The sequence below is a fragment of the Nicotiana tomentosiformis genome, chromosome 3 (assembly GCF_000390325.3).
Source record: "Nicotiana tomentosiformis chromosome 3, ASM39032v3, whole genome shotgun sequence".
NCBI lineage: Eukaryota > Viridiplantae > Streptophyta > Magnoliopsida > Solanales > Solanaceae > Nicotiana > Nicotiana tomentosiformis.
This window is the reverse complement of record NC_090814.1, coordinates 101200732-101272820: the sequence shown is the minus strand read 5'-3', so window position 1 is coordinate 101272820 and position 72089 is coordinate 101200732. Positions and strand designations below refer to the sequence as shown.

The window sequence follows — 72089 nt, the reverse complement described above, 5'->3', positions numbered from 1 at the left end:
AACCAAGAGGTTGTGAGTTCGAGTCACCCCAAGAGCAAGGTGGAGAGTTCTTGGAGGGTGGGAGCCGAGGGTCTATCGGAAACAGCCTCTCTACCCTAGGGTAGGGGTAAGGCCTGCGTACACACTACCCTCCCCATACCCCACTAGTAAGGGTGGCATGTGGACCAGTTAGGACCGGGTCCGGCCTAGGACCGCAAGCCCAAATGGGCAGTGGGCCTAAACAGTTCTAACTGGATAGGACCGGGACCGTGGGGAGGTGGGCTGGGTAGTGGGCCGGTCCCATAGGCGAGGCCCGCGAGACCGGGACCGGTTGGGACCAGGACCGGCTGAAAAGTGGGCCGGTTCAAGCGGTCCTAAACGGCCTATCCGGGCCCAAGGATTAATTTTTAAAAAAAAAATAATCTGCCACATTATAGTCTTTATGGCATTTAAAATATGACCGTTTTACCTGCCAAAATAGCCGTTGGCTATTTATAAATAGGCATTTAACCTCCCAACTTTGTTTTAACCCCAATATTTTTATAATTATATTTTTTTATATATATATATATATATATATATATATATATATATATATATATATATATATATATATACTAAGTGTATATCATATATCTTAAGATGTATATATAGTGTATATATATAAGCTATATTCGATATATATAGATATATACTATACATCTATATATACATCTTAAGATATGTATATATATCGAATATATAGTATAGTATAGTATATATATAAGCTTATATATATATATATATATATATATATACACACACACACACACCATCTGTGTCACAAAACTTAGACCGAGTAGTTATTTTCTGCAATTCGATTACAAGGTATTTTTTTGCCTAATGTGTGTTTTGTATCAGTTGTATTTATGTATATATTTTCCTTGCTTTTGTAGATCTCATCTGATGCATCACAACTTCTTCTAAATCCTAAGAGAAGGAAGATGTCCAGTTCTCCTAATATTTTGTGTGACACCAGTAATATCCCCAACTTCAAGTTATGTTCATTTTCGCTGGGTAGTACAGAAGGGACTGGTTCAGAAGGTAATTCTGATGTTGTTGTTGGTGGTGGTGAATAGAGATAAGAACATTGTGAACAACAGGGAGTTGGTCAAGTATCTGCCACCATGGCTGTGGATTTTTCCCCTGATGCTGAACTGCATCAGTTAGTTGTGTCGGAACAGCAGGAAGAGCAAGCAAAAAGAAAACCAGATAAAATAGGAAAAAGGATTCGTATGGAGAGTATTTGGTTGAAATCTCCTTACGTCATTCCTTAACAAAAGCGAAGGGGGGAAGATTGAAAAGTAGGAAAAACTACACGAAGGTGTCCCTTCCATTATGTTAATCAAGACAGTGCATTGATGCAAAGATTTACAGACTGGTTGAAGACGGATGCCAGTGAATATAATTCCAAGCCATTCAGATTAGCTGGAATTGTATTCCAAAGTCATTCTTTACCGAGCTTGTGGATCCTACCTCTGATCTTTCGGATGAAGTAAGTTATTAAGTTTATTTTTTGAATTGGTTTTCAACTGTATTTCCCAAAACTTCAGCTTAGTTTTGTTTTAAAGTTTTTGTACTATAATTTGGTAAACTTTAGTTTTATGCATGGTAAAACTGTTGAATTTGTTTAGCTTATTTTCTAAAATTTCAGACTAAACTTGCTGAAGTTTTTGATATGCAGTCTCTAGTTTTTTTTCTAAATTTTAAATCAAACATGCTGAAGTTTTTTAGGTTATTTCCTAACACTTCATACTGAATATGCTTAAGTTTTTATCATGCAGTTTGTAGTTTTGTAATGCGTTTTTTCTAAACTTCATACTTATGCATGCTGCAGTTTTTTATTTCATATATTTTCTTTAGTTGCTGTTCATTTGCAACATATTGAAGTGGGCATATATTTCTTGCGCAAAAAATATTGCTATCACCTTCCAAGTTATCCAAAATCAAGATGTGCAGTAACAAATTTATTTTTTGATCTTGACTAAGTTGGCTAGTGTTCATCCTTCAGATGAACAAAAAGAGCAAATTTGAATAAGGAAGGAAAAGAGAATGAAGGAGGAAAAAAATAGAAGGAAAAAAGAGCAAATCAAAGAGAAAGAGGACTGCCAAAAAATAGGAATGTGAGGATTATGAAGAAGAAGAAGGAGAAGAAGAAGAAGAAGAAGAAGAAGAAGAAGTAGAGATTGAGGATCTTACCGAGTTTACTTGGCTTATTGAAGAATCAAATGGTGAAAAGGTGGCCAACTACGTAAGAGGCATTGACCTTTCATGTGGTATCACATGGGCATCTGCCGAAAAAGTATTCTTTCCATTTCGACTTAAGCCAAGGTCGGTCACAGATCTACACATTACTTTTTTGGAATTCTGCACATTAAAGATAAAACTATATATGTGTATGATTCCATGAACAATACACCATATGAGCGTGCGGTTGAACATGTCCAAAATTATGCCCGGTTGATCCCACACTGTCTCAAATACTTGGACTTTGGCACACACAATAAAATTTATGGGAAAAATCCTGTGAAAAAATTTGCAATTAAGTGGATGAACACAACCCTACAGGATAACAAGTACGTGTTTGGCATATGTTTACCATGCATCTTATGTTTATTTTTTTTTCTTGTGTTAACTATTCTTCAATTCTTTTTCATATTCTTTTTGTAGTGTTGATTGTGGTATATTTGCTCTTAAGTTCCTTGATATACGGTTGAAGCAAGAAGATATCTTCAAATTCAATCAAAGTCATGTGTTGATATTCAGGAGAGAATTGGCTGCAAATCTTTGGGCTCATGGAAAGTAGAAATAAGATAGCGGTTATGAAACTCCAGAAGAGAAACTAGGATATGACTATGGAGAATATGAAGACACCCTATGTGAATTATTTCGATAGAGAATAACTTATAAATGAAAAATAATTTTTTTTCTTTTTTTTTCAAGGATGTAAGTGAAAACAAAATTGGATTTGTGAATATACATTAATTTTTGTGAATTATGTGATGTCTGTATTTTAAATTTTTATTCTATTCACGTTAATTAGTTGTAACAACCTGGCCGATCGTTTTGCAAGTAATAGCCCCGATCCCCTATTTACTATTTCTCCCATACCTTTTTCTACTTGGGTGACTTGCCGGGAGGTTTTGTTTTTTGTTTCGGAGTGTTTTGGAACACTTAGTCCCTAAATGAAGGTTTAAGCCTTAGGAATTGGACCGTAGTTGGAACTGTATGAAGACGACTCCGGAATAGAATTCTGTCAGTTCCGTTAGGTAATTTTGGATTTAGGGGAGTGTCCGGATTGTGTTTTGGAGATCCGTAGCTCATTTAGGCTTGAAATGGCGAAAGTCAAATTTTTAGAGTTTTGGGCCGGTAGTGAAATTTTTGATATCGGGGTCGGTTTTCTGATTTTGGAAGTTGGAGTAGGTCCGTAATGTTGAATATGACTTTTGTGAAAAATTTGGGGTCAATCGGACGTGGTTTGGTTGGTTTCGGCATCAGTTGTCGAATTTGGAAGTTTCAAGTTCTTTCAGTTTGAATCGGAGGATGATTTATGATTTTAGCGTTGTTTGATGTGGTTTGAGGATTCGATTAAGTTCGTATGGTGTTTTAGGACTTGTTAGTATGTTTGGTTGAGGTCCCAGGGGCCTCGGGTGAGTTTCGGATGGTTATCGGATCGTTTTTGGACTTGGAAGATTTTTCTGGTGTTGGTTCTGCTGTAATTGCACCTGCGCAAGGCTGCCCGTAGGTGGACTTTGATATTATTTTAGGCATGGACTGGTTGTCGCCCCATTATGCTATTCTTGATTGTCACGCTAAGACCATGACGCTGGCTATGCCAGGATTTTCATGATTAAAGTGGAGAGGTACCTTAGAGTATACTCCCAGCAGAGTTATTTCATTTCTTAAAGCTCAACGAATGGTTGAGAAGGGGTGTGACGCGTATCTAGCTTAAGTGAGAGGTGTCAGTATTGATACCCCTACAGTTGAGTCAGTTCCAGTAGTGAGGGACTTTCCATACGTGTTCCCAGCTGATCTTCCGGGCATGCCACCCGATAGCATTTGATTTATTGCCGGGCACTCAACCCATCTCTATTCCTCCATATCGTATGGATCCTCCCGAGTTAAAGGAGTTGAAGGAGCAGTTATAGGAATTATTTGATAAGGGCTTCATTCGGCCCAGTGTGTCACCTTGGGGTGCTCCTGTCTTATTTGTGAAGAAGAAGGATAGTTTTATGCGGATGTGTCTTGATTACCGCCAGTTGAACAAAGTCACAGTGAAGAACATGTATTCATTGCCTCGTATTGATGACTTATTTGATCAATTACAGGATGCCAGAGTATTTTCCAAGATTGACTTACGTTTAGGATATCATCAGTTGAAGATTTGGGAGCCAGATATCCCGAAGACTGCTTTCAGGACCAGATTTGGTCACTATGAGTTTCTTGTTATGTCTTTTGGGCTGACCAATGCCCCAGCAGCTTTTACGCACTTGATGCACAGTGTGTTCCGGCCTTATCTTAACTCATTCATCATTGTATTTATTGACGACATTCTAGTGTACTCTCGGACTCGAGAAGATCATGAGCAGCACCTGAGGACTGCACTTCAGACCTTAAGAGAAAAGAAGTTATATGCAAAATTTTCAAAGTGTGAGTTTTGGCTAAACTTAGTGGCATTCTTGGGTCATATAGTATCAAGTGAGGGGATCCAGGTGGATCCGAAGAAGATTGAAGCAGTGTAAAGTTGGCCCAGACCGTCCTCAGCTACAGATATCCAGAGTTTTCTTGGTTTGGAGGGGTATTACCATCGATTTGTAGAGGGTTTCTCATCTATTGTAGCACATATGACCAGGCTGACCCAGAAGGGTGCTCCGTTAAGGTGGACAGGGGAATGTGAGGAGAGCTTTCAGAAGCTTAAGACAGCTTTGACTACGGCCCCAGTATTGGTATTGCCTACAGGTTCGGGGTCTTATACTGTATATTATGATGCATCGCGGATTGGTCTCGGCGCGGTGTTGATGCAGGATGGTAGGATGATTGCCTACACGTCCAGACAACTGAAGGTGCATGAAAAGAACTATCATGTCCACGATCTTGAGTTAGCAGCTATTGTTTATGCCTTGAATATTTGGCAGCATTATGTGTACGGTATTCCTTGTGAGATTTACACCGATCACCAGAGTTTGCAGCATCTGTTCAAGTAGAAGGATCTTAATTTGTGTCAGAGGAGAAGGTTAGAGCTACTTAATGATTATGATATCACCATTTTATACCACCCTGGGAAGGACAATGTGGTGGCCGATGCTTTGAGTCGCCGGGCAGAGAGTTTGGGGAGCTTAGCATATCTACCAGCAGCAGAGAGGCCCATGACATTGGTTCGAGCCCGGCGAGGCCAGATTATTGGGTACGGACTTGGTTCAGGATGCCTTGGAAAAGATTAAGGTAATTCAGGATAGACTTCGCATAGCCCAGTCCAGACAGAAGAGTTATGCGGATCGGAAGGTTCGCGATATGGCATTCATGGTTGGAGAGCGAGTCTTGCTCTGGGTTTCGCTTATAAGGGCGTTATGAGGTTTTGAAAGAAGGGCAAGCTGAGCCCAAGGTTCATTGGTCCATTTGAGGTGTTGCAGGGAGTTGGGGAGGTTTCCTCTGAGCTTGACTTGCCTCCCAGTCTAGCAGGAGTTCATCTGGTATTCTATGTTTCTATACTCCGGAAGTATCACGGCGATCCGTCTCATGTGTTGGATTTCAGCTCAGTCTAGTTGGACAAGGATCTATCTTATGTTGAGGAGCCAGTGGCTATCTTAGACAGGCAGGTGAGAAAGCTAAGGTCAAAGAACATTGCTTTTGTGAAGGTTCAGTGGAGGGGACAACCGGTCGAGGAGGCGACTTAGGGACCGATCAGGATATGTGCAGTCGTTATCCACATCTTTCCACCACTTCAGGTATGTATCTATTCTCGTTCGAGGACGAACGATTATTTTAAGAGGAGGAGGATGTAACGACCCGACTGGTCATTTTGAGAGTAATAGCCCCGATCCCCTATTTACTGTTTCCCCCGTACCTTTTTCTGCTTAGGTGACTTGCTGGGAGGTTTTGTTTTTGGTTTCAGAGTGTTTTGGGACACTTAGTCCCTAAATGAAGGTTTAAGCCTTAGAAATTGGACCATAGTCGGAACTGTATGAAGACGACTCTGAAATGGAATTATGTCGGTTTCGTTAGCTCCATTAGGTAATTTTGGGTTTAGGGGTGTGTCCGGATTGTGCTTTGGAGGTCCGTAGCTCATTTAGACTTGAAATGGCGAAAGTTGAATTTTTGGAGTTTTGGGCCGGTAGTGGTATTTTTGATATCGGGGTTGGTTTTCGATTTCGGAAGTTGGAGTAGGTCCGTAATGTTGAATATGACTTGTGTGCAAAATTTGGGGTCAATCGGACGTGGTTTGGTTAATTTTGGCATTGGTTGTCGAATTTAGAAGTTTCAAGTTCTTTAAGTTTGAATCGGAGGATGATTTGTGATTTTTGCGTTGTTTGATGTGGTTTGAGGATTTGACTAAGTTCGTATGGTGTTTTAGGAGTTGTTGGTATGTTTGGTTGAGGTCCCGGGGGCCTCGGGTAAGTTTCAGATGGTTATCAGATTATTTTTGGACTTGGAAGATTTTTCTGGTCCTGGTTCTGCTGTAATCGCACCTGCGCAAGGCTGCCCGCAGGTGCGAGCAAATTGGCGCAGAAGCGGATTTTGGGCAGCCTGAGCTGGGACCGCAGGTGCGCAAATAATTTCCGCATGCGCGCACGCGCAGGTGCGGCCCTTTATCGCAGGTGCGGAGGCAGAAGGGGGTAAGTGATTTGTGCAGATGCACACATTTTCCGCACAAGCGCACCCACAGGTGCGAGCCCAGGCTCCACAGGTGCGAAAATACCTGGACAGTGGTTAAAACCGAAGGGCTTCGCAATTTTTGTCATTTTGGACTTTGCAAACTTGGTTTAGGGCGATTTTTGAGAGCATTTTCGAGAGATTTCTTGAGGTAAGTCCCTTGTGCTTATTCTAATCAATAATTTTGCTTCCCCATTTATTTTTTCACCTAGTTAGTGTGTATTTAAGGTGGAATTTGGGAATTGAGACTAGGGATTTGGAAAGTTTGAATTGTGGATTTGAAGTACCATTTGGTGTCAGATTTTAGTAAATTTGATATGGTTAGACTCGTGAGTGAATGGGCTTTCGAATTTTGTGACTTTTACCCGATTCCGAGATGTGGGCCCGGGTCGACCTTTTAGGGTAAATTTCGGAATTTTTGTTAAAGTCTTGATTTAATTAATTAGATGAGTTTATTATAGTTGTATTTATGATATTGCTTTTGGCTAGATTTGGGCTATTCAGAGTCAGATATTCGAGGGAAAAGCATTCTTACCGATTGATTGAGCTTGGTTCGAGGTAAGTGGCTTGTCTAACTTTGTGTGGGGGAACTCCCCGTAGGATTTGTACTATTTTTTATATATGAGCGACGTGCACGTGAGGTGACGAGTAGGTACACGAGCTAATTGTGTGAAAACCCGATTTTCTACTAAGTAATAACCTGATTTCTTTCTTATTTGAGTTTCATCAACATGTGTAGTATCCTGCTAGATTAGAATAGCATGTATACTTGCCTTAATTGTTTACTTGAACTACGGGCAGTATGTTTAGTGAATTTACCTGTTTTTCCTTAACTGGTACTTAGGTTGAACTGTAGAATTTCGTGTCGTGACTATTGAATTCTATTGTTTAGCTGCATATTTACTTTGGGACTATGGAACGGTATTCCGGGAGATCCCCATGTACTGTATATTTACTTTGGGACTACGAAACGGTATTCCGAGAGATCCCCCAGTACTGCATATTTACTTTGGGACTACGGAATGGTATTCCGGGAGATCCCTCTGCACTTTTACGTTTGGAACTATGAGATGGTATGTCGGGAGATTACCTGTTGTTATCTCTGTGTACTGAGCTGTCGTCTTCTATGAATTCATTCTTTGTTAAATTTCAGCACTTATTTTACTACAATATTTCATTCTGCCTTAGTTTATTATTTATATACCAGTAGGGCCCTGACCTGATCTCGTCACTACTTGACCAAGGTTAGGCTTGACACTTATTGGGTACCGTTGTGGTGTACTCATGCTACTCTTCTGCACATGTTTTGTGTGCAGATCCATGTATTTCTTATCAGCCCCGCTACTAGCTGAGAGTGTTTGTTGCTGTACAGAGACTTTAAGGTATATCTGTTGTGTCCGCAGACCTCGGAGTCCTCCTCTATTCCCTCCTATGTCATTTACCTTCCTTACTTCTCTTATTAGATTCTGGTATATAGAGATACTAGTTTCTTTCTGTAGCTTGTGACTTATGATGTTCCGGGTTATGGAATTTCTGTGTATTTAAGAATAGTCGGTTATTGTACATGTCAGGCGGCATGGTATCGAGTTATGTTGTTACTGCTACAGTTAGTTGTTAAATTTATGTTTTTATTTTATTATTCCGCAAATGTTAGGCTTACCTAGTCGTAGAGTCTAGGTACCGTCACGACGTCATACAGAGGGAAAATTTGGGTCGTGACATTAGTTTTTTAGTTGTCTTGGATTGTATCAAATACTTTTGTCTCTTTTATCATGAACTTAAGTATATTTTTGTGAAAATTCAGCACGCTAAACTTCAGCATGAACTCAATAACTTCTTGTTTAGGTTAAAGTTTTGGATAAAAAGTATCGACTTTAGGACAAAAATTTCATTAGCATATTTAGCATATTTAGCATATTAGCATGAAGTTTTAACTTCTGCATGTTTAGTGTGAAGTGTTAGGAAATGAACAAAAAAGCTTCAGCGTGTTCAGTATGAAGTTTTAGCACATGAACTAAATAACTTCAGCATCTTTAGACTGAAATTTTAGCACATGAACTAAATAACTTCAGCATATTAGCACATGAACTAAATATTAGCATATTAGCATGAAGTTTTAACTTCTGCATGTTTAGTGTGAAATGTTAGAAAATGAATAAAATAACTTCCGCATGTTCAGTGTGAAGTTTTAGCACATGAACTAAATAACTTCAACATCTTTAGACTAAAATTTTAGCACATGAACCAAATAACTTCAGCATATTAGCACATGAACTAAATATTAGTGTATTAGCATATTAGCATGAAGTTTTAACTTCTGCATGTTTAGTGTGAAGTGTTAGAAAATGAACAAAAAACCTTTAGCACGTTCAGTCTGAAATTTTAGCACATGAACTAAATAACTTCAGCATCTTTAGACTGAAGTTTTTATGGGAAACTCATTGCTAACCCTCAAAACTTCAGCATGTTTTAGTATTTTTTTAACTTGATACTTATCTTTTTTGCATTTACTAGCTACTTTTTATCTTTTATCACCTACTTCGTCTTACATTTAAATTTGTCTGACCATATAGTAAATGAGCTGAAAAATTACTTTTGAATTTACAAATAATAAATGAAAACTTTTCAGGCTGAAGTTATTTTTTTACTATAGAAAAACTGTGGACTTACTACGCTGAAGTTATATTTCTTTTTTCATTTACCACCTACTTATCTTGTTACATTCAATTTCTTTGAACATAAAATAGTAAATAGACCTAAAAAGTTACCTTTGCATTTATAGATATTAAATTGATTAGGTGCACTCTTTGGCTATATTAACAATCTCTTCACTTGAAAATTTCATAGTCATCCATTGACTTCTATCATATTTTTTTAAATTTATATTCATCCTTAGCCCTTTAGATTTTTAAAAGAAATAATGTCCGGTGCTAGCGGAAGTAGGAAGGTTACAATGGATGAACTTATGCAGAAGTGGGAGAGTTTAAAGTCTGATTGGAATAGTAACGTACCAATGGCTAATCTTATGCAGACGTGAGATCAAATAAAGGCTGATTGGGAAAGAATCAGACCATAGTTTTTTGCCGATGAATCATTCCAGAACAGGCTGAACCTCGAATGCAGTTGTAAAGGTTATTCAAGCTCATTTGACAAGGTTGTCTGGCAGTTTGATTGTTTTAAGTTTCCCGTCTGGGACGACTATGCCAAGCTGCAAAACAGCTTGAAGAGTCTTCCTTATCTTATGGACAGAGTAATAGTTGAACAAAGTCAGTTTGCGTGATGAATTCAACAAGTTGAAGTGTGATCTTATTAGACTTTGTGGTTTTTTGCCCGAGTATCCTATAGTTATCTGTGATACGGATGATGATGAGATATATCGAGAAATTGAAGATTACTATTCTGGTGATGGTGATGATGCTTAGTTTTTCTAATCCTTTTTCTATGTTTTTCTTCTGTGTTTTTTGTTAATGTTTTTATGGCGCTTCTTTTTGTTTTGTCAATGTTTTGATGATGGTCGTGTTTTGTTAATGTTTATGTTGTTATATAAATGAAAATCTTGTTAGGTTTTTTTGTATAATTTTTTAAAATTTTGAAGGCTGCATTATGATTTTAATATAATAACATAGTATGTCAATATAAAACTTCATGCCTTATAAGCTGAAGTTAGCAAATATAAGTTAGAAACTTGAACCTTTTTTATCTGAAGTTTATAGCTTTTGATAGTCACACTTTATAGGCTGTAGTTTTTTTGCATACATTTTTCCGTTAATAGGCAATCTTTTAAGAGGCAGACTTATATATGCAGAAATGTTTTTGTTCATTTCATATAACTTCACACAAAATATGTTTAAGTTTTGTCCAGCAGTCTGCAATTTTTGTAATGATTTTTTCCAAATTTTAGAGAGAATATGCTGAAGTTATTTAGTTCATTTTCTAAAACTTCAGTCTAAATATGCTGAAGTTTTGTTATACATATTTTTTTTTTATGTGTGTTAAAGTTATGTATTTCACTTACAGTTTTTTCTCACTGAAGTCATTGCGTACTTTTTAAAATGTAACCAATCATGTAAGCCGCGCAACAAAAATGAGTGATTTGTACTTCAAGCACTATATAAAAGAATATTTTTCAATCCAAAAGTTTATTTTTTTTATTTTTACGAAAACAATCACATTTCACATATATCATTCAATAATGAAAGTGTAAATTCAGACCAAGGATTATTGAACGTTGGAGTATTTTTCAGCTTGTTTCTTGGAATATGGATGAGGTGCTGGAGAAGACAAGCAAGTTATCCGGTTATGCCCAATTTATTTACAGCGACTGCATTTGGTAGACTTCAATTTCAGTCGCAGGGATATACCTCTTCTTTTGTCTTCTTCTTTGTAAAATCTCCACATCGGGAGGTTTTGTGATTTCAGATTCTACATTTTGTGGAATATCCTATGAATTTTGATCTGCCACAGTATTCACATGTCCTCCATATGTTTTGAACCATATTTCCCTTGAATACCATTTTGAGCAGTAATCAGATTTCTGGATATATTTCTTATTAATAGCAGCAATTGCATATGGATAGGGCAATTCATCAAGTTGAAATTCCAAGCAATCACAAGTTCTCTTTTTTAAGTCCACAGTGAATTCTATTCCTTCACTATTTATTCTAAACAATATTGAATCAAGGTTGAATACCTAAGAAGAAATAAAAAAGTTAAAAAAAAAACTATATTAGTGTATTATTGCTTCAAAAAGAAAAAGTATGAAGTTTTTTATATGTAACCAGCAAATCACTGCAGCAGATATAAAAAGTTGAAGTGATTATGCATTAGTTAATAACTTCAGAGAAAACACGTTGAAGTAAATTCTGAAGTTAATAAATATACTCACAAACATTTTGCAAGCTAAGGCCATCTTCTTGTTCATCTCTTCTTCTGCCCATATTGATATTTTGTAAAAAGTTTCATGTGCTTTTTTTCTCCGTTCGTAAAATCACTCTCCCAACTTTTCTTGGATGAAATATAACATTCTTAAAATAGGCATCTCTCTCTATTTTAGTAATACGGAATTCATTGATTCTACCATGTTTATTATCAGCATATCATAACGTTGTTGTGGGAACCATGATCGAGCCCATCTCTCTGGCGGCTCGTCCATTATGTAATTGTATGTTTTCTTGTCAACACTTTTAATTTGGGATATTAACTGATTAAAATCTTCACGTTTGTATGACCTTGCAGTGCTTTGAAAAAGATTTATTACCGTGGCTTTTGCATGTCTTTGCTTTAAATTTTTCTCAAAGTGATAGAGACAGATACCATGGTGAGCTTCAGGATAAACTTTTCTAATCCCATTTGTGATAGATTGGTTTCTATCTGATAAGAAAATCAGTTCACGACGGACTTGAATTGCTTTTCTCATTTCCCCAAAGAACCAAATGTATGCATCATTGTTTTCTGAATCTGCTACACCAAAAGATAGAGGAAAGATTTGATTATTTGCATCCTTTGATACAACAATAAATAAAACGCCATGATATTTTGACTTTAAAAATATTGCATCTACTGCAATCACGGGTTTACAGTAGCACCAACCAGCTATTGATGTCGCAGGAGCAAAGAACATGTAAGCAAATTTGTACAGTGAAACACAAAAAAATAAATCATAAGGTGTGAAGTTTTTCAAATAGGAACATTTGAAACTTCAGGCTGATGGTTAGTATTGTTTTTCTTACCGATTCTGCTCATCTCTTTTTATGCTAGTGTACGTCCCTGAGTTTTTATGCACCATCATGTGTAGGTATGAAGGAAGAATCTGGTAGTTCTCTTCCGGTGTTCCCCTTATGCAAGCAATAGTTTTTTGAATAGCGCGCCATGCCTTGTGATATCCAATGTCAATTCCAAATTTCTTTTTCATTTTACTTTCTACAAAGGCTGGTGTAACCTCAATCTTTTTATCTCGAACATGTTCTAAAATTTGTTCACTTATAAAATTTGATGTAGCATGCTTCTGATCTGATTTTCTTGCATCAACCGAGCATTCATGGTTGTTATGATATTTTATCACCCTAAAAAGTGAGGAATTTTTATTTTGGTAGCACATACATTCCAACCACATTTCTCCACGATGCATTTCAGCTCGTATCTCTTTGAACATGATTTAACAGCAGTGAATTCAACTTTCTGGTTTATCTCCAAGCTACAGAAAAATTTAGTCATGTTCTTCTTGTTCTCAAAAATTGATCCTACTCTTACTTCCTTAGGTACTGCATCGTGCCTAAGTATTTTACACGGTGGAGATTCTTTCAGCTTTCTCCTCATATTTTTTTTTGATTTCTTAGAAGCAGTAGAAGTTTTAGCAATTTTTCCAATTGTATCTGATGTTATCGGAATAAATTCCTTATTTTCTTCATCTTCGTTATTGTTTGTCATTGCAGAAGGTAACAAAAAACTTTGTTGGATCGTGTGTTGGTTGTATATTTGCATTATTAGCTGTCCTTCTTCTTGGTCGTCAACAAACTGGTATGAATTTATTGTAGCGGCGAGTAATTATTGCAGCATTCCATATTCTGAAGCAGTCATAATGTTAGAAGGTTATTGCTCGTTGTCTACTTCCATTATTGGCTGTTCTAGTTCATGTTGATAATCAGCAAATTGTTCTGAATCTATTGTATATGCAAGAGATGGTTTGAATGTTGCAGATTCTGAAGCAGCTATACTATCAGAAATGAGTTGTATTTTTTCGACGGCAAAATGACAATTCTTGTAGGCTGAATCAGTTGTTAGTAAATGTATACAAGTTCTGAGTTCTTCATCTGAAGTTACAAGCATCCCTTTGCTTGTATTTAGTTTGATATCAAACCATATGTTTAGTGAATATTTGGTTGAATCAATATTTGTAACTTCACTAATTTTCTTTTGGAAAGTATTGAATGATACTTGTTTATTAAGCAGAACAAGTTTTGTATCATGATCCAAGTATTTGAAATCAAAAGTTCACCTCCCATTGAAAGTAATAACAAGGCAAATCGAACTCATCCTGCAGAAGCATGTTTAGTATCAAGTATTAGGAAACTGAACAAAAGAATTTAAGTGTAAAGTTCATAAAATATTCATTAGAAAATTACATACTGCAGGAGAAAAATTTAAGCACGTTTAAGCTGAAATTTTAGCAACTGTACTAGAATACTTCAGCTTGTTTATACTGAAGTTTTCAAACAAAAGCTCAAGAAAAAGTTGTGGTATGAACTTTTAGCAAATGAACTAAATTTAACTTCAACATGCATGAGAAAATTACATAGTGCAGGAGAAAAATTTCAGCACGTTTTTCCTGAAGTTTTTACAAATGAACTAAACAACTTCAGCATTTTGTGCTGAAGTTTCGGAAAAAGCTCATGACAAAACTATTGAATGCAGGAAAAAACTTCAGCATATTTTAGTGCTGAAATCTTAGCAAATGAACTAAAAAACTTAAGCTTGTTATACTGAAGTTTTCGAAAAAAGCTCATGAAAAAGTTATTTAATGCAGGACAAAACTTAAGCACATTTTGGTATGAACTTTCAGCAAATGAACTAAATTTAACTTCAGCATGCATTAAATAAAATTCATTAGAAAATTACATAGTGCAGGAGAAAAACTTCAGCACGTTTGTCCTGAAGTTTTTACAAATGAATTAAACAACTTCAGCATTTTCTGCTGAAATTTCGGAAAAAGCTCATGACAAAACTATTGAACGCAGGATATAACTTCAGCATATTTTAGTGCTGAAATCTTAGCAAATGAACTAAAAAACTTCAGTTTGTTTAGACTACAAGACATATACTTCAGCATTTTTAATGTGAAGTTTTAGCAAATTATGTAAAAACTCAGTTTGTTTAGCAAATAAACCAAAAACTTCAACATGTTTTTCGTCATAACAAAACTGTTGAATGCTGGACAAAACTTCAGCATATTTGTCCTGCATTTAACAGTATTCATAAGCAATAATTTTTAGCTTTCACGTTAAATTAGAATACAAAGTTTTTGAAGATCTATCAGTGAAAAGTTCATGTTTCATCCGTCAAACAACTTCATGCAAGTGTGATTAAAATCTACGCGTTGATTGAATTAAAACTTAAAAAGCATGATGAATTACGAAAATAATTACAGAAACATATATCATGAAGATTAATCAGTTTCAAAAACTAATTTGAATTCTGAAGATGAATTGCAATACTTACAATGTATTTTATAATTTTGAATTTGAAATTTGAATCTGGTTCAACTTTCTGGTTTGCGAGAGGAGATCTGAGGAGGGACGGAGTGATGGAGGAGAAACGTAAAGTGATTTATGCGTGATGCATCTTTTATATATTTTGTCAGAGGTATAATGGTCATATTATTACGGATTTTTTGTCAGCTAGCTACCAAATCAATAATTTTTAAAAATAAAATACAGGTTAAAAGGTGCCACAAATATAGAGTATGACTGCAAATAGCCCAGCGATGCGTAACATATATTTAATCTGTATGTCGATTTTTGCATAAGGGATCCAAAATAATCTACATTGGGCCCGTCGACCCAGCTCCTATCCCGATTTTGGTCCAGCTATAGGCTAGGTCGGTTCATGGGTCAAAACTTGGGTGTGGACCGAGCCCAGTATGTGGGCCAAGACCGGCCCAAGCCCAGTCTCAATCTTATTCTTCACTCAAATAATCCAAAAAAGAAAAGGTTTACTTGAACTTTTCCCTTACTAGCATCGAAGTGACATAGAGTCATATATTCCATCCCTCTACACTTCGATTGCAGGTCAGCCTCTAACTCTAGTTAAAGTGTTCAATCAGAGTTGATTGGGTGGTATAGTCGTCGTAATGCTTGTGTCTTTCATATTTTCAAATTTAGTTTAGCCCACCCATCTGTTGTATTTTCCTCCACTCAACGCATGCCATTATTGTATGTTGGATTGTCAACATTTTTTCACTATAGGTCGATCGTTATATTAGGAATTAAGTCCTTTTGTCATATCAACTACGTCTAATTAATTGTATTTTAGACGAGCAAAATGCTACTAGTATATACAAATGCTTAAGGCCACACCCCAAACACGTTCTCCATTATTCTGAATTCTGATTTCTCATAAAAGTGGCCAAAAGTACAAAAAGGACTGGCTGGTCCTCTCCATCATTATTTCTCTGCATATTCCCGAAGAGTGCATTATTGAGATTATCCCATACTGTTCACGGGTCCCTTCCACACCTACTCAAAGTTAATGTTGTACAATTAATACTTATACCCCACAATGTCATGAGAATACGATTATTAATTCCATATTTTAACCTTAGGAAAATTTACATTTTAGTATAAAAAGATTGAACAAACATTATTGTTTTTCCCCAGACGAGTGAAGTCAGCCTTAGACATGTTCATTGGACAGAATATTTGTGTTCATGAACTAGGACAAATTTTGACTCTCCTTACACCTCTGGCTCCATTGTTTTTGTAGCATTAATTTAATTATAATCACTCAAGATTCATTGATTTTGCAACTATCCCTTTGTATTGACCAGCTCATGTGATGTGCCCAATTACAAGGGAAGAAAGGGCCCCATTGATAATAATTTCAACCCATTTTAACTGCATGTCATATTACAGTTTTTATAATCCAAAAATATTCAGTTGTGATCACAAACAAATTAAAATGATCCAATGGTTGAAATAAGAAAGTCACAAATAAAACGATACAAGAGATGAAGAAATGCTAATCATGATCAAATGATATTAAAGTAGAATTTCTATATTAGTCAATTTAATTAGTACGAAGAAACTGTGACTAATCAAACTATTTTAATGGTCCATGAAATTTAATAGGATGTGGCATAGCTTCTTTAAAGAAAGAATAATGAAGTCGTTAACATTTTTAAGATTAGGTCCGACAATGAAGAACTGACTCATGCATTGAAATTGAATTATCCTTTTCTGATATTATTGAATTGATATTGTGAAGATTTTGTTTCACATAATCACGTTGGTTTCTGCAGAACTAAAAATGCTTTCTTGTGCTGTCAATGGTCGACTTGTCTTGCACAAGAACTACATCAATATTCACAAAAATGTTTTACAGATCACCTAACTACTCCCTGTCTCTTAAACATGAGGCCTTACTCTAATGTCAGAATACCTATGCCTTGACTACTAAATATTTGTTAATTCAACATAATCTTTGCTATATTTTGAATCCATTTTAAGTTCATGAATGTATTTCGTTTCTCTCTTTGGACAAATGATGTTTATAGATTTTAGAGATAAGTAAAAACGTCCGCGGGAGAGCAACAATAAAAAAAATTGGTGTAATTTCACAAATGGGGTCTGTAGAGGTAGAGTGTACACAGACCTTACCCCTACCTTGTGAGGGTAAAGAGGTGGTTTTCGATAGACGCTCGGCTCAAGGAAAGATGAAAAAGAAGAAACATCAATAGCAACAAGCAATAAACAACAACTCGATAATAGATCAACCGTAACAAAAGAAACAAGAATAGGAATAAAAATGAGAAAGAGAAACACCAGAGAGTAAAAGAGAACTAAGCATAAGAAAATACACCCAGAAGAAAATGTTTGGTTATGGAAGTATTTGACATATGATAAACCCAGAAGATAAGAGGCAGGGCAGATGATTGTGTTTTTATGATAGTATTGAGCATTAAAAAACTAACGACAATGTTTCCATGTTAACTGGTAAGTAATACTTATGTAGTAGCAAGAGTTGAGATACTTGTAAGAAAATGGCTCACGCTCATAAATGACATGAATTATAACCTGCATCTAATTTATATTTATTAAGAAAATATTATCAATTTGAGGTGGTCAAGTAGTGACCAATTATTTTCAAGAAATATTCTTTTACGAAAAATAATATTGACAGTCTTAGCACACACATTCCATGTCACATCCTAGTGTAACTAAGATAAAGAAATGTACCTTTATTTAGAATTGAGGCCAAATCAATTTAGCTCATAAAGTAGAGGAAGACTTTGTCCTCAAATTAACATGTTAAGGAAGTAAAAACTTGTTTTTTTGCCACTTAAGAAGTAAAAACTTGTTTTTTTCCCACTTAAGAAGTAAAAACTTGTACTTTTGGTCCAGTCAAAGACACCTTAACTTTCCTTCTGGTATGTCAAGAGTTTGACTTATAATAAGAGTGTATATGTAAGTGAACCGCTATTGTTGATACTTGGTGTAAGGTGAAAAAAGAAAGATGGAGCTACGTTGTTATAAAACAAAAAAAACATTAGATCATGTACGAGCGGACTATGCAAAAAAGAAAAATGTACCAGTGTTATAAAATAATTTATAACTTAAACAGTCGCTCACCCCATCACTTAAATTAAAAATAACAGTAAAATATATAATATTATGTATATAATAATATATAACCAGGGTATAATTTATATATACCGAATAAGTAAAATAAAGAATAAATTCAATTGGCTATTTGTGTAAGATACTGTTATTAAAAACTAGGGAATGCAATGTGCATATAAAGCTTATCATCATCAAGTGGCAACAACGTACAGTAGAAAGGCAAGAGAGGAAGAATAAGGAGAGGGAGAGAGAATAATGCAAGGAGACAAAGCAAATGACAATATTTACCGAGAGTGCTTAAGGAACCATGCAGCCAGCCTCGGAAGTTATGCCACTGACGGCTGTGGAGAATTCACTCTTGATGACGACGACGACAACAACAACACTTCCCCGGGCAGCGCAAGCTTACACTGCGCTGCCTGTGGTTGTCATCGTAACTTTCACCGTAAAGTCATTTACGGTGCTAGTTACAGCAACAATAGCAGCCGCGACCGAGAAATCATGGCAGCAGATGACTACGCCGGAGGGAGGACAGCTGAGGAGTCACCGAGGAGCGGGAAGAAGAGATTTCGGACAAAGTTTACGACAGATCAGAAGGAGAAAATGCTGGCATTTGCGGAGAAATTAGGATGGACGCTGCAAAGGAAAGATCAAGAAAATGAAACTGAAAGATTTTGCAGAGAGGTAGGGGTAAGTAGAAAGGTGTTTAAAGTATGGATGCATAATCATAAGAATAACACTTCCTCTATATCCACTGGCAATGCATCTTCTCTTACTCAATAAGATTTAGTAATTCTTACTTCTCAAGGAGTACTAGGTTAAGTTATTCCCTTTTTATCTTTTTCCTTTTGTTTTAATCCACTAATTAATATCCAAATCTTGTACTGCAGCACTTGAGACATTTTTACCTTGTTCCTTTTCCATTTTCTTCTGATACAACTATAAGAATCAATGAATGTAACTGCATCTAAGGAGTGTTAGGATGGTAATGTGCATCGATAAGGATTGTGGTGGAATGATAAGTAGTTATTATTCTTAACGAAAGGTCTTGGATTCGAGCCCTAGATATGAAGTCACTATTGTTAGAAAACGTTGTACCCCAATATAAAACTTTTCCGTGCGAATTCGAATTTAATCAGGCCCAATGCTGGTACCAAATATCGGATGGGAATACCTTTATTCTTTCTTTAATGAGAAAATGACACACATAGGAAAAAGTCCTTCAACTTAAGTTCTAGCAAAAAAATGGATACTATCAGTTCTATATTTTTAGAATTGTAGATAGGTTTCAAACATATATATGCTGTTTTAGATCTATGTACAGCAATAGGTAGGAGAATTTCTGATGCTTCTGAAATCTTATCCCTTTGGCCTTCGGAAATCTATATATGCAGAAACTGTCTCTTTGCGTCCATCCATATATCAAAACTTGCATTGAACTTTTTCTACTCTTTGGTCACCTTTAAAGATAATAAATATTGTTATTGATTAGAGAATGCTAGCACAAATGAAAAATAAAATTTAAAAAAAAAAGGAAATATAAATATCCGTTTTTGATTTTGCATGTTAAACAGTCGGGGGCCGTTTGGCAAGGTGTATAAGAATAGTACCGAGTGTAGTGTATTAGTAATGCTGAAATTAGTAATATTGAGATTAATTATATTTCGTACTGACTATTTGTTTGGTGTACTAAAAGTTTTAAAAAGGCGGTATTAATTATAATTATACATGCTTTTCATGTATTAAAAAATATGATATTTCTAATTTCATGATTTGCTATATATAAAAATAATACAGAATAGAATATATAATTAATATATTAATTATATATTAATAATGCAAAAACTAATACATATAAAATTTTCTCAAATACATCCTACTAGATGAGGCCGAGTGACTTGGATAGACTTGCATTCATACTTGTCTGAGTCTCTGCAATATTTGTGGTTGGAATAAGTCACAATCGTAATGGACCAAATTTGGGAAAATCATTGCCCTAAACGTGTCAAAACTTAGCCCACACCCTTATTTCCGCTCCTTGTAGCCGAATGCTTCAGTATTCTGTTTCGTGCTACTTGAAGTTCTACCCCTTTTTGGTAATTCATGTTGTATACAGGGCGGAGCTAGGAGACGGTTATATCTGAATTTCTTTCGCAAAAAATTGCATTACACATACAAGATTAGAATTCTTTCTTAAGTTTAAATAATATATGTTCAAAGAGGAAAGACTTCGGCCTTAAAATTGTCTCATGGTAAAAATTAAGACATAAATTAAGTATTTATATCAAATCAATAGTGTTTGTACGCTACACTTTTATCACTTAATCATGATATTCTCTTTCTCCTTTTCGTTTCTTGTAGTACTACTTTTCATAATTCCCTCCTCAACATAACCTTTCTGAGTACTATCAGCGTACATTCCTCCTCCCTGCAATTTCAACATATGACGACTCAAAATTTTAAATTCCAAAGTTTCAATAACCAGAATGACATTAACGAGTGACTCAGAAGCAACTCTTGCTTAACATAAACATGCAGCTAGCCGCGTGCCACAAAAAATCATATTTTTCACTAATGATCAAATTATACACAAACGAAGTAAAGGATTTTGGGACAATTATAATCTATACAAGTTTGAAAACAAGATTGTTTCCCCTTCACTGGACAGAATATTTGTGTTCATGAACTAGGACAAATCTTGACCCTCTTACCCCTCTGGCTCGATTGTTCTTGTAGCATTAAACTATTTACAATCACTCAAGATGCTCTGATGATTTTGAAACTATCCTTTTTTATTGCTCAGCTCATGTGCTGTGCCCATTTACAACAAGTTCAACCAATTTAATTGATCATCATATGAATATCTTATACTATAATACAAAAATATTCAGTTGTATACAAAAGCAAAACAACCCAGTGGTTCTCACAAATAGGAAAAGAAAGCAAATTCAAGAAGAAGTCACCTTTAATTTTACATATAAGAGAACTGTCTAATCATGATCAAATGTTATGAATCTAAACTTTCTATATATGTCAGTTTAATTAGTATGAAGAAACTGTGAAAATCAAGAATCACGAAGTCGTTAATGTTTCTAAGATCATGAGGTCCGACAATAAAGAACTGACTCATACATTTGAAATTGAACTAGCCTTTTTGCGCTGTCAATTGTCGACTTGTCCCAACTTCTATTCATTCTTTCTAGAGACATCAATGGACAGAAAACCCTATTATTTAAATCAAAATAAATTCAATTCTGTCATTAAAACCTCTCAAAATTATTTGTTTTACTAGTTTGTTGAGAACTGTGGTCTGGTACTTAACAATTGTTCTATCATCCAAGATAATGAATTCAAGACAAATAAATTATCCTAATTTATCTTGTTTGTTTATTCTATATATCACTCTGGGTCAGGCTATGCGATTTATTCAATGTTAAATTGGAGTGTAACTATTGAGCAATTGTGAAAAATCACGATTACTGTTATGCGGCGCCTTCCTGAAATTCCTTGGAAGGGCGACGTAAGGCCAAGCAACCGATGTCAGTGTAGTTACTATCTGCCAACTGAGGTTCCCTCCATACGCTAGAATAGATTGTCAGTGTCGTACGGGAAAACCAATGTCAAGAGCAATTGAGAGAACAGAAAAGAGAATTGAGAATGAAAGAAAGCTTGATTGCATTAATGAAAGCTATTACAGAAAAATAACACGGTGTCGGGGGGAGAGACACCAGTACAGAGAATTGCTTGTTTGCTAGAAAGTTTGATTGCTTGATCCCCTTAATAATGCTTAAAAAAATAAACCAAGGTTACATAACTTGACCTAAATAAGTTGTAGAAGCACACTGAAAGAAAATATAGTAAAACTACCCTATATTTACAATGAAAAGGACTTAGTCTTTTACAACAAGTCTGTTGGCAGCAACTTTGTCTTTAGCATTAGGGTCTGCGCGCGCGACGTTGTCTGCGCGTGCGGTGCTGTTGGCATCTGCATGTGGCTGGGCGCTGGCGATGGCTATCGGTGGGGCGACAGAGACACATGCGCGCTTGTCACTTGAATCTGCCGAGACCACGGGGCCGACCGTGGCGCTGGGCATTGGGAGGCTTGCCAGGACGCCAGGGAGCTCGTCCAAGGAGTCATGGGGCATGGCTGAAAAGCCGCCCATGACATTCTCCTCCACCTGAGTTGGTGACGTCCTCGACGCCTTACTTGCAAGATAATCATCAATTAGGCTCTTGTAGGCTTTGAGGTTTGTTTCCCTCTCCTAGGTATTCTCCTCTGTATCACATCCCTGCCGTTTCACCAAGAACTCTTGGTGATCTTTCCTTGAGGCGTGAATCACTCGATCATCAAGAATAGCTTCAGCGCGCCTTTTCCCGGTTGAATTGGGGCCTCGAATACTGGGTATTGTGAGTTGGCTCCGTGAAGGATCCTCTATATCTTACCGAAAAGGTTTCAGGAGACTAACATGGAAAACAGGATGAATTTTCCACCAAGCTGGGGTATCCACCTGATATGCAACTTTCCCAATATGCCTTTCAATGGACAAGGGTCCAATATATTTTTGCAATAGGCGAGGGTCATGAACCCCTGCAAACAAGTACTGCTTTGGGATTTTGACCATCACTTTGTCTCCTACTTGGTATTCAACAAAGCGAGGATTTTGATCAGCATGCCTCTTCATTCGCTTTTAGGTTTTGACAAGATAGCTCCGCACTATCTCCAAATTTCACTTCCATTCTTTTGAGAAGCTAGAATCTCGAGGAGATTTTGACATGTTTGGTGCATTGATGGTGTGTGGTTGTCCGGTAACAATTTCAAAAGCGCTTCGGTTGGTACTAGAGCTCTTTTGTGAATTGAAACACAGTTGAGAAACATCCAGAAGCTTTACCCATTTCTTCTACGATTCGTTTACGAAGTGGTGGAGATATTCCTCAAGCATGCCATTGAATCTCTCCGTTTGGCCATCATATTGCGGATGAAAACTTGATCTGTGACTCAATTTTTACTCGAGGCACTTAAAGAGTTGGGTCCAAAAGTTGCTAGTGAAGCGTGAGTCGCGATCACTAACGATGTCTTTAGGCAGGCCCCAATATTTGACGACATGGGAGAAGAAGAGTCGAGCTATATCTTCTGCTGATATATATTGTGGGGCTACTATAAAGGTAGCATACTTGGAAAAGCGATCCACCACAACCAAGATAGTTGTGAGATCTCCGACCTTGGGAAATCCGGTGATGAAATCCAGGGAAACGCTTTTCCAAGGTCTTTTTGGGACAGCTAGTGGTTCTAAGAGTCCCACTTGCGTCAAGTGGTCCGACTTATCCTTCTGGCATACTAGATAAGTCTTCACATACTGAGCGATGTCATCGGCCATTTGAGGCCAATAAGCATGGCGAAGTAATGCCATGGTGCGTTCCTCACCGGGATGACCGGCCCACAAAGTATCATGGCTTTCCGCCAGAAGAGTCCTTCGCAGATCTCCTCCTTTAGGAACATATAATTGGTTCCCTTTCACTTTCAGAAAATCATCTTCTGTGTAGAACTGGCGAGTCTTGCCCTGTCCTACCAAATCAACCAAATATTATGCAGCATGATCCTTGATGAGTAGATCATGTATCTGGTCTTTTATGGTGGTGACTACTTCGCTCCCCCTTAGGGTGGCGAGTAGGCACACCGATGTTAGATCATCTCTCCGACTGAGCGCATCAGCAACATGATTAGTCTTCCTACTTCGGTACTCCAAGTTGAAGTAAAATTCCGCTAGTTGTTCCTGCCACCTGGCCTGTCGACCATTCATCTTCGGCTGGGTCACGAAATGGCTAACAACCGTATTGTCTATCTTTACCACGAACGGGGTTCCCAGTAAATAGTGCCTCCAAAGGCGAAAGCAATGAACGACAGCTAATAATTCTTTCTCATGGGCGGCATAGCGCCGCTCTGCATCCTTCACCTTCCGGATCTCGTACGCTACGGGATGCCTTCTTGTAGTAAGACTCCACCAAGGGCATAGTCGGAGGCAACCGTTTGTACCTCGAATGGCTTGGCCAAGTCCGGGAGGGCTAAGACGGTGCTACTAGACATAGCCGCTTTTAATGAGTTAAAGGACTCAGCTCGCTTGGGTCCCCAATTCCAAGGCGTGACCTTCTTGAGAAGTTCTGTCAATGGCACTGCGATGAGGGAGTACTTTTTTACAAATCACTGATAGAAGTTGCATAGGCCAAGGAACGCCCTCAAGGCGTGGATATCCTTGGGCGGCGGCCAATCTGTGATAGCCTGAATCTTCTGCTGGTCCATCTTGATCCGCCCTTCCTCGATGACATATCCGAGGAAGTCAATCCATTTTTGAGCAAAAGAGCACTTGGATAGCTTTGCATATAATTCGCGCTCCCGCAATCGGCCTAGAACCTTCCGCAAGTGCTCCAGGTGTTCTTCTAGTGTTTGACTATATACCACAATGTCATCCAAGTTGACCAACACGAATTCGTCAATGTACTCTCAGAAGACTTGGTTCATCAGGGTGCAAAATATGGCTAGAGTGTTAGTCAAGCCGAATGGCTTGACCAGGAAGTCGTACGACCCATATCTGGTCACACAGGTCGTCCTGTGTTCATGACCCTCCACAATCCGAACTTGTCAATAACCTGTCTTCAGGTCTATTTTGGTGAACATTGTTGCACTACCTAGCCTATCGAACAAGTCTTCCATTAGCGGAATTGAGTACTTGTTCTTCACAGTGATTTTGTTTAGAGCCTGATAATCCACACAGAGTCATAAGCTGCCATCGTGTTTCTTTTGGAATAGCACAGGGGACCTGTATGGGGACTTGGAGGGTACGATGATCCCTGTGTCTAGCATTTCCGTCAATTGTCTCCGAATCTTAGTGAGTTCGGGTTGTGACATTCTGTACGGCGCCCGGGCGGGTGGCTTCGCACCCGTGCCAACTCAATCTCATGGTCCACAGTGCACCTAGGCAGGAGTCGCTTTGGCATGTCTTGTGGCATGATGTCTTCAAATTCCAGTAGCATCTCCTTCACGAGTGCAGGACTGGAACCCGAGGAGCATTTTATATCTTTAATACATAGGGTAGCCAGGAACGTAGGTTCATGTCTTTTGACCCCTTTTTTTAACTGCAAGTCCGAGATATTCTCGGCGACTATCTTTATGGGGTGGCACGGGATAATGCAGGGCTTGGCCCCGTTTTCTCCCATCATTAGTAACATGTCGGCATACGGTACCGGCATGGTGTTGGTTTGTCTCGGAAATTCCAGCCCTACTATCAACTCGAAGTCATCTATGATCACCACACGCAGGTTGAATTTTCCTTCATAAGGGCCAAGCTTTACTGGTACTTCTTTGGCTATTCTACCAACTGGCTGAGGAGGTGAGTTGATAGCCTTGACACGACCTCTGCCCTTTCCTACAACTAGACCAAAGCGCTCCACCTGAGTCGAGGCTAAGTAGTTGTGGGTAGCACCCGTATCTATCGTCGCCCGAATGGGCTTGCCATTCACCTTCATCTCAACAAACATTAAGGTCCTCTCTTATTTAAGAGGAGTCTTCTCATCCGCCTTCTTTTTCCCTTTCTTGGTGATTGGGCATGGGTCTTTCTTCTTACGAATACCAGCATTAGTTCCCACTAAGGCTTCAGAAATAGAGCCAACCATGGTATTGAAGGCACCTACGGGTTCGGTCTGGTCAGCATTATCTGCGTCGTCATCTGTCTCATCATCAAAAGCTTGATGGGCGTTCATCTGTGCATGGGGGAATTCATTATTCCAATGTGGCCCGCCGCAAACTCGGCCAGGATACCCAACTTATACGCCCGCCACAATTGATAAGACGCTCCCCTGAGCTGGAACATAGTAAAAGCAACCCCGCTCGTCTCCACAATACCCATAATACGAAGAATACGGTGACACTCCTCTAGAAAAACTCGGGCATCATCTGTCGCCAATCCACTGAAGGTAGGAGGGTGGTACTTCTTGTACCTCTCAAGTCTAAGTTGTTCTTCCTCATATGTTGTTGCCCTAACCACGGGTTGAATTGAAACCACAGGCTGTGTCGCCATGACACCCGGTACCTGACCAACATGAACTCGCTGCTCTGGAGTATGGGCGGCAGGAGTCTGAGCTTCATCTCCGGTTTATAATGTAGCTGGTGTGTTGTTAGATGCAACACTAGTACTGCCTAAGGAGGGAGCCTTAGATTTGGTTGCACTCTGATCTCCTCCACTTCTGCTAGGGACCCCAGTGCTAGGATGGCCCCCTTTGTATCCCCCTCGGACCGGCTGTTGAGGCTTATCCTTCCGAGCTTCCACTGGATAGTCCCCAAAGCACTCCGCTGCTTGGATCGCCTTGGGTAAAGTATCTACCCTTTGTCTTTGCAGCTCCATACGGGCATAAGGTTTCAACCTTTCCAGGAAGGTGAAGAGTTTGTCTTTGTCCCCCATGTCTCGTATATTCATCATGAGTGCAGAGAATTCTCGCACGTAGTCCCGCACTAATTTGGTTTGGCGAAGCTCACGTAGCTTTCTCCTTGCATTGTACTCAACATTTTCGGGGAAGATATGTAGCGTATGGATGCCTTCAGTTCTGCCAATGTCTCGAGAGTATCTTCACCGGCCTTGATGGCTTCGTACTTCACTCACCACCAGAGTTTAGCACTATGGTCAGAAATGGTGGTAATGGCAATGTGTTCCCTCGTCCAATGTTGACCCTAGGCTCTGATACCAACTGTTACGCGGCGCCTTCCTGAAATTCCTTGGAAGGGCGACGTAAGGCTAAGCAACCGATGTCCGTGTAGTTACTGTCCGCCAACTAAGGTCCCCTCCGTACGCTAGACTAGATTGTCAGTGTCGTACGAAAAAACCAATGTCAAGAGCAATTGAGATAACAAAAAAGATAATTGAGAATGAAAGAAAGCTTGATTGCATTAATGAAAGCTATTAAAGAAAAGCAACACGGTGTTGGAGAGGAGAGACACCATTACAGAGAATTGCTTGCTTGCTAGAAAGTTTGATTGCTTGATCCCCCTTAATAATGCTTAATAAAATAAATCAAAGTTACATAACTTGACCTAAATAAGTTGTAGAATAACATTGAAAGAAAATGCAGTAAAACTACTCTATATTTACAATGAAAATGACTTAGTCTTCTACAAGGTAGAAACAAGTCCATTGGCAGCAACTTTGTCTTTAGCATCAGGGTCTGCGCGCGCGGCGCTGTTGACATTTGCCTGTGGCTGGGCATTGGCTATGGCTATCGGTGGGGCAACAGAGTCACATGCGCGTTTGTCACTTGGAGCTGCCGAGACCACGAGGCCGACCGTGGTGCTGGACGTTGGGAGGCCTCCCAGGACGCCACGAAAGATTATTAATAAGAAAAAGAAAGAAACAACTGTACACAAAAAATATGCACTCCATGTCATATGGTAGTAATACTTTATATCATGTAGAGTATGGCTGTCCAACGGGACGGGACGTCCCGTCCCGTCCTACTTAATTTTAAACGGGATGGCCCCATGTTAAACGGGACACGGGATGGGACGGGATGGCCATTTCGTCTCGTTTATCATGTCCCGTTTCGTCCTGTCCCGTCCCCCCTATCCCGTCTGTCCCGTCCCGCCCGTCCCGCCCGTCCCGTCCCACCTGTCCCGTCCCGTCCCGCGTCCCTTTTTTTATAATTATAGCCGTTGGGCAACGGCTATAATTGCAAAAATAGTCGTTCCTAACGGCCATATTTGGCCCCCACTCCCACCAAAACACCCCCCTACCCCCAAACTTTTAATATAATCCCTAAGTTTATTAAATTATACTTTGGCCCTATTTTCTACTATAAATACCCCAATCCTTCTTCATTTCTTCCCACAAAAATAAATTATTCTCTCTCAAATCCCTTTCATTCTATCTATATTATTCTCTCAATTTTCTCGCAATCAAGTGATAAGTTTCAAGTATTTTGACAAATATTTGGAGTAACTTTCAAGCTTCAAATTAATTTATCAAGTATTTGGAGCAATAGTTTGGGCAATTTCTTCAAGTTTTAATATTTAATCACGGTGCACTCGTTCCATCTCCTAATTTTAATATATAATTTTTTGCGCATTATTTTAGTGCTTAATTTTTGTGTTTACTTTACGTGTTCTATTTTCGTATTTCATTTGTGTTTTTAATTTTTGTGTTAACTTTTTAAATTTAATTTCGTATTTAAATTATGGCACTTAAAAATGTATTTGGCGTATTTAAAAAAATTAGTAAAAAAAGTAGTAAAGGTGAAAGTAGTAGTAATCCTAATCCTAGTCCTAATCCTAGCCCTTCTCCTATAATTAGAAAACATATAGATGAAATGACTCATGTTGATGAAACTTCATTTTCTCAACCCCCCGCATGTTATAATATTAATTTCGGAGAACAACTAGATCATGAAACTTTACAAAGACAATTTGGCAAGGATATTTTTATTGAGGACGAAGAAAATGAGGATGAAGAAAATGAGGAAGAAGAATGAGATGAAATACCCACTAGTCCCGCAACACAAACTCCAACTCAGAGTCAATCTCGATCTGGAGCTTTACCCCCTGTACCTCCTCTAAGGGGTAAGCCTAAGGGTGAACGTCCCAAAACATCACTTGTATGGAAATTTTTTAAACATGATAAAGTCAATCAACGTGCTATATGTGAAATATGTAAGCAACGATTTGTGCACACCAAAAGTGGTGGGACGGGGGGTTTATCTAGGCATTTAGGTAGGGACCACAAAGCTTTATGGATACAAGCTAAAATAAAAGTCGGGCAAATACCGGATCCTAGCACTGGTACTAGCACTCCTAGTATATCTGGCGGGGGTTCTAATTTTTTACAACAACAACTTGACCCTGCTTCTGGTACGATTTTACGCCCATATAACAAAGATAGAGATCGTGAGAACTTAGCAAAAATGGTAGCCGTATGTGGCTTACCTTTTACTTTTCCTTCTCACCCTGCTTTTGTTCATTATATACAAGAAACTTATAATCCTTCTTTTCAAGGTTTTCCTAAGACTACAGTTAGAAATGATATTTTTAAATTTCAAACCGAATATCTTCAGTATATTCGTTGTGTATTTTTTCACTTAAATTGTAAAGTGTCTATCACATCTGATATAGGTTATAGTCCTAATGGTTGTGATTATTTAACTGTTACATATCATTGGGTTGATCATCACTTGAACATGCAAACGTATTATTGGTTATAAATTTGTTGATTCAAAACATACTGGAGTATATATTGCAACTACTGTTCTACAAATACTTGATTTTTATGGACTCATTGATAAAGTTTTAACTATCACCTTAGATAATGCTTCTGCTAACACAACTGCAGCAACTAGCTTAAGAACTAGATTTTGTCCAATTAATCTGGCAATTTTTTATGTTAGATGTGCATGCCATATTTTTAACTTGGTTGTAAAAGATGGTATTAATTTATTTTCTGATGCTTGTAGTAAAGTACAACATGCTTGCGGCTATATTTTTCGGCTAATAAAGCGAGTAGAATTCGTGAATTTGCTCAACAATGTGCTAGTGCTAACCTTCCATATAGAAAAGTTCCAAAAGATGTTTATACTAGGTGAAATTCTACTTATGAAATGCTTAAAGTTGCTTATGATTATCGGGTGCCTATACAAAAGGTATTTAATATGCATAATGGTATCCCCGCTGATCAAATTGTTGATTCTGATTGGGATCAGATCAAAGAGCTTACTAAATTTTTAGAAAAAAAATTATTATGCTACAAAATAATTTTCTGGTATATATTATCCTACTATTACACAAATATTATGGTATATTTGTGGAATTTCTGTTGTATTTGGTAAGTATAAAACTAATCCAACTTATGCACCGGCCATTAATGAAATAATTACAAAATTTAAAAAGTATTTTTTTCTATTCCCCAAGTTTATTTAATTTCTACTATACTTAACCCATCTTTAAAATTAAGAGGTGCAAAGGGACTTGTTCGTAAAATTTATGAGAATTTAGCAATTCAAGAAAATGAACAACCATCTCTCGAAGAATGCCAAGCAAACATATATTCTTATGTTAGATCAATATTTGATAAATATAAATCTATGGAAACAACAGGTGGTGAAACTGCTCCTTCTACTTCTAAGTCTAGATTAGAAGTTCTATGGGAAGATATGGATGATATAACATGTTTTGATTCCTCTATTGATGATGAATTTGATTCTTATCTTAATCAAGGATTGGAAAGTATTAAAGACGAAGAAGGCAACGAACAACTTTTGGCATGGTGGAGGGAGCGTGGCAAGGCTTTTCTAACACTTTCCATAATGACCCGAGATATCCTTGCTATTCAAACATCATCAGTAGCATCGGAGAGTGCTTTTAGTGCGGCAAGATTTCAAATCGGAGATCATAGACATTCATTAGCAGAGGACAGCCTAGAGATTTCCGTATTATTCAGAGATTGGATTAATTCAGAAAGAAGAAATCTTGGTTTTGAAAAATTAACCACTAGGGAAGAAGAAGAATACAATGAGATACTTAGCACCGGGAGCGATGACGGCATGGAACTCATGGAACATCAATCAACATTGCCAATTCCAGAACAATGTCCGAGAGAAATTATAGATAAGTTACAACGAAGTTATATAGGAGCTTACAAATATTAGTATGATAATTTTTTATTGACTACTAAGAGGCCTAGTTCAAAGTTCAAACAGAACCCTTCCTAGAAGGTGGCTGCATAGATTAGGTGCTCTTCAAAAGAATTATATTTGTATGTGAGATTTGAAAGTTCTATTAATAAAATAAAAGGCTCTAAGCGTTGAATTTGTTTTATGAATTCTCTTACACTCTTACTTAGTTACTTAATGGATTGAAATTATATTAAATAAATTATAACTCTATTATATATTTATAATTGCTAGAATATTTTATTACAAGTCTTTTGTTTTAATGTTTTATAATTCTTTATTTAGTTTTCTAATTTTTGTTTAATTTTTAAATTTATTGAATAAGTCAAAAAATTAGATGTTGCAAACTTTAAAAACTTAGTCATTGCCAAAAGAATATCCGTTGTCAAACTCAATGCTTAAATAATTTTTTTAAAAATGGCACTTAAGGCCCGCGAACCCGTCACGTCCCGTCCCATCCCGTCTCGTTTGTTAGCGGGACGGGATGGGCCTACCGTCCGTCCCGTCCCGTTTCGTCCCGTTTGTTAGCGGGACGGGATGGGCCTACCGTTTCGTCCCGTTTGTCCCATCCCGCCACCGTCCTAGCTAAATGTCGTCCCGTCCCATTAATTTTGTCTCGTCCCATCCCGTTAGACAGCCATAATGTAGAGCATGTAACAAGTAGATAAAATTTCAAAAAGGTTATTTCTTTTTCGGTTATCATAAATAAGGTATATATTCAAATCATTATGGGCATAGTTTGTTTTAAAAAAATTCTCTGATTAGCTTAATAAGATAATTCTTCATCCTGAATTCTAAATCATGATCTCATACCCAGATTATTCATAGGTATCAAATCACTTGAATATGAAATTAAAATTTCATCAAGTGGCAGCAAGGTTAATGTATTAGAGCTGACTCAATGAGTATGAAACACATTTGAAGAATAAGCATAAAACACCCAGCAACCAAAGAAGAATTAATCGGGATGAAACGGTAAGAAACGCAAAGCCTAACGGTTTCTTACAGGTTGAAGTTTCGGCAACCTAACGGGTTGAAATTGGACTACCTTTTTTCACGAGTCGGATTGAGTTATGCTCAATCAAGCCCGTCAGGAAAATATTGCATGCCCAAGCTGTGAAATATTGGGAGGGCTGGACTGGTTACATATTTTTGGGCCTAACTTTGGCACCCCTAGCTTTAGGATATAATCACCTTGCATTTGACCTGAATGATAGAAGCAAAGTCCAGAAAGAAAGGGAAACAAAACAGTTAGAGAGACAGTGAACACACACACTGTGTAGCCTGGAAAGAAACCAAAGCAACAAACAAGATATTACCAATGAACTATCTAATTTCTCCTTTTCTTTTACCCTTTGGATGGGCAAGGGACTATAGCTGTATACAACAGTAGCCCAGAAGTTAAAACATATAAACTGAAAGGAGTCTAGATGCTAGTAAAAGCATACGACACATTTGTTTGTCTTAACAACACAGAATATAAACTGCCAGCTAGAAGTTATAGTAACTAAGTGGCCAGCACAAAATACACAAGAATCTAAAGCCATCACTTGGCAAGCATCATGCGAACAAACTCCTCGTAATTAACTTGCCCATCACCATCAATATCTGCTTCTCGGATCATCTCATCCACCTCCTCGTCAGTCAGCTTCTCTCCAAGGTTTGTCATTACATGACGAAGCTGAAATGTAAATTGTAGATATAAGAGGCTACGAATCGGCTGCCCACAATAGTGGCTAAGGAAAATACAACTAGCATGTTAAATTGCACTTTACTCATAATTACTTGCAGAAAATTACTTTTCTACAGAAAGGTACCTCAGCTGCAGAAATAAAGCCATTCTGATCTTTATCGAAAACCTTGAAAGCTTCTTTGAGTTCCTCCTCAGAATCAGTGTCCTTCACAAGAATAGTCCAAATCATATTTCATCATGAAAGAGGTAAAGCTGGTACATTGTTTTCCCAAGTATAAAAACTTATTGTTTGAGCACAATACTACTAGATTTGACAATTAAGAATATTTGATCGATGAAGAAAGCACATTTCTGTCTTCCTTGTCATGTTTTTATAAGATTCAATGGTGAAACAATAACAAAATGCTAAAGAACAAAAGGAAGAATTAACCAATCACTGATCCCTCGATGATGATACTATCTCAGGACAGTGACTTGGATATTTACATAGTCCTCTGCATGTCAAGAACCATTTTTCCTAAGAAAGAATGATTAATCGTAAAACCTTCTTACTAACAAATCTTGTAAAAATGTCTGATTGGTGCCCGCAGAACTTAGAACAATGTTTCTCTTGAATGGTTTGATAGAATCTAGGAAGGGTCCAGACAATTGCATACTCAATTTTGATCCAAAGATCACTTAATATCAAAGTCGTCGGCAGTATTTCAACGCTTGAAATACGACAAATATTTTAAAATGAACAGTGTCTGCATGTTATCGAGTTGATATCTGACAAGTACGAATATATGAAGTTGGATTACAACACGACAATCCCTAATCACAGAAAATAATTTACCAAAAAAAATCAGAGCACCAAGATACGAACACAAATTGATATATGCATAAAACAACCACAACTGCAAGAAACAGAAAGGATTTGGATCATAACAGCAAAGTTGGCATCCACACTAGTCAAATAAGTCCAAATTGTCTATAAGATCAATTTTCAAGGAGGCATCTGAAAAAAGAACTTGAGAATACCTGACATCATCACAAATATCTCAACAGCGCCACATACGAAAGACATAATATTAAAAAAGCTAGAACTCCTATACCTTCATCTTACGCGCCATCAGATTCAAGAACTCTGGAAAATCAATGGTTCCATTCTGATCAGCATCAACCTCGCTGATCATATCCTGTAGTTCAGCTTCAGTGGGATTCTGACCAAGTGATCTCATCACTGTTCCCAATTCCTTGGTAGTAATACAGCCTATAGAGGCAAATTTCAGATCACAACTAGAGCTTTTGATTTCGCTCGCGGCACATAGGCTATTTATTGAGATATAATCACCAGAAAACTAACTAACAACAAAATATTAACATAGAGAGTACTCCTTAGGAGAATAAAATGAAGAATTTCCATTGGGACTTTAAGGAGCAAAGAGGGTGCAATTACATTGAGAAAATAAAAGGTGATAAAACTATGCAACGGTATCATATGAAAAAGCTCACCAAGACGCAGCTCCTTTTTGCAAATAAAATGAGAAACAAACGGGAAAGTAAAGAAGAACACTCTGTTCAGCCAAAACGGATCACATAAACTTTTATCTTTCTCTGGATTTGAAACAATTCCAATAAAAAAACACGGCTAATACTGTAAACCGGCTTAGTAAAGGCACTTCATGAGTTTTAACTAAAGAGGTAAAGGAACAAGTAAACAAGGACTTCCATAAATGCTGCAAGACGGGCGATCAACCAATCAATCGAATGATACATGCAAAACTTCAAACAGAGTTTAAGTGTGATAGAAATTGCCAAACGTGACACAGAATTTTCATATGCAACACATTAGGCACACCTTCAGGAAAAGTAAAAGCTAGCTCCATTACTAACAACTCTACAAATAAAAAGTGGCTCTTCCTCCCTAAATATTTTCGATATTCTCTATGAGCAGATTAGCGAAACTGAACAATCACTGATCCTACGATACTTAGACTCTAGTCCTTCAACGTCTTCAACTATTAAACGATCCGTTCCTAAGCATTTTTCTTTCTTCAGTTTATATCAGAACAACAAGACCAACAAAACCAACTAAACGGCGTAATTTAGGCTTTCAATAGTAATTTCTAACACTTGACCAGTAAATCGCGATAATTGAAAGTCAACCAAAAAAGTGTAGCTAAAGCTTAGATCTACTCTAAAATCAACAAATCAGATGCAATAACATAAACAACGCCTCGGCCACAAAAAAAAATGCATAAAAACATTATCACATCATCAGACTACCGTAAGGTTTAGAATAAAATGAGTAGTATTACCATCGCCGTCCTTGTCGAAAAGGCTAAAGGCCTCCTTGAACTCAGCGATCTGCTCCTCCGTTAGCTGCTCTGCCATTTCTCTCTCTCTTTTTTCACGATTTCAAAGAACCCTATGCGCAAGTTTTATGCCTTTTGATTTCGTTTTTGGCACTTTGACCGTTTTTAAAGAAATGGAAAACGAGTAGAAATATCTTGACTCGCCGATAATACAGGGCACCTCGAAATAATATGGAAATATCGTACGGTAAATATTCCACATCAGTGGGCCCCGAATTCGAGGACGCGTCATTTCGAATACTTGCTTTTTCCCTTTTTTAAAATTTGAAAATTTTTACTAAAACAAGGCTAAAAGATTAAAAAACAAATTCAAATCTTCAAAGAAAGAATATAATGAGCCAGTAATATGTTGATGGTATCCAACGTGAAACAAATTTTGTTACCATATTTGCACCTAAAATTTTCAAAATTAAAATAAGTTCTTAATCCTAAGACTTCCTTTATACACAAAAATTTTAGTGATGTGGATTGAACGAAATCTAGTGGAAGGCTCCTATGTTACAGTCATAAGATATAAAGTTTTTTCTCATTCAAACTTTTTTCGTGATAAACTTAAAGAAGAAAACATTATCATAGCAGGAAATCTTTTTGAACTTATTAAGACCATTATCTCGGTGAATTACTTGTTATGTTTAATTATAATATCAAACTTAAACAAAAATGTTACGATTAGGGAAAATTGATATAGAAATGGCACACACGTTTATAACTGTATAAAAACAGTAGTATAAATAATCTTTGAGCTGTAGAATATTTTGAAAGAATCCTAGTGGGACCATTTTAATGACATGAATCGTGAGTCGTGACCACTTAGAAACATAGTACTCCACTAATAATCTTGGTTTGAATTCAAATTTCCACCTAATTACCCAGCAAATGAATCCTCGAATTTTCAGCAATTTCCCTTCAACTGCTCTTTTCTTTCTTGGTTTGTCCCTTTTTCCTTTTCTTCTTTTTTCACTTTGGTTTTGTACTCGTTAGTCTCTTTGTCGGTTCTCTTTTGTTCACTGTTTGGACTTCTCTTTCCCTGTCGATACGGTGTCAAATGGTTTTATGGATCAATACAAATTTGTTTTTAGTTTTATGGTCATATTTTTCTTTTTTATATATTGAAAATTTACTTTTACATATACGAGATCTATTTTTACACATAAAAAAAAATATTAAAAAAGACACTTTTTTTAATTTCATCATTTCCATGAAGACCCATTTCCTTCTAGATTCGTCATTTAGTTGTGCGTTTGCCTGTGTGGGAATAGTCTATTTCTCCTTTTGTGCTGGGGTTAAGATGAGAATGGGTGCACACAAGATTTTGAGATTTGGAAAAAATTATTGGCACTTGGTATATTACACTAGCTTAGTCAAGTAATTTGACCTTTGAAAGTCTCAGATTAATATAATACACTACATAATGGAGTAAGTAATTAACAACAACGCTTGATGTTTACACTTAATATGCATAGAAAATGCTTATTCACGTTTGGCGGTTACATCAACTTAAACCAACAGCTCTAATTAACTTATAAATTTTAAGTAAAAAATATGTTGAGAAGGGAATAACTTAGCACGTGAAGAGCACATGTGGTGGTTAGTTAGTTAGGATATAACAACTTATAGTTATTTGGTAAGTGAGTAGTACAACTGTAATTAGTTATCATTAGTTAGGGTAGTTAGTGAGTATTATATATAAGGGGCTATGTACAGATTTCATTAACAGTTTTTCAATACAACAGTAAAGTTGATTACTGCATTCTGTCTCTCTTCTCTCCTTCATTTCTTCCTCTAAGAAGTTAAGCTTCCATGGCTGTCACCTCCTAAATTCGACATGGTATCAGAGCGATAAGACTATTATTATGGTTTTAAAAGTTCGTAATTAGCTAAATTCGTCAGCTTTCAGCTTCAATATAGGAGACAGCTTCTTCTGAATCTTCTTCGATTTCTAGGGCACAGCTTGAAGATTTCTGAGTTTGACAATGGCGGCAACAACAGACAACACTTTGCCTGAGAATTTGAGCCATAATCATCCTCTATTTTTGCACTCCACAGATAATTCAGGAGCGATACTGATCTCTCTAGAACTGACAGGATCTGAAAACTATTCCATATGGAGTCGAGCAATACGTATTGCGATCTTAGGACGCAATAAGATGAAATTTATTGAAGGTACCTATAAAAATGAAAGTTATGGTCCAAATTTGACAAATCTGTGGAAGAGATGCAATGCGATTATTCTATCGTGGATAATGAATTGTGTTTTGAAGGATTTACTGAGTGGAATTATGTATTCCTCAGATGCATGTGCCGTTTGCAGATATTTAAAGGAGAGATTCGACAAAGTGAATGGATCTAGAATATTTCAATTGCATAAAGCAATAGGCACAGTGAATCAAGTAACCAGTTCTATTGCCAATTACTACTCCAAATTGCGCGAACTCTGGGCTGAATTTGACAGTTTAGCACCAGTTCCTGGATGTGATTGCCCAAAGTCAAGAGATTATGTAATATTCATGCGGAGGCAGAAGTTGTTGCCGTTTCTCATGGGGCTAAACGAGACATATGAGTAGGCTGGTGAATAGATCATGATGATGGAGCCACTTCCAACAGTGAACAAAGCTTACTCTATGCTGGTTGAAAGAGAGAGCCAGAGAAGCATAGCAAATATGACAATGGGTGGAGACAAAGCTGAAATGGCAGCCATGATAAGCACAAAGGGATCATATGCTCAGAAAGTTAAAAGGAATTACAATGTCCAATCTGACTATTACCAGATGAAGGGCCATACTAGAGATGGCTGCTTTAAGTTGATTGGCTATCTAGAGGATTTCAAGTTCAAAAAGAAGTATGGACGCAATTCTGCACATAATGTGGTTTTGGGAGACACCAGATCTACTGATGAAGGGGGAGGAAGGAATCAACCTACAGATGGATTGAGAGCAGCAGATGCATTTAAGGGACCTACATTCACTCCATAGCCTCCACATTTTACTGCAGTACAATATAATCAGATAGTGAAGCTCCTCAACAAAAAAAACATACCTGAGAGCTCAACAAACATGGCAGGTAGCTCAGCAAATATATCAGGTAGTATTAAAGCTTTTTTTGCAAATGAATATAGTGATGAATGGATCATAGACACTAGAGCAATAAATCATATGATCTCAGACCTAGAACTATTGAAGAATAGGCTGAAAATTGGTCAAAATGACTCAAAAAGAGTACATCTACCTAATGGAGGAGTCTCGCATGTAACTCACTTAGGGTCATGTAATGTGAAGAACACAGAAAGAATTGATAATGTTCTATACATACCTGATTTTAGATATAATCTCTTATCAATATCTAAGATCACCAGAGCTCTAAGTTGTTGTGTTGGGTTCTACCCTGATTTTTGCATCTTCTAGGACCTTTGTAGTGGGAAGGTGAAGGGGATTGATAGAGAAAGAAGAGGACTCTACTTGCTCCTCAATCTTCTACTGAAAGGAAGAGAATTGCATTGTTGGGATTAGCTGGAAGGAATCAAAGCCAGGATATTGAGCTATGGCATAAGAAATTAGGACATGCTTCTGTAGGAGCAATAAGACATTTGTTTACTTTGACGTATGATGAGTGTAAAAGAAAGTTAGGAAATTGTAATGTCTGCTCACTAGCAAAACACACTAGATTGCCTTTCAATGATAATACTAATAAAGTCGAAGAAATTTTTCAGTTGTTACACATTGATGTATGGGGACCATATGCTGTGCAAACCTTTGATGGAAATTAAATGTTTCTGACATTTGTAGATGATCATTCAAGGATGACTTGGGTATATCTATTGAAACTTAAAAGTGATGTGACAATAGTATTGAGAAATTTCCTTAAACTTGTTCAAACACAGTTCAACAGAAATGTAAAAATCATTAGAACTGACAATGAAATGGAGTTTGTTAATGCAGAATGTAGTATACTATTTTAGGATTATGGAATTCTTCATCAAAGAACATGTGTCTACACTCCTCGGCAGAATGGGATAGCTTAGAGGAAGCACAAACACATATTGGAAATCGCAAGGGCTATGAGGTTCCAAGGAAGCATTCCACTCAAGTTCTGGGGGCATTGTGTGGTAGCTGCAACATATGTGATGAACATGCTGTCCTCCAGAATCTTGACATGGAAGAGTCCATTTGAAGTTTTTCATGGTAGAAAAGCCAGTATAGAGCACATTAGAACTATGGGATATCTTTTTATGCAAAGAAGATGCACACCAGTGACAAGTTTAGAAGTAGAGCAGTTGCAGCAGCATTAATAGGATATTCAGAGGTCACAAAAGGCTATATATTGTATGATCTAACCAAACCGTGGTTCTTTGTTAACAGGGATGTCACCTTCAATGAAGCAATCTTCCCTTTCAAGCATTAGAAGCAGCAAATTAGTCATTTGTTTATGAATGAGCAGGTTTCAGACCAGATCATGCCACCTGGAGTACCAATGGAGATGCAACCAGCATCAGACATCAATACAAATATAGCCAATCCTGTAGTTGCACAAGAAGGAGACTCTTTAGAGGGAATTCCTTTGGAGGAGGCAGATACAGGCCACTGGCATTCTTGGGAAGAAGGAGATGCAAGACACTTGGATGCTATAGACCCTAAGCTAATAAGTGCAGACAACTTGGAGTAGGAATATGCTGCAGATATCCATGAGATTACACAAGCTGATCAAGCTATCAAGAAGTCCAATAGAGATAAGAAGACACCAGTATGGATGACAGATTATGTCACTGCAGCAGCTCTAAATAAGTCTCCAAAGCTATACTCCATCTGCAAGTACTTGAGTTATGAAAAACTAAAGCCAGTTTATCAGGACTATTTGAAAGCATTTTCAGCAATAATAGAACCAAAGACATTCCTTGAGGCATCTTCAGACAAGAGATGGATAGAGGCAATGAAAGCTGAAATCCAAGCTCTAGAAGACAATCAGACTTGGGATTTAGTGACTACCAAAGAGAAAAACTCCTATAGGATGTAAATAGGTTTACAAAGTGAAGTACAAATCCAATAGAGATGTTGAAAGGTTCAAGGCACAACTAGTGGCAAAGGAGTACAACAAAAAGGAGAGGCTTGACTACAATGAGACATTTTCTCATGTTGTAAAGATAGTGACTGTGAGAGCTGTGATCTCTATTGCAGCATCTGAAGGTTGGCACATTCATCAGATGGATGTATACAATGACTTCCTTCAGGGTGACTTACATGATGAAGTGTATATGTAGTTACCTGAGGGATTTGCAAGCCAAGGGGAGAACACTAAAGGCAAGGTCTGCAGACTTGGCAAATCCCTATATGGGCTCAAAAAGGCAAGCAGACTATAACGACCAGATATCGTTTTAAGAAATTATGCCTCGTTCAATGGCTTAAGATCTCGAGAAGCTTCATAATATGTATTATGACCCGTGGGTGTGGTCGAGTATGATTTTCGGAATTTAATTAAAAGAACAATTCTTATTTAGAAGCTTAAATTGAAAGAGTTGACCGGAGAGTTGACTTTTGAGAAAATAACCCCGAAATGGAATTTAGATGATGGTAATAGCTTCGTATGATGATTTCAAACTTAGACGTATGTTCGGATTTGGATTTGGAAGTCCGTGGGACAATTCGACACATTTTGGTGAAAGTTGGAAAATATAAGATTTTGAAAAAGTCCGACCGAAGGGTGAATTTTGATAACGAGGTCGGATTTCGATTTAGGAAATGGGAATAGATCCCTTACATCAATTATGACTTGTGTGCAAAATTTGAAGTCATTCCGGATTGATTTGATACGTTTCGGCGCAAAATATAGAAGTTGGAGGATTTGAAAACTTATAATTCGATTTGATGCGCGACTTGTAATTTCGGCATTGTTTGATGTGGTTTGAAGCCTCGACTAAGTTCGTATTGTACTTTTGGATATGTTGTTATAATTGGTTGAGGTCCTGGGGGCCTCGGGTAAATATCGGAAGGTTAACAGAGCAATTCAGACTTGGAAGAAGCTGCTGGAAAATGGCAGCATCTGTTGGATTCGCACCTGCGGATTGGGCGTAGGTGCGACCTCGCAGAAGCGAGGATTTCATCATAGAAGCGAGCTGGGCAGAGCTGGAGGAAGGTCGCAGACGCAGACAGCCTTCCGCACCTGCGCAATCGCAGGTGCGATATTTGCTAAGCAGAAGCGACGAGGCAGCGCAGAAGCAGAAATGCTGCACACCTGCGATCAGCGCAGAAGCGGAAATAACTCCGCAGGTGCGAGCTTTGTGGCTTGGCAGTGACCTCGCAGAAGTGTGTATTCGCTCGCAAAAGCGAGCATGCAGGTACGAAAATTAGTCCACATGTGCGAAACTGGGCAGAATCATAAGGATAAAAAATGGTCATTTTTGGCATTTCGTTTTGGAATTTTTGGAGCTCGGATTTGGGCGATTCTGGAGGAATTTTTCACAAGCTTGGTTGGGGTAAGTGTTCTATATCCTAAAGTGATTATATTTCATGAATCTATGATTATATTCATCATTTAATTCGGATTTAAATGGAAGAAATCAAGATTTTTCAAAATCTTCCAAAACGAATATTTTAAGATTTGGAGGTCGAGTTGTTATTGGAATTCAATAAAATTGGTATGGTTGAACTTGTATCGGAATGGGTATTCAGGTTTCATGAAAATTATGTCGGGTTCCGAGGGGTGGGTCCCGCGTTGACTTTTGTTAACTTTTTGGAATAAATTTTTAAGTCGGCGTATTATTATCCGGAATTGTTTCCGATGAATTTTAATGAAGTTACACAATTAATTTCGATAGATTTGAGTTGTACGGAGGTCAATTCAAGCAAGAAGGCGATTTCAGAATATCGGCATAACTTCAAAAAGGTAAGTGTTTTGCTTAACCTCGAGTGGGGGAATTACCCCTTAGGCATCGAGTCTTATATGCCATTTGTGAAATGTGAAAAGCCGTGTACGCGAAGTGAAGAATACGTACTCGGGGTTATATATGCAAATCTTTATTGGATTAAAGTCTTAGGTATTATTGTGTAGTAAATTGGGTAATTGTGGATAAGTATTAAATCATCTATTTGCCATGCCTAAATCTTTGTTGTTGTTGAATCTGTTGTTATATGACAATTTGATGCGATTGTTGCTTGATTATTTATGTAATTCCGTGAATTTGTTGGTTTGATAATTATTGTAATTTAATTTTATTATGAATTTTCCCTCTGCAAATAATTAATTAAATGAGCTTAAGAAGAGGTGTTTATATAATTATTGAAAATTTGAATTTAATGAAGACTTTGCTTTATGTTGAGTAATTTCTATCTCTATTAATTATATTTGGGTGTTGTGCACATTATGGTCGAGCCATGAGCTCCTTATTGTGGAAAATATTGTATTGTTGATTTCTGTGGAGTGTTGTAATATTTGGGCACTTGATGTACAATTTGTGATATGTTGTAAGATTTGAGCACTGTGCAATTGTGTGATATGTTGTAAGATTTGAGCACTTGATGTGCAATTTGTGATATATTGTGAGATTTTAGCACCTGATGTGCAATCTGTGATATGTTGTAAGAATTGAGCACTTGATGTGCAATTTATGAAATGTTATAATATTTGGGTACTTGAGATGCAAGTTGTATTATGCTGTGATATTTGGGCACTTGAGGTGCGATTTGTGAAATATTGATACGCATGCGGTGAGATAAGAGTGGCTTGAAATGCGTGGCTAGTAGGGAAACTACTAGAAGTCATGCGGTGATATAAGGTCAGGGTGTTGAAACGCATGCGATGAGATAAGGGTGGCTTGAAACGCGTGGCTAGTGGGGGAACTACTAGAATTCATGCGGTGTGATAAAGATGGCTAAAAACACGGGATGCTATTTCGAAAAAAATAATTTCTTTAAAATTAAATGTGAAGGCTCCCGCGGTGATAGAAAGAAATGAGATATTGTGAATTTATTTATGATTTGGGACTACGAAGCGGTACCTCGGGAGTGCCCTTTTGTTGATATTTCTCTATGGCTGGACTTGCCTTTCGTTATTTTATTTTTCCGAAATTTATAAATTCTTGTGTTTTTCGTGATGTATTATTTCACTTAATATTAAGTGTTTTGTATTTCTTGATGTATTGTGTTGACCTCGACTTTTTCGTACGAGACTTTGAGGATTTGTATTTTTGGGTTGTACTTATTTTTGACGATTAAGTTGTTTTAAATAAAAGAAAAATTCTAGTATGTTTTAATTTAATAAGTTTTATATCCAAATCAGTAGTTTATCTGATGTTTCATTTTAATTGAAATGTTATTTCTCCACCCAAATGATTCTAAAATAAATTCATTCATTTATTGATTTCTTACTTGATTTAAAGATTTTAACCTTATTTTTTTGAAAAATAAATTGATCATGTGAATCTTATATACATTGAGGATATTGGCACATGAGTTGTCCGTGCAGTTGAGATATGAAATGAGGGCACGAGGTGCCGAAAAAATATAATAATTTAATTATGGGCACGAAGTGCCGTGGAGATATAAAAAATATTCGAGATCCGTGTTTATGAAAAGGATAAAAATGGGTTGAGACCCGTATTTTTATGATTATGAAATGAGGTGTCACATGGTGACTTCTTAATTGAAGCGTTATATTCAAAATATTTATTTGGAAGGATTTTTATTTAGAAAGTATTATATGAAAGAATTGTATTTGAAAGATATTTATTTGAGAAAAATTATATTTGAAAGAAAGTTAATTGGTAGAAATATATGTGAAGGATATTTAATTGAAGAATTTGATTCAACTGGGTGTAATTGTATTTATTAATTATTGAGCGATATTAAATGGTGATCTTATTGTCTTACCGTGCATATCATTGGTTGTTTTATGTTGCCTTGATATTATTTGTTTCCTCTTATTTTGTATATTATATTGCACAGGTTATTAAACTAGTGAGTGTATTGACTGTACCTCGTCTCTACTCCATTGAGGTTAGTCTTGATACTACTGGGTACCGACCGTGGTGTACTCATATTACACTTCTGCACATTTTTGTGCAGAGCCAGGTATTGGAGATAACGGACTTGAGCAGAGTTAAAGCGGGATCGTAAGGATTCAAGATAGAGCTGCTTGGTTGTTGCAGTCCCTTGGAGTCTTTTCATTTCATTGTACTGTTAACTTGTAATCAAACAGTATTGTATATTCGGTCCTCGTGATCATTCTATGTTTTTAGTTAGAGTTCGTGACTCGGTACTACCAGTCTTGGGAGGTTGTGTATTGTAATTATTTCCGCTGTTAGTTACAAAAAAAATATATCTTCAAAAGGTAATTGAAATCGGCTTACCTAGTCTTAGAGACTAGGTGCCATCACGACGCCTGTGGTGGGATTTTGGGTCGTGACAAGTTGGTATCAAAGCACTAGGTTCATATGTTCTACGAGTCACGAACGAGTCTAGTAGAGTCTTGCGGATCGGTACGGAGACGTCTGTACTTATATTCGATAGGCTACAGAACTGTTAGAAAATTTCCACTTCTTTCATTCCTGTCTTGCGGATTTGTTGATTGTAGAATTTGAGCCTTTGTATCTCTATTCTCTCACAGATGGTGAGGACACGTGCTACCAGGTTAGCTGAGCAGGCATCCCCACATACTGCTAGGGCTGCAAGAGGCCGGGGCCGAGGTAGAGGCCGAGAAAGGGCACGTGCTGTGACTAAATTACCTGTCAGAACAATAGTTGAGGAGCCACCAGTAGCTCCAGTTGAGGGACAGGTACCAAAAGCACTTGTTGTTACCCTCGAACTTCAGGAGACTTTAGCACAGTTCCTGAGTATGTTCGGTACATTAACTTAGGCGGGATTGATCTCTGTTACACCAAACATTCCGCGGATTGGGGGAGTAGCTCATACTCCTACCACAACTCCATAGCAGCAGGTTCACGTTGGTCAGGTTCTGGGTGTATTACCAGTACAACCTGTTATTTCGGTTCGGCCCGAGGTTAGGCCAGAAGCATCAGAAGAAGAACAAAAGAGACTTGAAAGTTTTAAGAGGTATAGTCCATCTACTTTCAGTGGCACAGCTACAGAGGATGCCCAAGAATTTTTAGAAAATTGTCACCGTATTCTCCGCACCATGGGTATTGTGGAGGTGAGCGGAGTTGCCTTTACTACATTTCAACTATCATGCGCAGCGTATCGGTGGTGGCAAATCTATGAAGAAAGTAGACCAGCCGATGCAACCCCACCAACTTGGACTCAATTTTCGGAAATGTTCTTGAAAGAGCTTATTCCCCAGACTCTCCGAGATGCGTGGCGCACAGAGTTTGAAGGTTGCGTCAGGGCACTATGACAGTGTCGGAATATGCTATTAGGTTCAGTGAGTTAGCCCGTCATGCACCTATCTTAGTTCCTACAATCAGAGAACGGGTCCGCAGATTCATTGAGGGGCTCGATTATGATATAAAAATATGCATGGCTAGAGAGTTGCAAACTGATGCTCCATTTCAAAAAGTAGTGGAGATTGCAAGGAAGATTGAGGGTGTTTTAGGCGAGGAAAGGGAGTCTAAGGAGGCTAAAAGGTCTCGAAGATCTGGAGGATTCAGTGGATTTTACTCTTCAGCTAGAACCCATTATAGCGGAGGCTCGAGCAGTCGGCCAGCTCAGTCCGTACATCAGATTACTCGGGGTGCTCAACTTTATAGTGCACCACCAATACGAGATTCTTACAGTGGTTATTCCAGTTATCCGGCATAGACTCAGTACGAGCAGTCGCAACCTCAGAGGGGTCGTTATGAGTGTGGTGATACTAGGCATAAAATGAGAGATTGTCCCAGACTTGGGAGTGGTGGATTTCATCAGAACACTCCAGCTACAAGCTTTATTCCAGCTGATACTCCACGTGCACAATCAGCTAGAGGTGGAGGACAGGCGGGTAGTGGGCGCCTAAGAAGTGGAGGCCCGACCCATTGATATAATCACTATGATTTGGCTGGGGCCAATACACCAGATGATGTCGTTACAGGTACGATCCTGATTTTTATTATAAAGGATAATTTCCCTTAATTTTATTCGGTTCTGAATATTAAGGTGAGTCCTCCTATTATGCTCCACTTATGGGTGAGCTTCGTAAATTTGTGTCCCACTTTTATGGTTATCCCTGTTGGGAGATTTAAAGATATAAAGCCGTGTCTGTCATATTATTTTTGGTACACCATTGAGGGCTATAAGCCCAAAAGTAATTTTTATTATTCATTACAGCGGGTTTAATGTGTTTCGGAATAATTGATTCCAATTTTTTTATGAATTATATGCCCTACCGGTAGGAGGGTTCATTATATGTTGCGAAAATTATTTATGAAATATATTGAAAAGAAGAAAGAAAGGAAATTGAAAATTTTAATTGGCACAATGTGCAACATACTTATGATTCGGAGTTGAGGACGAGATCCTCGCATTTTTACATGATGTGAAACATTTAAACCGGGCTGGAAGCCGCGATGGAAGTAATGTAAGGACGAGGTCCTTGTGGTGAAATATTTATGAGTTTAAAAATTTTTCTTTGTGAAATTTAATTGTACAATAGTATTAATAGGGAGTCATGCCTGTTAGGCTTATTTGATAATTCTTGTATATTTTTCTGTGCATATTCAGCCATTTTGGTGCTGTAAACATTGAGTTTTAACCTATGAGATGAGTGCCCAGGTGGCGTTAAATGTGACTCATTAATCCGAGTAAGCAATCATGAGGTCTTCATGCCTCACATTCTATTGTAAATGTTGTGAAAATATGAAATGAGGTGGCGGTTAATATGAGATTAATTGATGATGCTGGAATTAATTATGAACAGCTTTTAAGACTAGAGATGTGGTGATGAGCATACATATGATGTGTTTCATGTCCTGATATCATTATGATAATGCAGTGCTTGTAATGCTGAGATTGGCGTTATTGATATATACCTTGTGGTATTGTGTTGGGTTGTGCATGTGTTGTTAGGAGTTGTTTTGGTGTTACTCTGGTAGGTGGATAGACCCAATTACAGGGGAGACTCTGCCGAAATTTCTGAAAAATTTGTGAGTTAGAAAAATTTGGAGGATTGAGATTTGCAAAGGAAGAGATAAGTTATGTTATGTGTTTGAGGGCGAATGATCCTAAGCGGGAGAGAATGTAACACCCTAGAAATATTTTTGAAGTACTTCAACACTATAAAAAAAAATTGATGTGTGCGTAGGCATGAGTTGCTATAGCCAGTTGAGACTAATATCGTGCGTTGTTGTAAAAAAATTAGACCTTTTAAAATGTTTGGAGTGTAAGAAATTGATCTTAAAGCTCACAAATATGGATAAAAGAAATAAACTCAAATGAGATGATGTTGGCATGCTTATCTCAAATGCGGTAGCATGGAATCAACCGTGAGTATATGTGTAAAAGTAAAATCATCAATTTGGTAATCGCAGAATAATTCTTACCACGTTCGAGGACGAACGTTTGTTTAAGAGGTGGAGAATGTAACGACCCGACTTGTTGTTTTAAGAAATTACGCCCCGTTCAGTGGCTTAAGGTCTCGAGAAGTTTCGTAATATGTATTATGACCTGTGGGTGTGGTCGAGTTTGATTTTCGGAATTTAATTAAAAGAACAATTCTTATTCAGAAGTTTAAATAGAAAGAGTTGACCGGAGAGTTGACTTTTGAGCAAACGACCCTGAAATAAAATTGCAATAATGGCAATAGCTTCGTATGATGATTTCGGAATTAGGCGTGTATTCGGATTTGGATTTGGAAGTCCGTGGGACAATTCGACACATTTTGGCGAAAGTTGGAAAATATAAGATTTTGGAAAAGTCCGACCGAAGGGTGAATTTTGATAACGAGGTCAGATTTCGATTCCGAAAATGGGAATAGCCCCCTTACGTCAATTATGACTTGTGTGCAAAATTTGAAGTCATTCCGGATTGATTTGATATGTTTCAGCGCAAAATATGGAAGTTGGAGGATTTGAAAACTTCTAATTCGATTTGATGCACAATTTTTAATTTCGGCGTTGTTTGATGTGGTTTGAAGCCTCGACTAAGTTCGTATTGTACTTTTGGACATGTTGTTATAATTGGTTGAGGTCCTGAGGCCTCGGGTGAATTTCGAAAGGTTAACGGAGCAATTCGGACTTGGAAGAAGCTGCTGGAAAATGGCAGCAGCTGCTGGATTCGCACCTGCGGAATTTTGGGCGCATGTGCGACCTCGCAGAAGCGAGGATTTCGTCACACAAGCGAGCTGGGCAGAGCTGGAGGAAGGTCGTAGACACGGACAGCCTTCCACGCCTGTGCAATCGCAGGTGCGATATTTGCTAAGCAGAAGCGACGAGGCAACGCAGAAGCGGAAATGCTGTGCACCTGCGATCAGCGCAGAAGCGGAAATGACTCCACAGGTGCGAGCTTTGTGGCTGGGCAGTGACCTCGCAGAAGCGTGTATTCGCTCGCAAAAGCGAGCATGCAAGTGCAAAAATTAGTCCGCATGTGCGAAACGGGGTAGAATCATAAGGACCAAAAATGGTCATTTTTGGCATTTCGTTTTGGAATTTTTAGAGCTAGAATTTGGGCGATTCGAGAGGTATTTTTCACAAGCTTGGTTGGGGTAAGTGTTCTATATCCTAAAGTGATTATATTTCATGAATCTATGATTATATTCATCATTTAGTTCGGATTTAAATGGAAGAAATCAAGAGTTTTCAAAATCTTCCAAAAACGAAAATTTAAGATTTGGAGGTCGAGTTGTTATTGGAATTCAATAAAATTGGTATGGTTGAACTCGTATCGGAATGGGTATTCGGGTTTCATAAAAATTATATCGAGTTCCGAGGGGCGGGTCCCGCGTTGACTTTTGTTGACTTTTTGGAATAAATTTTTAAGTCGACGTATTATTATCCGAAATTGTTTCCGATGAATTTTAATGAAGTTACACAATTAATTTGGATAGATTTGAGCTGTCCGGAGGTCAATTCAAGCAAGAAGGCGAATTTGGAATATCGGCATAACTTCAAAGAGGTAAGTGTTTTGCTTAACCTCGAGTGGGGGAATTACCCCTTAGGCATCGAGTCTTATATGCCATTTGTGAAATGTGAAAAGCCGTGTACGCGAAGTGACGAGTACGTACTCGGGCTTATATATGCAAATCTTTATTGGATTAAAGTCTTAGGCATTATTGTGTAGTAAATTGGGTAATCGTGGATAAGTATTAAATCATCTGTTTGCCATGCCTAAATCTTTGTTGTTGTTGAATCTGTTGTTATATGACAATTTGATGTGATTGTTGCTTGATTATTTATGTAATTCTGTGAATTTGTTGGTTTGATAATTATTGTAATTTAATTTCATTATGGATTTTCCCTCTGCAAATAATTAATTAAATGAGCTTAAGAAGAGGTGTTTATATAATTATTAAAAATTTGAATTTAATGAAGACTTTGCTTTATGTTGAGTAGTTTCTATCTCTATTAATTGATTTTGGGTGTTGTGCACATTATGGTCGAGCCATGAGCTCCTTATTGTGGAAAATATTGTATTGTTGATTTCTGTGGCAAGTTGTAAGATTTGGGCACTTGATGTACAATTTATGATATGTTGTAAGATTTGAGCACTTGATGTGCAAGTTGTGATATTTTGTAAGATTGGAGCACTTGATGTGCAATCTGTGATATGTTGTAAGATTTGAGCACTTGATGTGCAATCTGTGATATATTATAAGATTTGAACACTTGATGTGCAATTTATGAAATGTTGTAATATTTGGGTACTTGAGGTGCGATTTGTGAAATATTGATACGCATGCGGTGAGATAAGGGTTGCTTGAAATGCGTGGCTAGTAGAAAAACTACTAGAAGTCATGCGGTGATATAAGGTCAGGGTGTTGAAATGTATGCGATGAGATAAGGGTGGCTTGAAACGCGTGGCTAGTGGGGGAACTACTAGAATTCATGCGGTGTGATAAAGATGGCTAAAAACACGGGATGCTATTTCGAAAAAAATAATTTCTTTAAAATTAAATGTGAAGGCTCCCGATGTGATATAAAGAAATGAGATATTGTAAATTTATTTATGATTTGGGACTACGAAGCGGTACCTCGGGAGTGCCCTTTTGTTGATATTTCTCTATGGCTGCACTTGCCTTTGGTTATTTTATTTTTCCAAAATTTATAAATTCTTGTATTTTTCGTGATGTATTATTTCACTTAATATTAAGTGTTTTGTATTTCTTGATGTGTTGTGTTGACCTCAACTTTTTCGTACGAGACTTTGAGGATTTGTATTTTTGGGTTGTACTTGTTTTTGACGATTGAGTTGTTTTAATAAAAGAAAAATTCTAGTATGTTTTAATTTAATAAATTTTATATCCAAATCAGTAGTTTATCTGATGTTTCATTTTAATTGAAATGTTATTTCTCCACCCAAATGATTCTAAAATAAATTCATTCATTTATTGATTTCTTACTTGATTTAAAGATTTTAACCTTATTTTTTTGAAAAATAAATTGATAATGTAGATCTTATATACATTGAGGATATTGGCACGTGAGTTATCCGTACAGTTGAGATATGAAATGAGGACACGAGGTGCAGGAAAATTATGACGATTTAATTATGGGCACGAAGTGCCGTGGAGATATGAAAAATGGGCTGAGATCCGTATTTATGAAAAATATGAAAATGGGCTGAGACCCGTATTTTTATGATTATGAAATGAGGTGCCACATGGTGACTTCTTAATTGAAGCATTATATTCAAAATATTTATTTGGAAAGATTTTTATTTAGAAAGTATTATATGAAAGAATTGTATTTGAAAGATATTTATTTGAGAAAAATTATATTTGAAAGAAAGTTAATTGGTAGAAATATATGTAAAGGATATTTAATTGAAGAACTTGATTTTTAACTGGGTGTAATTGTATTTATTAATTGTTGAGCGATATTAAATGGTGATCTTATTGTCTTACTGTGCATATCATTGGTTGTTTTATGTTGCCTTGATGTTATTTGTTTCCTCTTATTTTGTATATTATATTGCACAGGTTATTAAACTAATGAGTATCTTGACTGTATCTCGTCTCTACTCCATTGAGGTTGGTCTTGATACTTACTGGGTACCGACCGTGGTGTACTCATATTACACTTCTGTACATTTTTGTGCAGAGCCAGGTATTGGAGATAACGGACTTGAGCAGAGTTAAAGCGGGATCGTAAGGATTCAAGGTAGAGCTGCTTGGTTATCGCAGTCCCTTGGAGTCTTTTTATTTCATTGTACTGTTAACTTGTAATCAAACAGTATTGTATATTCGGTCCTTGTGATCATTCTATGTTTTCAGTTAGAGTTTGTGACTCAGTACTACCAGTCTTGGGAGGTTGTGTATTGTAATTATTTTCGCTGTTAGTTTCAAAAAACAAAAATGGCTTCAAAAGGTAATTGAAATTGGCTTACCTAGTCTTAGAGACTAGGTGCCATCATGACGCCTGTGGTGGGATTTTGGGTCGTGACACAGACAATGGAATGTTAAACTCACTGGTTCTTCAGGGGTTTGTGCAAAGCCATTTTGACTATTCTTTGTTCACAAGAAGGCAAGGAACCAGCATAGTGATCATACTTATATATGTAGATGATATGCTCATATTTCTAGGTATTGAATTCTGCAGATCATACAAAGGGATACTAATGAATCAGAGGAAGTATAGTTTAGAATTAATATCTGACTTGGGTTTGAGTGCTGCAAAACCAAGGTGGACCCCTTTGGATTGTAATCAGAAATTTACAACAAAGGAGTTTGATGATCATACAGGAGTAGAAGATGATGAACCATTGACTAACAGGGAAAGATATCAGAAGCTAGTGGGAAAGCTTTTGTATTTGACTTTGACAAGGTTGGATATTGCTTTTGCTGTTCAAACACTTAGCCAGTTCATGCACAGCCCTAAGAAATCACATTGGGAAGCAGCAATCAAGGTAGTGAGATATGTGAAAAGGGAACCAAGTCTTGGGATTATGATGAGCAGCAGTAAGAAGAATACTCTAACTGCATTTTATGATGCAGATTGGGCTTTATGTCCAAGTATTAGAAGATCAGTGAGAGGGTTCATCATTAAGCATGGGGACTCACTAATATCCTGGAAGTCAAAGAAACAGAGTACAATGTCTAGAAGCTCAGCTGAAGCAGAATATAGAAGCATGGCTTCAGTGATAACAGAGCTGGTGTGGCTGACAGGTTTGCTCAAGGAGCTTGGTGCAGAAGTAGAGTTGTCTGTTGCCTTATACTGTGATAGCAAATTTGCTTTGCAGATAGCAGCAAATCCAGTTTATCATGAGAGAACAAAGCATATTGAAATAGACTGTCATTTCATAAAGGAGAAAATTCAAATGGGGATGGTTAAAACAATGCACATATGCTCCAATGACCAATTGGCTGACGTACTAACGAAACGATTGGCAAGGTCACAACATGAGCATTTGATGTATAAGCTGGGAGTGCTCAATGTGTATGCACCTACCACCTTGAGGGGGAGTATTAAGAAAGGAATAACTTAGCACGTGAAGAGCACATGTGGTGGTTAATTAGTTAGGAGATAACAAATTATAGTTATTTAGTAAGTGAGTAGTACAACTGTAATTAGTTAGGATAGTTAGTGAGTATTATATATAAGGGGTTATGTACATATTTCATTTATAACTTTTCAATACAATAGTAAAGTCGGTTACTGCATTCTCTCTCTCTCTCTCTCTCTCTCTCTCTCTCTCTCTCTCTCTCTCTCTCTCTCCCTCCTCTCCTTCATTTCTTCCTCTAAGAAGCTAAGCTTCCATGGCTGTCACCTCCTAAATTCAACAAAATATATGCAAGTCATGCACTTATTCTTTTAATTCATAAACCTGGTGTAGGTAAGTATTTTCTGCAGCCCCTCCCGCTAGCAAACTTTTAACTCAACATCTAATGCCTACTCATGACATAGGCATTTTAGTTTTAGATTTTAGATCTTTCAGATTTAATTGATCCTTTATGTGCTTAACCAAAACCTATTCCTAAACTTCAGCCGAATCACTAGCATTCTATAAATGTGTTTCGTAAAGGTTAATTAAATAATGAGACTCTTAGAAGAGACTTTAATAAAAGATGAGACTCTCATAAGAGATTTTTATCACAAAATGAAATAAAAGCATAGATATTCCGATATCTACCATATCAATTCAATGGTCGTATCTTCTTCATTTTTCATTAAGTTTAAAATCCATGAATCCAACAATTAGGACAAAGTTGTTAGGTGTTTGTCCTAATTTTCTTACCATATTTGGTTAACCTATCTCTTGAAGAAAAAAGGCAATATAATTACCATAATTGGATTTTTCTTCTTGTAGAAGAAAATTATAAATCTCTCATATTTGGCTAGTCCATTTTCTTATAGGAAAATGTTTTGACTTCTATAAATTGAAAATCCTTCCTTCTTATTCAGTAGCATCCACAATGTAGCCATATAGAATTTGAGAGTCGTGTTTAGGGGGAGAACTCTTCGGGACAAGCGTTAGTATGTCACTTGTGTTTGCCTCTTCGTGAGGTTGTTCTCTTGATATTTTGTACTTTCTTTTATAGTGGATTGCTCATCTTCGCCGTGGTCTAGGTCAATTGACCGAACCGCGTTAAATGTTTGAGTGCCTTTTGGAATATTTCTCTTTTATTGTCTGCTTTATTGTTGCTCAAGATTTGCTTTACTAGCTTCCGCATGAACCTGATTATTTCAATCCTAACAGTGGTATCAGAGCGAGGTTCAAGACAGGTTCATCTTAGCAGGTTTAGTTCTAGCCGCAACCTATTTGATGGTAATCGAGATTTTTGTCTGAGAAATTTGACCGGAGTGTTGCTCACGTTGAGACAAACTTTGTGGCAGAGATTTGGAGATGCAACTTGTTGAAGATTATGTGAAGAAGATGGATCAAATTTATTTTGTCAGAAAATTCAGGCCAAGGGGGAGAATTATTAGGTGCTTGTCTGGATTTTCTTACCATATTTGGTTTTCCTATCTCTCGAAAGAAAATGGCAATATAATTACCATAATTGAGTTTTTCTTCTTGCAGAAGGAAATTATAAATCTCTCATATTTGGCTAGTCCCTTTTCTTATAGGAAAATGTTTGAACTTCTATAAATTGAAGACCCTTCCTTCTTATTCAATAGCATCCACAATGTAGCCATATGGGGTTTGAGAGTCGTGTTTAGGGGTAGAACTCTTCGGGACAAGTGTTAGCGTGTCACTTGTATTTGCTTCTTCGTAAGGTTGTTCTCTATTTTTATAGTGGATTGCTTATCTCCGCCATGGACGTAGGTCAATTGAGCGAACCACGTTAAATGTTTGTGTCTCTTTTGAAATATTTCTCTTTTGTTGTCTGCTTTATCGTTGTTCAAGGTTTGTTTTACTAGCTTTCGCATAAACCTGATTATTTCGATCCTAACAAAAGTATCATCAATAAACAAGAAAATTTTCAAGGTACATTAAAGTTTTGAAAAATCTTTAATAAAAACTTATAAAACAAATTTTAAATAAATATATATACATAATAAATAAGACACGAAATTTGAAAAAATATGAGTACTATCTTCAATTAAGATTTAAGAATATATACATAGTAAATTAAGACATAAAATTTGAAAAAGAAATATACTATCCCCAATTAAGAAACAGGTATGATAGAATGTATAACTTACGTATACTAACAATATATTAACATAGTATATATACTACCAGTATATTAATATATGTAATAACAGTATGACAAAATTTTACAGGAGCAATATAATTTAATTTGTTATAGCGAGTTTTTTTTATCCAAGTAACTTGTTCCACTTAATATAGGTAATTATTTGTTTAATCTTTTTAAGTGACTTGATCTATAATTGTGTAGTTATTTGATGGTTCATGCGGAACGGTGAATATTTTCCGTATAAAGTTTATACGCAGAAGTTCCATAATCCAGCATATTATGCTGGAATTTTCCGTGATTCAGCGAAACAGTGACTATTTTCAATGACTTTGCAAACACTGACAATTTTTTTTATTACCAGTTCGAAAATTGGCTAGCTCGTGCTATTTTCACTCAACTTTCATTAAGTTTAAAATCCATGAGTTCCACAAATTAGAACATAGTTAATTATCATCAATAAACAAGAAAAATTTCATGGTACATTAAAGTTTTGAATTTTTTTTAATAAAAACTTAAAAACAGATTAAATGAATATGGATATATACATAATAAAATAAGACACGAAATTTGAAAAAGAATATACTATCCCTAATTAAGAAAAAGGTATGACAGAACGTACGATTAACTTAAAGATAATACGATTTACTTATATATACTAATAGTATAAAACTATAAATAGAAATTACACGACAGTATAATTTAATTTGTTATGGCAAGTTATCTGCTTTATTTTCAAAGTAATTTATTCTCACGTAATATAGGTAATTATTTGTTTTATCTTTTTTAAGTGACTTGATCCGTAATTGTATGGTTATTTGATGGTTCATACGGATCTTCCTTTTGGAACTCGAAAAGCGGAAAGCAACAGATTTCCCTGGTCATCGTCCATCTAAGGTCTACACTGTAACACCAATCAAAACACTGACATTAAATATTATGTCCTTGCTTATAGACACGAAAAAGAAAAGAAGAAATCAAGGGCATGAGAAACTGCTATTGAGGTATTCACAACAGAGCAGCAAAGGAATTAATACTTATTGTGAGTATGGAACTGAATGATGATTTAGTTGTAGAGATCATTTCCCACTTACCTATGAAACTTTCAATTCAATGTAAAGTTCTAAGCAAGAGTTTCAATAGTAAGATTTCTGATCCTAAATTTTCTCAAACTTGGTTCCAACAGCAAAAGACTCATCTATTCATCATACAAATCATCTAAAAATTTCACAAAATCTCCATAAACCATATCCCAGCCAGTCATTGTTAAACGGTGTTACCCCTTAACGTTGCAGTTTTGGCCTCATGCAAGCGACTCCTTCTCCTTGATTTTGATAATAAAATTAGGATTTATTCTATTTTCAATCCTATAACCGGAGTGCACCAATTGATACGACATCCAGAGCCAAGAATTTTTTTTTTAATTGGTGATGCAGGCTTAGCTGTTGATTATTCTACTTCAAATCATTATAAATTGGTAATAGTCGGGAAGCAGGCTGAGCAAGAAGGGTATAAATTTTATGCATTTTCATCGGAGCGATCTGGCGTGTGGCATGAATTCCAATTGGGGATCAACTTGGGCAATAGTTTCAGCTATTTGGTTGTCAGTAGTAAACCCGTTTACGTGAATGATTCCTTGCATTGGCTCAGAGATGATGGTCGAGTTCTTGCTTTCGATACAAAGAGAGACCAAGCTACAATTCTTGACCTTCCTGAGTTCATCAATTATCACGATCCCATCTGGTACAAATCTTATACTGGTTTTACATGGTTAGGGGTGGCACAAGGTTTACTTACTCTTGTTTGCGTTTTCAAGAAATCTATAATCATTGCTACTTATGATTATGTAAGCAACAATTGGAGAGTTTCCCACACTTTGGACAACTTCATTACGGGTGTGGATGGCTATAATTATGGTTTCCCAATATAATCTGGATTGACAGCAAACAGGTGCTTTTCTTAGTAGATCGTAGCCCGAAATATTATCATGAATATTTGTACGAGTATGATTCCGAGACCAATAGGTATAAAATAGCAGCTTTTTTGGACAAAGAATATGCAATTAATTACTGTCGCCTATGTTCCTTCGAACCAACGTCAGCCGGTGTCCATAAGACACTTCCAGGCACGGTCCACACGGAACATATGTCAGCTATTACTCCAACGTTGGATCAGCTCAAACGATTTATTACTGAAGGTACTAGTTAGTTTCAGTTCACTTTTGTATTTTATTAGTTCTTATTAGCTATTTCTTTCAAATTTAATGTCTTTTAATTTTTAAACTACTTCCCAGTGTCAAGTCAACTGAGCCAATCAGCAATTTAATTGAAATAGCGAGTTGCCTTCTTTGTTGTGTCAATGTTTTCCATCAGATAAAGGAGTTATAGTATATAACTAAGGTTAAACTCAGTTTCCCAAATACAAATTCATTAACCTGTTTCCCATTTCTGATACTGGTTCTGGCTTCCTTCTTTTTGTTGAGGAAGTTGTTTCCCCAAACCTAACAAAAATTGGGTCAATGACTTCAAGAAATAGAATAAGCAAATATTCCTTCAAATGCCCTGGGGCAGTTATCGCTCCTGTGAGTCTTTGACTAACTGCAAGTAAGATATACCATTAGCTACTGGCACCTACAGTGGAAGATGCCTGAAACAGTGAATATAAGTGCTTCTTATCAAAATGACAAGAACTTTTTATGAGCGAGTTATACTCTAGGAGTTCATTTCTCCGATTTGTATGCAGTCAATACGGGTAAAACCAAGCCCGCTGCATGACTCGTCTTCCCGGTAAGCCAATCGGAGCAGGAACATGACCGTATTGTATCGGAATTAGAACGAAGAACCCCTCATATTAGGGCTCGGACAAGGTACCTGCCCTCGGGGATATCGGGGCAATATCCTCGAGGGCCGATCTGAAGATTGAAGACTTCGGAGAACATTACCAAGTAGCTGCGCACGACTAACAAAGGGCCGTCCATGCCTAATCGGATATCACAGCGCGAATCTCGGCTCGTATCGGTGATCGGCGAAACAGAAGATTTTTACCTTTTTTAGAATTGTAGTTAAGGTAAAACTCCCCTACTATATAAAGGGGAAAGATTATTATTCATGGGGACACATTGTAACATGCATATCAAGGCAATATACTCTTATTTTCTCTGTTATTCAAAGTTCTTACTTTTGTTCATCAGTTCTTCAATGGTACGAGCCCGGGATCGAAGGCAGGCATTTCATTAAGACATTACTGAGTCCGGGATCACTCTCCTTACTGGTTTGACAATTTATTACATCTTTTATCTGTTTAATCTAACGCCATTTATCATTTGTATCGAATTAATCTACATATCCTTAAAACCACATATAAATTTAATTGTTATCCGTTTTTACGGTAAACAACAGTATCTATATCTTGGAACTTAGAAAGCCACTAAATTTCGCACCAGGATTTGCAATTTAGATCCAAATAAACCTGAGTTTCCAGTAAACTTGTTCTTCTACAAGTGAGACCTATGAAGCATGTACTCTCATAAATCACTACATTTACCATTTCGTTAACTCTGATTCCATGTTGACTTGAGACCAATACATTCGAGAATAATACAAGGATAAAGATTAATATTATAATCTATAAGCTTAATTATATGTAAATTTTTATGATACACATTACTTGTTTAATAATGTTAGGATCGGGAACCCGGGTAGTGCGGAATATAGCCAAACAACGATATAATGCAATAACAAAGACAATGGAAGTTGATAACAACGACAATTAAAGTAGATAAAAAAGATAAAAATTTAACGTGGTTCGGTCAAAGTGACCTACGTCCACAAGCGGAGAGGAGCAATTTACTATAACAATAAGAGTACAAAATTAGAGTAAACACTCTAATTAATACGAAATACCCTAAGAGAATAACCTCACAAGATCACTCCAAAGAAAGGGTTCACACAAGTGCTTCCCAACACTTAACTCTCATACAAAACACTCTTAATAAAGGAAGAAAGGAAGAAACAAAAATTGAAGACAAGTCTTGTTGGTGTGTCTTCAAATGAGGAGAAACTCCTCTATTTATAGTAGAAATCCTTAGCCTAATAATGGATATTATGTCATGACAAATGTCATGATCCACAAATTTGTTATAATAGATATTATGTCATGGCAAATGTCATGAAAATTTGGCCATATTATAAATCTCCACCTTGGCCTAATTTTGGCTGATATAGTAAATTTGCTCCACCTTCTCCGCAAGAGCCCCAATGGGCATATGTCAAAATTTAATGCCATCAAAATCAGACAAATTGTATGATACCGAAACTGTAGTAGGGCCTATAACAGTGGATCCCAATAAAGTATACAACGAACCAGATCTGTGTGCTTTCATGATCACACGAGCACCTTGAAAAATTTTCAGAACTCCACCTTCACCAGTGAATTTGCACCCAAGGGATTCTAAAGTGCCCAAAGATATGAGATTTTTCTTCAACTCAGGAACATATCTAACATCGGTGAGAGTTCTCACCACATCATCGTGCATTCTGACCTGAATTGTACTTTTGCCAATAACGTTACAAGTAACATTGTTACCCAATTGGACAACTCCACCTGCAACTGAATCATATGTAGAAAACAAGTCCCTTCTAGGACCCATATGATATGAACAACCGGAATCTAAAATTCACTCATTGTCTAATCTGAAACTAGTTTCAGTTGCTAAAAATATAGTTCCCTCAATCTCATCAGTTGCTACACTAGCTTCGGCAGTGTTAGTATTTTTGTGCTCATTTTTTCTTTCTTTGTGCTTTTCTTTATTTTTCAGTTTATAACATTCAGAGATATTGTGACATTTCTTATGACAATAGCGACACTCTAAATTATTGTATCTGGAATTGGAGTCGGATTTGCCCCTAACAAACAAGCCAACTTCCGCTTGAGTTCCACTAGCTTCCCTAGTAATATCACTATCTATCTGTTCTTTTGATTTTAAGATAGATTTAATATCCTTATAAGAGATATTATCCTTTGCATAAAGCATAGTATCTCTTATATGCTTAAAAGATGGGGGTAGAGAACAAAGCAGTAACACGGCTTGATCCTCATCTTTAATTTCAGCATCTATATTACTCAAATCCATAAGAATGGAATCAAAGGTGTCAAGATAAGAGAGAATAGAGGTACCTTCACCCATACGAATTGTATAAAGCTTCTGCTTCAGGTAAAGTCTATTTTCTACCGTCCTCTTCATATATAAGGTTTTCAATTTTTCCCACATGCCTTTAGCTGTGGTTTCTACAGAAACTTCACGTAAAACCTCATTTGAGAGATTTAAAATGATACCTGCTTTAGCCTTTTTGTCTATGATGGCAAACTCCTCGTCCGTCATTTTATCCGGCTTCTTCTCCTTTTCTTGCAACGCCAAGTCTAAGCCATCCTGAATTAGGATAGCTTCCATCTTTAATTGCCACATTCCGAAGTTTGCACTTCGGTCAAATTTCTCAACATAGGTCTTTGTTAGAGTCATTTTGGCTATTGAAACTAACCCGGTTAGATCCGGCTCTGATACCAATTTGTTAGGATCGGGAATCCGGGTAGTACGGAATATAGTCAAACAACGGTATAATGGCAATAACAAAGACAATGGAAGTTGATAACAACGACAATTAAAGTAGATAAAGAAGATACAAATTTAACGTGGTTCGGTCAAAGTGACCTACGTCCACAAGCGGAGAGGAGCAATTTACTATAACAATAAGAGTACAAAAGAGAGTACAAAATTAGAGTAAACACTCTAATTAATCCCAAATACCCTAAGAGAATAACCTCACAAGATCACTCCAAAGAAAGGGTTCACACAAGTGCTTCCCAACACTTAACTCTCATACAAAATACTCTTAATAAAGGAAGAAAGGAAGAAACAAGAATTGAAGACAAGTCTTGTTGGTGTGTCTTCAAATGAGGAGAAACTCCTCTATTTATAGCAAGAAATCCTTAGCCTGATAATGGATATTATGTCATGGCAAATGTCATGATCCACAAATTTGTTATAATGAATATTATGTCATGACACATGTCATGAAAATTTGGCCATATTACAAATAACGTAATTAAAGTGTGAACTAATACTCTATATATAGCTTAAAGGATCTATCTTTTTTACCCTTTTATTAATTGATTGTCCATAGACTCCTTAAGGATCTTTCTAATCACTTTGAAAACTCGAAAAGCAAATCAGATTTCCAATCCGTCATGTAAGACACAGACGTATTAGGTTAAATATATGATGCCCTTATATAGACTCAGAAAAAGAAAAGAAATCAAATAAAGGGCATGAGAAACGGCTATATATTGAGGTATTCATAACAGAGCCAGCAAAGGAAACTTGCCCTTCAAGCTTGCAGTTCAAAACTTCAACGTAAACTTCTAAGTAAGAATTTTAATACTAGGATTTCTGATCCAGAATTTTCTCAAACTTGGCTCCAACGTCAAAAGATCTCTACACTACTCATCATTTTTTTCACTCAAAAGACTTCCATAAACCCTCCTTTCACAATCACTCACTGTAAGACGACTTTACCCGTTTGGATTGCGGTTTTAGCCTCATCCAAAGGTCTACTTCTCCTTGACTTTCATGAGTTTAGCAATTTCTGTGTTTTCAATCAGACCAATTGATACGAGCGCAGAAAAGGTTTTTATACAATTGGTGATGCGGGCTTAGCTGTTGACTACCCTACTTCAGATCAATATAAATTGGTAACCAGGCGTGTGGCATGAATTCCAATTGAGAATGAAGTTGAGCCATACTTTCAGCTTTTTGGCTCAGTATTAAACCTGTATACGTGCACGGTTCCTTGCATTGGCTCAGAGATGATGTTTCTTGCTTTTGATACAAAGAGAGAAGAGGCTGTAATGCTTGACCTTCCTGAGTTCATCAGCCATCATCGTGTCAACGGTAAATGGTTAGGGGTACTTTTGGCACAAGGTTTACTTACCCTTGTTTGCACCTTAGGAGAATTATTCCATAATCATTGCTTCTTATGATGTAAGCAACAATTGGAGAGTTTCACACACTGTGGACAATTTTGTTATGGGTCCGGACAATTATAATTATGCTTTTCCAGTCTGGATCGACAACAAACAGGTGCTTTTCCTAGTAGAACGTACCCATGCACAGTATCATGATTTATACGAGTATGATTCAGAGATCAATGGGTATAAAATAGTTGCAGTTTTGGACAAAGGCTATTTTAATAATTATCCAATGTATACCTTCGAACCAACAATAGCCAGTGTTCACAAGACACTCCGAGACGACAACAACAACAACAACAACCCAGTATAATCCCACTAGTGGGGTCTGGGGAGGGTAGTGTGTACGCAGACATTACCCCTACCCTGGGGTAGAGAGGCTGTTTCCAAATGACCCTCGGCATCCTTCCCTCCAAGAACTCCCCACCTTGCTCTTGGGGTGACTCGAACTCACAATCTCTTGGTTGGAAGTGGAGGGTGCTTACGATCAGAGCAACCCACCTTGTCTCAAACACCTGTCATCTATTACTACAACATAATACATAATTAGATGAGCTCAAAAGATTTATTACTGATGGTACCGGTTACTAGTTCTTTCAACATGTTCGCAGAAATATAGTGCACCTTCTTTGTGGTGTCACTTCAGAGTTTAGAAAAATGAGTTATAGTAGCATATTATTCATGTTAAATTCAGTTCCAAAATTCAAATTCATTAACCTGTTTCCCATTTCTGACACTGTTCTTGCTTCCTGCTTTCCGTTGACCAAGTTGTCCACTTGTACCCACCAACCCTACCAAAAATGGAGTATAGATTTAGGTCAATTGTTTCACGAGATAGAATAAACAAATATTCCTTCAAAGAGAAATGCCTTCGGCCACCACTACTCTGACTAACTGCAACTAAGATATACAATTAGCTACTGGCACCTTCAGTGGCAGATGCCAGTGTATATGATATTTTTTTTATTATTCAAAATCACAAGACTTTTACCGCACATGATGCTGCAGCCAACTAGAAGATGAGAAGTGAAAAACCCGAGAGGGTAGCCAGGAATATAAGCACTACAAACATACACGAAAAGTTGTTACAAGAATACAGATCCCAAATAGGTAGCACCTTTACAGCAGAAAAAAAGTTCATTACTAGAATAGAGTTTGCAATCTTGCAATCTTACACTCACCACTATATGCGGGCCAAGGCCGCATAAGTGAAAGCTAATAAATCAACAAGGTGTCACTTTACAAGCAAAAGTTATTGGGTTAATTTCTTCCTCCAAACCTAAGAACACAAGGATTGCAGGAAGTAAGACTCATAGCCGACTAAATGTGCTTATAATCTCTTATACTTCTCAAAGTAATTAGTTCTGGACAAAACTAATGAACATCCTGGTTTTACCCTAAAGTTCTTTTTTTTTTTTTTACTTTTCTTTCATTTTGGTAGAAATACCAGTTAATGCAGAAAGAACACTTGAATTTGCATGTGTTTTAGTTGACTTGGCTCCAGCAACTGTAAATGGTGTAGCAGAGCAATTATTATAAGCTAACCTCTTTAAGAACTGAGGCTGCTGGAATAAAAACAACTAATAGTGATAGATAACCACTGCTGCTCCTCCATATTTACAGACAAACACATCAAGCCCTAAACCGACAGTCTCAATCAGCATGCAAAGAGCTTAAGCCACAAAGCCAAAGTAAAAGTTACAGGTTAGGAGTTAACTGACATTGTAGAACTGTGAGAACAGACTCGCTGTCTGCTTTCAACTTCGCATATGCTTCTTTGAAGGGTATGTTATATCTGTCATAAAATGGATGACTTAAATGCCATAAATAAGGTAAGGAAACATTAACTTGAAAAGATGAAAAGGTACAGTCAACAAGCTATGGAAAATGCAATATATGATACCACTTGTTCGCCCAATTACTCTTCAAGTAGAAGATCCAATTTCATTGTCCGATTCCATAGGAGGGCTGAAAGAAACAAAAAGTTCAGAAAGGAGGCAAAGTACGATTCTTAAAGATAGAAGTATAAGCAATTACGACAAATTCAAATGCTAAACTTGCTAAAAAGCAACAGGAGAGTTTCTTTGACCTTTGTTTTTTTTTTTTCCGAAAGGGAGGGGGGTGAGATAGTGAACAAAAAGATATATGCAGACACTTATCTGGGAAACACTACAGAACTAAAATAAAAATAAAAAAATAAAACCAAAATCCGAAGGAGATGGAAAGCATGCAAAAGCAACTACTCATTGACTAAAGTACATCAGTTCTTTCAGTTAAAAGAAAAGGACATAGTATTTCAGAAAATATTCCACAAAAGAAACTGAGCACTATGTCTATAAACCTCAAACCATCTCTGATAAGTGATAACTCTCATGTGATGAACTTATAAAGAAACCTCTAGGCCCCCGGATTTCACAAAATGAAACCTATCTTGTGTCCGAACAACTGGATTTGAAAAAATCCTTAAGAGCAGCCAAAATTAATCATACATCACCGCTGCAAGATAAAGTGTACAAGCTGCGCTCAGTACTATAACTAGATCACAGTTTGGCAAGCTGGAAAACTCAAAAGAAGCAACATTTTCTCTATGTTTAATCACATTAATGTAACTGACACCTCTTTTAAACAATCAACAACACAGCAAATAAAACATATTAGGAGGCAGATACCTTGCATTTTCCTATTTTTGGAGAAGAGTTATGGGGGGATGTTTTAAGGAAGAAGACTCACTTTCTTCATGTCTTCAAGAATAGCCACTGCACCCCTGAACATCTGTAGTTTCGTAAAAAAATGAGCTCATATAAGATGAAGATAACAACTTGAGCAAAATGAGGGAGAAAGAGATTATCCAAGGACCTACAGTTGAACCACAATCACCATCACCGACATTGCTATCCACTGAAAGTATCCCTGATATTTAGTTGTGCTGCTTCAATAGCTGCCTCAAGGATTTGGCCAGTTAGCTCAATTGTTGGGGCCGACTCGATTTTTGATAGAAAGAGACAGTAGACAGCAGCATTGAGAATAATTTTATGATTATGTGAAGCTCTAATATAACCAGCATTATTGAAACCTGTAAAACATTACTCCATCCTGCCCTTATTATTTGTGACACACTTAATAAAAACACCCGCAGACCAATAATACATCAGTGTTACAACAGTGACAATCTCCTTGCAGATACATTTTGTGGAAAGTTTTGGTCCACCCCAACAAAGCAAAAGGAGGCAAAGTGCTATTATCTTTTCTTTCCTCCTCCCATCCAATTGCAACACTTAAAAAGAATCTACAGCCCGCTAGGAACTCTGCCACCCTCGCTTCCTTCCCTGTTGCCGTCACTACTTTTCCCATATGACTTGTTCCTTCTCTCCCCATAGTAAGTGGAGAAAACTGTATTTTTCATCAGGAAATGATTCTTTTGTAATTGATGTGGAGTGTTGTGTCTTAGAAAATCCACCACTAGGCTCAATAAAAAAAGACTAGTGAGACTTAGCCAAGAGGAGGAGGATTCAAATTTAAAGTTTAAGCAAATATGGTAAAACACATCCTCAGGCAGATTCGTTGCTTCAAGCCATATGATTTGAATCTTTTGTCAGACCTTGCAGGTACAGGACTAGTAAGAAGCTATGTTGAAATTCTGCCTGTGTCCTTAACAGTATTCCACGAACCAACAAGCTGAAAACAAAGAAAACATAATCTAAAGAAACACATAAACTGAAATACGTTAATAACTTGTTTTGCAAATGATTTTGCTTCATATACAAGACATGCGACCCCTTCGTTCTTTTTTTTTTTTTTTTTTTTTTAAGTTTTGCGGAGGAAAAAAGATAAAGAAAAAAAACATGCTATAGATATCGTGGAAGTCACAGGAAATCCATGAGATTTGCCACTTGCATAATGCAACCTTAAAAAACTCATTAAAGTGGATTTTAGTGTCTCAGCCTAAGATACCTGTTCCTCCATAGGAAGATAATCTACACAAGTGGAAAAGAAACCATCTTCTGTCAATGCAAAATAATACAGAACAAAGTCAACCTTTATAAAGTTCCACCACCCATCTTTGGATGAAACTGAGATCTCATTGCCTAAGAAATTAGAAAATTGGGTTTCTATCTTTGTTCATGTTGAGGCTGAGCAAGCAAGCACAGTTAAAAAACACAAACCTTTCATGTTCATCATTCAGAAGATGACAGATTGACTTCTCATTTTTTAAAATTTTCTTCACGTTGAGGCTGAATAAGCCAACACAATTATATAGGAGGTGGTAAAACACAACTAACATGCACCACGATACTGACTATGAACGTTGTGAGCGGCTATTGTCCAAGCCAAACCTCTTTGGCCGGTAATGGCTCTAGGAAATGGTAAAGCGTCATTACTGACAATTATCATCTAGAATGCAAAGGCAATTCCTATAATATCACACAGTGCACGCTATCTTTCAGTTTCTGCAGGACTAACTAGCTACTAAAATTATAGTTAAAAACTAACAACTCTAAATACAACAACAACAAAAAACCCAGTTTGATCCCATAAATGGGGTCTGGGTAGGGTAGTACAGACCTTACCCCTACCTCATAGAGATAGAAAAACTAACAACTCTAAATGAGTTACAAAAATTTAAAAAATCACATCTTATTGATACCTCTACTTTACAACCTTTGGATGTTGCTTCCTCAAACAAACCAAAATCAGTATATCACCATTCACCAGTATAAAGTCTATAAAGGGGTAAAGGACATTGGTGCCATGGACTGTCAGCAACTGGTATCATGACTTTAGGTGACCAGAAATTATGGTTTGGTCACTTTCCAAATTTTTGAACACATTCTGATTATTTAATTTAAATGTAAATTATTATAAGTTCAAAGTAAAGATAGTATTCTGTGGATACTTATCGAAAGAAATTGATGTTTGGGAAATTTTTAAGGGAAAGAAAATTAGGAGGAATAAAATGTAGAGATAAGTAAGCTACAGATTAAAACAGTGGAGTGTAGTTGAGAGACCAACATAGCCCTATCATAAGTAAGGTTTCTAGTAAGACCATCAAGGCTACGTTTCAACTCTTACGGCTTACCAAGTTACTCTCTCGGTTAGAGACTCCGATTGGTAGTATAGATAAATGTATCAGTGATCCACTACTTTTCATGTCACACTAAAAATTCCAGCCCAACCAGAGCTGGACAATGCAAGATGGTTTTACATGTTCAGGTAACAACACTATAAAACCAAAAGTCAGAGTTAGACAAGGAGATTAAGATTCATTGTACCTTGACAATCACATGGCAGTCCATGGGACCTGTAACAGCTCTTATATCCTAAAGTTGAATCAGGTTATTTAGGCACCAACAAAGAAAAACAAGTAGGCTGTTGTGTCAATCAAACAGGTAATCATACATCAAGAATTGAATCAACATTTGAAGGGGCAGAAACATCACTACAAATAGCTGCAATCAGCATCCATTTTCCCAAAGAAATCCAGCACGGGCAGGTTCATGGCCATTTTCACCACCTAAATTAGAAAATTTTCAAGACAACGTTAAACTGGACTTTGGTTAGAACCAGATTCCAAGGTTATGTGCCAAATTTAGGTTAGAGATTCCTGAGCAACTGTTTAGTCACGCATATTCCTGAATAATTATTCATAAGAATTCCTGGACTCCTTAAAGGCTTATTTAGTTATAAGTGGAATCACTAGCAGAAACTTCACTCATGTGAGGCGAGAAAGGAATGCACAAAGGGCACTGGGCAACTCATGAAAATGCAATTTCTAATTTTGCCATTATACAAATTAGAATAATATGTGAAGCTCCATGAGAATATTAATTTAGCGATACTCCTGTTCTAGAATTGAAATAGAGACATCAGGTATAATCCAAGTTGACCTGATATGACTGCAATTTTGTTCAAATTTGCATCTGAAATATAAAATATCATCACACAAGACAACCTTAACATGTCTTAGGGCATACAGGAGAAAATGTTACAGTGGATTTCGGAAAACTACCATCTTAGTAAGGCAACAGGATAAATAAAAACAGCGAACAAATTGACAACCTAAAACAAATAATATAAGTGCTTCCTCTGTAATAGATTAAGTTTTTATCACACAATTCAACACGCATTGATATCAAGATAGGCAGACGTCCTAAGTCCAACTCTCAAACCCATCAACAGAAATGTTTCCACATGATTGATTCAAGAAAAATAATTAGACCACATATGAGAGGATGTGTTTACGACCTAAAATAAATAAATAAATGTCTCTCTTCTTTAATAGTTAAACTTTGAAATGAGATGATCACACAATTCATAAAAGTAAATCCCTAAAAATGGATCATCTCAGGAAAACGAGCTGGATATGGCAACCCGCGACAAAACTTGGCAGAACTCTGTCAATGAACTCTGTCACAACATCTGCAATCAGTTCACTTTAATAACTATAGCATATGAAATTTTATTTAAAAACTGCATTGCATGATATAAGCTTCACAAATACCTACATAAATTTATGCAATACAATAAATTACAAAGGCACTAATCATATAGATACTATGAGGAAGCACAAGATGGGATACTCTTTGGGTGATGGAAATATTTTAACTTCCTTAGTTGGCCAACATTTGAAATTGTTTCCGAGTTAGAACATTTCATTATCTTCCGGTTTCTACATGCATCCTATGTTGGAATAGATGGCCCAAACACCTCAAGCCCAACAGACACAGATCCAGGCCCACCCGGTTGATACACTGATCATACAAGTAAACTTATTGTATAGATAGACACTTTTTATTACATAGCCATTGTTTTATTCCTTGTAGTATAAATAGATGATAAGGCTAATTTGTACAGTTGAATTTTTCATTTTTCAATACACAAATATTTTTCTTATTCTCTGGCTTCTTCCCGTTCATATCGTCTAGGGTTTTCTACAGAATGAAACCAAAATTCTCTTCGATTACTCTCAGATTCACATGGTATCAGAGCGAATCCTGGTAGTTTTTGCCATTATCTGACCCTTCACCGGAGAAATTTCGATAATTTCATGTCCGTTCTTGTTCAGATGAAGTTATTGGTAATTTCGGGTTTGTTTGATTGAGGTATTTGGTTAAGAATCGTCCCTCAGAAGCTTATTTCAACTATTTTCTGATGAATCTTGTCCTCCGTTCGTCAGATAATTGGACGGGTATCACAACGTGAAGTTCATCTCAAAATTAGGGTTTTCGTCATTGTGAATCGATAATTCTGGTGATATTTTTCTTTGCCCTAACTCTCTGAATCCTCTATATTGATTACTTAGTCAATTTTCAGTAGATATTGTTCAGTTTCAATGGCTATTAATAATGATGCCTCATCTCCGACTGAACCGTCTGGTAGTTCTACCTCTTTAGTCCTTGATGTTTTTCATCCACTTTATCTCCATCCTCCTGATACACCGGGAACTATATTAGTTTTTGTACCATTTGGTGGTACAGGTTTTGGAGATTGGAAGGAAGGAATGTTAATTTCATTAGCTACAAAGAATAAAATCCAACTCATTAATGGAACTCTTATTGAACCTACACCTAACTCTCCCCTGTATCCTCATTGGCAACCCTGCAACAACACGGTTAAGGCATGGATAATGAACTCTCTTTCTAAAGACATAGCTAAAATAATTCTATACTATGAAAATGCTAAAGCCCTTCTCTTTCAATCTAAGTTACCTACCAAGTATTGGGGGAGTGTGTTCTTACTGCAACCTATCTAGTAAACAGATTTTCATTAACAGTTCTTTCTAACAAAACTCCTTATGGAGCTTTACTTGGTCATCCTCCTACTTATAATCATTTTAGATCCTTTGGTTGTTTAGCCTATGCTATTGTTCCTCCTCCTTCTAGAGACAAGTTTAAATCCAGAGTCATCCCCTCTGTATTTCTTGGTTATGCTTTTGGCAAGAAAGCTTGCAGATTGTTACACTTGGGTAACAAATCTGTTTTCTACTCTAGGGATGTGACCTTTGCTGAACACATCTTTCCTTCCACTTCTTCTCCTTCTGGTTTCTTTTCTTCTTCACCCACTACTTTTTCTGATCACCTTTCTTCCATTCCTGCACAACCTTCTTCCTCTTCTATTCATCCTGTTTCCTCTCCTCCTGCTTCACCTTTCAATTCTTCTTCTTCTTCACCATTAGCTTCTTCTCCCGATTCTTCTTCCCCTTCTCCTCCTCATGTTTTACCTTTCAACTCTGCTTCTTCACCATTAGCCTCTTCTCCTGATTCTTCTTCTCCTTCACCTCCTCCCTTGAGGAAATTTTCTAGACCTATTGTCACTCCTACTCACCTTAAGGACTACATTTGTTATGTTGTCCCTCCTGCCCACTCCTCTATCTTTTCCTCCTCCTCATCTTCACCTATATCCTTGTCTGAACCAGCATTTTATCATCAGGATATTTCTAACCTTGCTTGGCAAGAAGCCATGATGAAAGAATTTCAGGACTTAGAGGCCAATCAGACTTAGGACATAGTCCCTTTACCTCCTGGTAAAAAGGTCATTCCTTGTAAATAGGTGTATAAAATCAAGCAACACTCGGATGGTAGCATTGAAAGGTATAAAGCTAGGTTGGTAATAAGGGAAGATACTCAACAAGCTGACATTGACTATTTTGAGATATTTTCTCCTGTAGTCAAATTCACCACTATTAAGTGTTTGCTTGCTTTGGCTGCCAAGCATTCTTGGAACATCTAACAACTTGATGTCAACAATGTATTTTTGCATGGGGATCTCTCTGAAGAGGTATATATGAAGGTCCCTCTTGGTCTTATAATATTTCCCTCATCTTCTGATCCTCCACTTGTGTGCAAGCTGAAGAAGTCCTTGTATGGCCTTAAACAGACCTCCAGGCAGTGGTTTGCCAAGTTATCTCATGCTCTTATCTCCAGGGGCTATTCCTCCAGTCTCAATGACTATTCCTTATTCACCAAATCTTCTGGAACTTCCACTGTCCTCATTGTTGTATATGTGGATGACATTTTATTGGCTGGGAATGATACTTCTGAAATGACTTTCCTCAAGGCATTTTTGGATGACCAATTCAAGATCAAGGATTTGGGGGTTGTCCATTATTTCTTGGGTCTTGAAGTATCTCACTTGCCTCATGGTCTACTTGTCAATAAATACAAATACCTTAAAGAGATGTTTTCAGAATTCCATTGTTCTTCTGCCTCCTCTGTGGTGACACCTTTGGATTTGTCTATTAAGCTTACCTCCAATTCTGGTGATGTTTTAGTTGATCTTTCTCCATACAGATGACTGATAGGAAACTGCACATGCATGCTACTCTTCATGTTCTTAGATACTTGGTCAAAGACCCTGACAGAGGCATCTTCTTCAACAGAAATCAAAATTTCTCTTTTCAGGCATTTTCAGATTCTGACTGGGCAGGCTGCCCTTCTTATAGAAAGTTTATTAATGGTTACTTTGTCACTCTTGGGGGCATTCCTATTTGCTGGAAATCTAAGAAACAGCCCACAGTCTCCTTGTCATCTGCAGAGGCTGAGTACCGGGACTTGAGGAAGACTGTGGCTGAACTTACTTGGCTTGTGAGACTTTTGGCTGACTTGGGTGTCACCATTTCTGCCCCCATTCCTCTTCAATGTGATAATAAGTCTGCTATCAGCATTGCCAAGAACTCTGTATCTCATGAGAGAACCAAGCATATTGAGTTTGATTGTCATTTTGTTAGGGAAAAGCTTGCTTGTGGCCTTATTTCCTTGCAATATGTTCCTACTCAATCTCAACTTGCTGACATTTTCACTAAACCACTCACTGGTATTCAACATCAATATCTTCTCTGCAAGTTGGGTGTTTTGTCACCCTCTAGCTGGGGGGGGGAAGGGGAGGGGGGTGTTGGAATAGATGGTCCAAACACCTCAGGCCTAACAGACACAGATCCAGGCCCACCCGATTGATACACCGATGATACAAGTCTTGTAAACTTATTGTATAGATAGCCACTTTTTATTACATAGCCATTATTTTATTCCTTGTAGTATAAATAGATGATAAGGCTAATTTGTACAGTTGAATTTTTCATTTTTAAATACACAAATATTTTTTTATTCTCTAGCTTCTTCTCGGTCATATCGTCTAGGGTTTTCTACATAATGAAACCAAAATTCTCTTCGATTACTCTCAGATTCACATCCTAAGGTTTTGTACCACATAGAAAAGGAGTCGTTCTAGTAAATCACCTAAAAGTACTTTTACTGTATGCATAGTTTGTTCTTCATTCTCCGGTGCCGGTGATGAAAATAACAATGTCAGATTTTTCTATTCTTTACCTTTTATTTACGGCATACTGAAACGAGTCAATCATCCAAGAAGAAAGGCGATGCATGAAAAAATTAGGAA

The 72089-nt window shown here is 37.1% G+C and overlaps 4 protein-coding genes and 2 long non-coding RNA genes across 11 annotated transcripts; 4 read left to right on the top strand and 2 right to left on the bottom strand.

The window, feature by feature from the left end:
- The first annotated feature begins 18409 nt into the window (after positions 1-18409).
- Positions 18410-19024, top strand: LOC104086991 (zinc-finger homeodomain protein 11-like). The gene has a single exon (XM_009591365.4). The coding sequence runs from the start codon at positions 18477-18479 to the stop codon at positions 19002-19004; it is 528 nt and encodes a 175-aa protein (XP_009589660.1). The 5' UTR covers positions 18410-18476; the 3' UTR covers positions 19005-19024.
- Positions 19025-32232: 13208 nt separating this feature from the next.
- On the bottom strand, positions 32233-35130 carry LOC104086992 (calmodulin). Its single transcript, XM_009591366.4, has 4 exons — positions 34911-35130; positions 33705-33862; positions 32735-32815; positions 32233-32598 (listed from the first exon to the last, which is right to left on the bottom strand). Exons 1-4 carry the CDS (start codon positions 34984-34986, stop codon positions 32464-32466), a joined length of 450 nt encoding a protein of 149 aa, XP_009589661.1. The 5' UTR covers positions 34987-35130; the 3' UTR covers positions 32233-32463.
- Positions 35131-36940: 1810 nt separating this feature from the next.
- LOC138908253 (uncharacterized) lies at positions 36941-37531 on the top strand. Its single transcript, XM_070198908.1, has one exon. It carries the CDS (start codon positions 36941-36943, stop codon positions 37529-37531), a length of 591 nt encoding a protein of 196 aa, XP_070055009.1.
- Positions 37532-39203: 1672 nt separating this feature from the next.
- On the top strand, positions 39204-40218 carry LOC138908252 (uncharacterized). Its single transcript, XM_070198906.1, has 4 exons — positions 39204-39266; positions 39402-39530; positions 39627-39970; positions 40020-40218. Exons 1-4 carry the CDS (start codon positions 39204-39206, stop codon positions 40216-40218), a joined length of 735 nt encoding a protein of 244 aa, XP_070055007.1.
- A 15311-nt stretch (positions 40219-55529) lies between these two features.
- LOC117280301 (uncharacterized) lies at positions 55530-57837 on the top strand. Its single transcript, XR_011414886.1, has 2 exons — positions 55530-56871; positions 57417-57837. It is a non-coding gene; the product is annotated as an uncharacterized lncRNA (long non-coding RNA).
- A 4007-nt stretch (positions 57838-61844) lies between these two features.
- On the bottom strand, positions 61845-68329 carry LOC104111247 (uncharacterized). Of its 6 annotated transcripts, none has more exons than XR_011414882.1 (8): positions 68201-68329; positions 66968-68114; positions 64558-65372; positions 64428-64469; positions 63601-63665; positions 63419-63492; positions 62415-62488; positions 61845-62219 (listed from the first exon to the last, which is right to left on the bottom strand). It is a non-coding gene; the product is annotated as an uncharacterized lncRNA (long non-coding RNA). The 6 variants fall into 6 exon arrangements; XR_011414885.1 differs by adding an exon at positions 62689-62759 and having other exon boundaries at positions 61845-62225; positions 66968-68282; XR_011414884.1 differs by adding an exon at positions 62689-62759 and having other exon boundaries at positions 66968-68282.
- Positions 68330-72089: the final 3760 nt, after the last annotated feature.

Bases quoted from the DNA above. Each gene is read 5' to 3' on its own strand.
- LOC104086991 (XM_009591365.4), top strand. From the start codon at position 18,477: ATGCAAGGAGACAAAGCAAATGACAATATTTACCGAGAGTGCTTAAGG.
- LOC104086992 (XM_009591366.4), bottom strand. From the start codon at position 34,986: ATGGCAGAGCAGCTAACGGAGGAGCAGATCGCTGAGTTCAAGGAGGCC. The intron at 33,863-34,910 runs GTAATACTACTC...TTGCCTCTATAG, and splicing joins TTTCGACAAGGACGGCGATG to GCTGTATTACTACCAAGGAA. The intron at 32,816-33,704 runs GTATAGGAGTTC...ATTCTTGTGAAG, and splicing joins TGATGGCGCGTAAGATGAAG to GACACTGATTCTGAGGAGGA.
- LOC138908253 (XM_070198908.1), top strand. From the start codon at position 36,941: ATGGCGGCAACAACAGACAACACTTTGCCTGAGAATTTGAGCCATAAT.
- LOC138908252 (XM_070198906.1), top strand. From the start codon at position 39,204: ATGCACACCAGTGACAAGTTTAGAAGTAGAGCAGTTGCAGCAGCATTA. The intron at 39,267-39,401 runs GTCACAAAAGGC...ATGAATGAGCAG, and splicing joins CATTAATAGGATATTCAGAG to GTTTCAGACCAGATCATGCC. The intron at 39,971-40,019 runs GTAAATAGGTTT...AGATGTTGAAAG, and splicing joins GAGAAAAACTCCTATAGGAT to GTTCAAGGCACAACTAGTGG.